Raw genomic sequence first — 72,089 nt, 5'->3', positions numbered from 1 at the left:
AGGGAAAATTCTGCCTTAGCTATATGCGTACAGCCATTGCGTATCTGAGGGCAGATCTTGGTGTGGAGTTACGAACTTTTAGTGCTGTTTCTGGATTTAGCCAATTTGAGGTGCACAAGTATGACTGACCTTGGGAGTGTCACCTTGATCAGGATAACTTTTTTTTCTGTTCTCATTAGAATACCAAATTAGAAGTTCTAATGAATAATTTAAGCAACTGTGCACCAAGTCAAACTATGGGTTGTAGCTGCAATTTTGGTAATAAAGTACTTAATATTACTACTCATAACTGAACACATCAATAAAAATCGCATCTTATCTCAATTAATATGCATTATTTTGTTGAGTCAGCGAGGCTTTCAGAAGTGCATCTTAGGGAGCTGGTCTCAGTGTTTCATAGCACCTATGGAACAGTAAAGTGTTAGCAGATTTACTGTCCATGTATGAAAACTAATGAACCTCTTAAAGGCATGCCATAAAAATGGTACTTTTTTGTACATCATAGGGATAGCTTGGAAAAGGAGGAAATTTGATCAGAAAAAGTATATAAAAGTAGTTTTATAAAAGCAAATTGGAAACAGATGAGCAACCTGCAGCAACAGTATAATGCAGGGTTCTGAAATTTTGCCATAGTGAGTCTCCCTAAGCTAAGGGGACAAAAACCCAACAATCCAATTATGCCTCCCCATAGTTTATTAAGACAACACAAAACGGAAAATCCTATCCTTTGCAAGAATGAGTAATAAAGCAGAGGGGCTTGGATCAGTGCAGTTATAATAAGAATATGAGAGTCAAAAGTGTTATTTTGCAGTTTTATTAAAAAAAAAAGAGTACAGATCTCAGCAACCAAAATAAAACTGTTGAGATTGGCTGTAGAAGTGACATAAGGGGTGGTCCTGGCATGTGTGTCTGGCCCGTGGCGATGACAGAGGCTCCCATTACATGGCACAACAGAGCAATGGTGTCTCCCAGTGTGCCCAGCACATGACTCAGCCTTCCTGTTCTAGGTGCACTACTTCAATTGCTGGGGGGAGAAGAGAAGCAGGAGTCACTCTGATGCGCTTGTACATTGTCCCGCCAATAAAGTTACTGCCATTTTAACTTATGTCACAGCAGATGCCAAAAGAATTGTTATGCCCTTAACAAAGATGGCACCGGTGGCTCCTGAATAAAATCGGTGTCCTGAGGAAAAACGGTAGGATCATCATGACACTTAAGACATTATTACAATACATGCAGATAGACTTAATTCTAGCACTTTTGCGTGCTTGACTTTGCAGTCTTAATGTTCTTTTAATGTAGTTTCTTGGATGATTTTATATTACCATCATAATATATGTATATAATTTATTTATTGAAATTAATATGCAGATTCCTGACCTTATTACCAAGACTTTGATTTTAGAAACACAGGACCTTGATTCTACAAACACACATGAATAACTTTACTTATGGGAATAGATCCATTGAAGTTTATTTACTGTATGTATGATTACTCACTTGAGGAAAGTTGTGTGTAAATGTTTGAAGGATAGGACCGACTGGGAATTGAATGGGGAGGATTTTTTAAAAAATTTTCCTCACAATCTAGCTCAGGATTGAAGGTTTTCTTACAATCACTGTATGACTTTATTTTGAGAAAGTAGCAATGTTGTTTCACATGTTGAACTTCTGTTTTCACTCAGATTTTCTTAAACTAACAATTGCTGCTCCTTTCCATTTTCCTTCTCCTTGTTGTTCCTTCCTCTTAGTTCGCATTTTGTACTATGTAAGCCAAGTAACCCCATTTGCTGAGCCACTGTCTTGGTTTCCACTTTAAAGAACTTAATAGGTCAGATGCTGGCATCCATTGTCTGTTTTGTGCTAATCTGGTGGCACAAATTAGACTTGAAGCTAGCATAACTGGCCAGCTGAGGATTGCCCTTGCATACAGATTCCTCCACTGGCATAAAGCCAGCATTAAGAGCCCTAAACTATCCCCTCACACCCTGATGTAGAAGCCATGTCAATAATATTAGAGGAAGGGAGAGAAGCAGGATCACTGCAACATTCTGGAGACTCCTAGCTTCTGGAATGGACCCTTTTGTAAAGTGTTGTTGCTGTTTGGGTCAGACAGACATTTCCTATATATTAAGTGTCAGATTGTGCCCAGGAAACTTCTCTTACTACTCGAGCAAGGCTCAGGTACAATCTCAGTAGGGGGTGGAGTGGAGTGAGTCAGAAAATGGAAAAAGTCAAGTAAAAATTTTTGAAGCAGTTTCCATTTTGAAGGGTGCAAAGTCGAATAATGTTTTTTCCAGATTTTTTTTTGCAAAATTTTTTTAAAAATTGATTTTTTTTCTCAGTTTCTTCCCCTTTTTTCCTTTTTGCCACTGAGTGCAATAAATTGAGTATCCCTAGGGGATTTACATTTTTTTCTCCTCCCTTTTTTCATTCTAACTTCCCAAAACTACTTTGGAAATGTTAGAGTGATGAAAGGCAGCAGGGGAGTTTGAGTGGGAGTTTGTAAGGGGAGTTTAGGGGCAAGAATAAGAGCTAGGCAAAGGAACAGACAGGCTACTGAAGGCAGTGTTTTGGTGCTCATTGGGGGTTTGTTTTGTGGTGGGTGGTGGTGTTTTGGTTTGGTTTGTTTTTCCCGGACTAACAGGACTTAGGTGAGAAGGCTATGACAGACAGAGAGGCAGCAGTGGTAGTGACCCAAGCAGTGGAAGACCCAATGAAGATGACTGGATGTGGAAGCTGCAGCATGTACATGATCCTGGAGGGGGTACCTGAAAAGAATTTCATCTGCATGAAGTGCTGCTGATGGAAGAGAAGATCTGAAGATTGGAGATGCAGGTGGAGATTCTGGTTGAGTTTAGAAGGGGGTTCGAATGGATGATGGAGCAAAGACATGAGGAGGCTGAAGGGAAAAGCTAAGACTTGCAGATGGAAGCAGGACCAAAGAACTCTGAGGGGATACTGCTGGGTGAGGAAAGTGGACAGTGGAAGCATGTGACTAAGAGAACCAGGCAGAGGAAAAGATGGGCCAGTGAAAGAGAAATAGAGCTTGGGAACAGGTTTGCGGAGTTGGAAAATGAAGAAGGGGCACAGCAGGCGGTCACTGAAGGCGAGAGGGCAAGGAAGAAGAGAAGAGCCGCTAGTCCTATAGGAAGAGGGCAAGAGTCAATGGAGATAACACCAAATATGAGCCCCAGGAGTATACGGGAGGGGTTGCAGAGGATTGCAAGGGACAATAGGAATCGAGAGGACTTGCAGCCAGATGGAACAGGGGAAAGACTGGAGAATCGCACCATTGCCAGGAAAAGGCAGGTCTACATGATCGGGGACTCCTTACTGAGAAGAATAGACAGGCCTGTAACAAGAGCTGATCCAGAGAACAGAAGGGTGTGCTGTCTGCCGGGTGCTAAAATACGGGATGTGGACCTAAGGCTGAAGAAGATCCTAACGGGAGTGGAAAAGAATCCATTGATTATCCTCCATGTAGGAACAAATGATATGGCTAGATTCTCACTGGAACATATCAAAGGAGACTATGCCAGGCTGGGGAAGACGCTGAAGGAAATAGAGGCTTGGGTGATCTTCAGTGGGATTCTTCCTGTTCCTAGAGAAGGGCAACAAAGGGGTGACAACATTATGATGCTCAACAGATGGCTTAAGCAGTGGTGCTAAAAGGAGGGCTTTGGGATGTATTCATGGACAGAGGGCTGTTCTCTTGGGATGGACTTCACCTGAGTAAGGAGGGAAACAGACTTCTAGGATGGAGGCTGGCACAACTGATCAAGAGAGCTTTAAACTAGGAATTTGGGGGAGATGGTTGGGAGATGTCCAGGTAATCTCCATGCCAGATTTTCTCTTTGAAAGATCCCACCCTATCTAACATTCCAACACAGGCCATTGGGTCTATTTATCATGAATAGTTGAAGATCAATTAATTGTCAAAATCATGTTATCCCATCATACCATCTCCTCCATAAACTTACTGAGTTTAATCTGGAAGCCAGATCAGTCTTTTGCCCCCACTGCTTCCTTTGGAAGCAGACGTATCTGGCTTCAAGACTAAGCTTGATGAGTTTATGGAGGAGAAGATATGATGGGATAGCCTAATTTTGGCGATTAATTGATCTTCAACTATTAGCGGTAGATATGCCTAATGGCCTGTGATGGGATGTTAGATGGGGTGGGATCTGAGTTACTGCAGAGAATTCTTTCCTGGGTGTCTGGCTGGTGAGACTTGCCCACATGCTCAGGGTTTAGCTGATTGCCATATTTGGGGTTGGGAAGGAATTTTCCGCCAAAGCAGATTGGCAGAGGCCCTGGGGGTTTTTTGCCTTCCTCTGCAGTGTGGGGCATGGGTCACTTGCTGGAGAATTCTCTGCACCTTGAAGTCTTTAAACCACTATTTGAGGACTTCAATAGCTCAGACATAAATTAGGTGTTTGTTTCAGGAGTTGGTAGGTGAGATTCTGTGGCCTGTGATGTGCAGGAGGTCGGACTAGATGATCATAACGGTCCCTTCTGACCTTAAAATCTATGATTCTATAATTCTATGAAAAGTGAAACACTAACTCTGCCACTCTCATTTTTCCAAGGCAGTTTTGAAAAGTCAGAGTGGAAAAATTTAAAATGAAAAGGGTATGGGATAAGGGGACACAGCATAATTCATTCTACAGTATTCAGTGGCAGGAATTGGAAAGGAAGAGAAAACAAAAATTTGAAACTATGAAAGTTTTCAGTTTTTTGAAAATTTAAATTAAAAATAAAATTGTATTCCTAAAATACAGAAAAAAACATCAAAAATATTTTCTTATGGCTTTTCCTGCCCTTCAAATGCCTATTTTTGGTGGGAAACATTTTTGACCAAAAAATGTCAATCAGCTGTGGAGCATGAGGACTGTGCAGCCCTTTCACTGCTTCTAGACCCAAGAAGGGATCCTAGGGACCTCGCCCTGATCACCTAACTTGTTCAAAGCATTGACTGTCTTGTCTATACACAAGGACTCCTCACTGTTTCGTCCATACTAGCTTCTAAGTGACGTTGCTTGAAATGTGTTCGTAAAAGCATTTCAAAACATTCATCTTCCCAGTGTAGACAAATCTTAAAGGTGACGAGGCTGTGGCCTTTCCTCCTTCCACTTTGGCCTCTGGAGTTGAACAAGTATGTGGGACTCTGGAGGAGTTTCATGCTGCACATTCTCAAAGCACGGCAGAGTTCCCGCTCCAGCATACATGCTCCTTGTGAAGAATTTGTCTAAATCAGCCTGTGTATCTCTAGGGATTCCCCCACTGTGAAATCCTTCTGCACCACTCCTTGAATGTGTGCTGTGACCTACAAGACCCAATATTACACTAGACACGCTCTGATGAAACCTCTAATCTCTTTCAAAGTAATTTTTCTCTACGCCTAGATCTTTGTCTCTTTATATTTCTTCTTCTTTCACATGAAACTTTTATATTGTAATTGTGAGGAAACGCCTACTCTCATAACTCCTATATTAATTCCTCCAACCTACCATATATTATTTCTTACAAGCTCTCTAACACAAGGCAGTTTTTCACAATTGGAGTCTAAATGTTTAATATGACAGAAGTTGGGATAAATGGAAAAAGATCTAGGTGCCGAGTGTAAATTAGCTTGAAAGAGAGTATAGGGATTCTTGGCAAGGTCTCCCAACTGTGTAAATAATCTTGATCACTCAGGTGAGATATTGATGGAGATTGATGCAGTGAGATGAGTTTGCCCTTTGCCCTTCAGTTTCCCCTTAGTCTGTCGAGCACAATTTTTCAGGTGTGGGTTTTTTGTTTTTTTTTGTAAAGGCTGCTTTTACACCCTGAATGAAATCTGCACAGTAGAACTCAGGAAATCAGAGAACTTGCTAAATGTCCCAGCTATGCCTGAGGGAGCTTTTTATTTAAGTTAGATAGTATAGCCTTTGTATGCTGATACCAACAAACTTTTTTTTTTAAACCTAATTTTTGTGGTTTGGTAGTTGATAATTCTCAATTAATGTGTATTTAATTTCTATCTGGCATAGATCTTAGCAAGTTCCCCTTTGCAGCCATCCACTAGGACTACTATGAAACGAATTCAAGCCTTTGTGCTTTTGCATCTCCTGGGTTGTGTTCAGCTTTTAGAGCCCCAGCAGCTTGCAGCACTGATTCTTCCCTTGGCCTATGGCATGTTTCCTGGGCAATGAATCTATCTGTTACCCCCTTCTTGGAAATGGGGCTCTTCAGCCTATCTGCTCTAGGCCTTAGGACCAGCACTGACCTCCCCATGAGATATCTAAGTTACTTCTGGTTACAGTTTAACTCTCTCAGGATCATGCAGTCATTGTGAAGCAGACACCACACAGTTTGTACAGTCTGACACCTTTGTGATCTTTTATACTTAATCATGTAAAGCACAGGAGAATACATCTTCTACAAAACTATAAACACTAAACACATGTCCCTACCTTAGTTTCCTCACCAATCAAGGGTATTCCTTGGGCTGGGGTCTGAGTCCCTTGGGTTGGCCAGAGTCCTTGGGGCAATCTTGGGTTAGGAAAGAAGGCAGGGCCCCTCTGCTCCATGAGGCTGCTACATGCTGGGTGACCTATCCTTTCTGGAGCCCCTCACCCAGCTCCTGTGACCTTGCTCTCTCTTGCCCCAGACTTCCTGTTCCTGTGTGTTTCTGTATTTAAGTCCTCCTGGTCACCTGGCCTCTTTTCTTCTTGTCCTGGTATGTTTCCACTGTTTCTACCTTTCTTCTCCCTTCAGCTAAACTGGATTTCCAAGGCTTGAGCTGCTTTTTAGGATTACTTTGTGAGGTGAAAGTTGTGATGCTGTCTAAAGGGGAAGGTGACTGGCTTCACTAATATGGTCACCACTTTTACAAAATTGTGATAAATCTTGTACAAAGTATGCCTTGTGAAGTATCACTGGAAAAGTAACCTGCTGAGTATTATGATCTTGTTATAATGTGCATATAGACATTGTGTGTGTGTGTAGTTATTAAATTTTGCAATATAATTGTAACTGATGTATATTGTGAGTCTGAGAAATGCCCACAGGCTAGTTCAGGAATAACAAAGGAACTTTAAACAAGAGCTCCTGCATGTCCTCCCCGAAGACACTTCAAATGGTTTGTATGCAGAATGTGCAAACAAAAATTTGCAATTCATATGAAGAACTGATGGCAAAGCATGAATGCCATGGAACTGCTTGACCCAATCACACAGCAAGGATGTTTCCAGCAAAAAGGGTCAAGATATAAAAGGGGAGAACTAAGGCCTCTGGCCACCATTTTCTGACCCCATCTCTGGACTGGTGAAATTTCTGACGGGAAATTTTGAACAAAAGGATTAAGGTACCCCAAAACGATTTGGGCAACCCAGAAGGATTTATAGAAAACTTGCAAATTTGACATCCCTGCTGTTGTTTTTGATTACATTCTTTGAGCCAACTGTAATGTATTTTATTTGCTTTAATATGTTAGTAACTCTCATTCTTTTTCTTAGTTAATAAATCTTCAGTTAGTTTACTAAAGGATTGGCTACAGAGTTGTCTTTTGGTGTAAGGTCCTGAGCATCCATTGACCTGTGGAAATGACTGGCCTCCTGGGGCTGGAAGAACCTAATGTGTGGTGATTTTTGGTTTTAATAACCTGTCATCACAGAAGCCCAGTTTGTCTGCGTGGTAATATAGGCTGGAGTGCCTAAGGGGACTGTGTGTGCTCCATGTTAAGCTAGTATAGTGATCCAGGTGCACACATTTGTTGCTGATTTTGTTAAATCTAATTATAGATATAGCACCAGTGTTGGGGTGTATGCTCAATTTTTGTTTTTCAGTCTGACCTGAGATTGGCGCCCTCAGCTGTGATCCATACCAGGCACGGGGGCATAAGTACCATTGTTAATCTTAAGTATTTCTTGTTGTATCCATCTGGTATATACATGCTACAGGACTTGTCAGTAATGGTGGAGCTTCATACATATAGGCATTTGATACTGCAGTTTTTATAATACAACTTCAAATTATAAACCAGAATTCATAAATTGTAAAAACATATTCCCAAATAGTCATTCCATATAACTATCTTCTTTCTAAATTAAATCAATTTCTGCAGTAGTAACTTCAAAGTGTGATTGTAAATAACTCATTTCTGGTCACTTTTTTCATGCCACTCAAATATAAAAAGTCAGAGATTTCATTTTTGTCATAAGTGCATTTATGATGGTGATGGTATAATATGCACTGCATTTTCTATCTATGTCTCTTTCTGCTGTAAGAATCAGATGAAATGCCAGGTTTTAAAGGGTATTCTCATTTTTCAGTTATAGAATTATAGTTTTTCTTTAGGACTTCCTCTCCCCGTTCTTTAAGAGAACCTGAACACAGCTATTCATTGAAGTTCAGTTATGGGTTTTATCTTTCATGTTAAGTGGCAACCACATTGCTTATATCTGTAAAACAGTATGCTGATAAAGTTGATATACTGGTGATTGAGATACAGTGCTATAATGTAATATTTGTCTGAAATCATACATCTACAGTTCGAAAGACATCAGAATTAAGAGGTATATCACTCAATGCCCCATGCAAGGAAGCCCAGTTTGAAAGGCTTTTCTGTTTACAAAACCTATTACTGTGTTCCATTTATCAATTTTTTTTATTTCTCTTTTTGCCTTCCTGCTTTGATAGTCATCATTCTGCACTACTTAATGGCTAAATAATACAGTTGATCTCGGTGAAAACCTCCTGTTGTCATCACTGTGGATCATGAGTAGTATACGTCCCTAACTTTGTAGCCCTCACTCACAGACCACAATTAAAAATATGTTTCCACTTCCCTTTAGAATGAGTTTGAAATCCCTGATGTAGAATGATCCCTTCAACTGAAGAGCTGATTAGAGAATGAATCCTGTTTATGTTCCTATGCTATGCTCTTTTGAGAGGGATAAGAAATTAAAAAATTAAGTAATAATTTTAGCTCCCCATTTCACTAAATGAGTGCTTATACAAAAGAATCATATCTGCTATTTTCCTGACCTGTAGAAGTTCTGCTTCTATCCAATGTAAAAGTAAAATGTCTTGCTATTAAATGCTTTTTTTTGAAAGAGAGATTTCAGATATTATCAAACTGTGGGGTGTATAACTATGAAATTATTCCAAATGGTCTCCCATGGGCTAAGTTATCAAAGCAGTGCAACTAGATATTAGAGATAATAGCCTATATTGAAACAAAATTCATTGTTCAACTTACATAAATGTATTTGAAAGCAATTGACCTCCAAAATTTGTTGAAAAATGGAAAATATAAAGTTTTTCCAATTAATCCTGAAACACCATAAAATTCACCCTAAAACTTAGGGAACCTACTGTAATTATACTTGTATAACTGAGATTGGGATGTGGCCCATTGAACCTTGCTGGATATGGGACATTCCATAGCCAAACTCAAGATATGAGCATGCATGGATTCACCCCTCTAGTGGCCCCACTCCAATATACATGTAAGTATCTAAAACAATGTAGGAAACTACTTGAAGTACCTTTGGTTTTGTTACCAGGCATCATAGCCAAGGTACTGATACTTCATAAGATGTGTTGTAGCCTGTAGGGAAATGAAATTTAATTCTTATGGTTCCTAGGTAGGGCACTGATGTAGATTTCTCATTTTCCTCTTAATTGCTTCAGCTCAATTCAGTTGAGCACCAACAAATCCCTGTGAATCGAATGGTAGTTGAGTATGTTCAAAAGTCTGCAGGATTGGGCCACAAGTGCTAACTTTTGGATGTGTGACTTTGCTATTATCAACCCAGATCAATGAAAATGGAAACTCTCTTGCCAAACTTCAAAACAACAAATTTGTTTCATCTTCGTTGTGATAAGGTTGCGTTCTGACTTTGTGTGAGCTCTGCAGTGATTTGTGAATGATATAAAAAATGAAAAATCCCCTTTCCACAGAAAGGACCGTCAGTACTGCACTTGGCTATTTGCAATGTACTCAGCCTCCCTATGTTTAGTTTGTTTAGAGATAGACAAGAGTGTACCAAGCTGAGAAATCAAGACTAGTTTAAAAGAGTTTGCAAAATAATTAGGGATTTTGTATTAAGGATTTAATTCTGGTTGAAAGAGGTGGTAAATCCTCCATACTTCATATTTCCCTGATCATTGGATCTCCTAAGTTTACTACGTGTTGATTTTCTTTTCCTGTCCATCAAACTTTGAGAAAATAAGTCTTTCTCCAGTGTCATCTGAATAGGAACTATTGTTTTTGCTCCTGCACTCTGTGTTGCCAACTCTTGCTATGTGGAGTTTTAGTAAAGCTCCATTTCCTAGAGAACCATGTGATTCCACATTCTTCTTAGACTTTTCATATTTATGAAAGTTTCTAGTCTTCATGGTTGTATAGAACAGGATGAAATCATGAATAGTAAAGGGTCAAAAACCTGATGACTGAGAGAGAGAGCCAAAATGTATTATTGATCTGAAAATGCCATCATTTTAAAGCCAATCTTCTGATTTTTGGGTCAGACTCACAATTTTTGAACACTTGGGGTTGGTAATACTTCATCCTTGTAGGGGCTAATAATAATAATAATAAAGGAGTTGGCTTTAGCGTTTTTGATTGAGCCAATGAAATCTTTTTTTCAGCCTTCCCCGTTTCTACCCTGTAATTGTAACTGGCTCCTATCCTCCATGATCACACCACTATGTGGCCTTGGGATTTTGGGGAGATGCTTTGGAGCACCACATACTTAACTAATTTTATATAAATGGGATGGGGAGATAAAGGTTTTTGGGGATCCCAGGGATCTAGTTGCAGGGGGAGTGAAACCTAGATGCCTGTGCTGGAGTCTGACATGTGCCAACCTGTTTTTAAAAAAGAGTTTCAAAGGACAGTTATTCCAATCAACTGGGGTGTTGGAGTCACTAACACCCAGCTACTGAAGTGTTTTTTGTGCATTCTTGTACTGTATACAGAACTTTACAAATGTTAACTAATCAGTCACCTGGACGCTCAGGTGAAGACAGTATTGTCTCCATTTTAGAGAGGGAAGACTTACACAGAAAGGGAAGGTGGTTTGTTACGGGAGTCAGTCAGAACTAGCGTCTAGAATGGGGAAGTCCACTGGTCTCAGTTACATGTTTAGTCCACTATGCCAGGCTTCCTTGGGATAGCTCGGGTAGCAGTAGCAGAGTAGTATGTGAGCTAAAAGGACTGAGTAGCAGCGGGGCTTCTGTATTTGGGTTTTCTTTATTGTTTAATAAAATGCATGTTTTAAAGCTGTCCCTGATCTGGGAGTGTAACATTTGGCAAGCACAGGTAGGGGAGGATAAACTGCACAGATCTGACCTCTCTGAGAGATTAACCTACCTAGAAGCTGCTGGAGATGGTTCCAGGAAAAGCTGCCAGGGAAGATTTTATTATTTTTCAAGCACTATGGCTGGGAAAGGGTTAGCGGACCTTTGCATGAAGGTAGGACTTTAATACGAGCTAAAAGATGAACATTTAAAAGAAATCTGTGGTTCACTGGGCAATTCTGGGAAAAGTCACAGTGAAACTGCAGCAAAAGGCTATTTTCCTTTCATTAAATATATAAGAAGCTACTTAAATAGGCAGGGAGAGTTGGAAGATTCAGCTCTTGCTAAAATTCTTTATTGTAAGGCCTTGGGGGCACAAGTTGAATAGTCAAGAGTACACAGAAGGATGTGATAAAATCTCCATCCTGGTGTATGAATGATGCCAGTTGCATTTGGATACAGATAGAATATTTTATTGGGAAAGCAAGTTATGAAACCAACTGGTATTACCAGAAAAATACAAAGGATATACCAAGAGCTACATGAAGTGATGGGACACCTAGGAGCAGAGTAAGTAATCACTTTCTCAAGCGATCGGTTTTGTTAGCCACAGATGGAGAGGATCATAGAATATGAAGTCACTAACTCTGTACATGTCAAGCAAAAGAAACTTCACTGGCTGCCAAAGCTCCACTAACATAGTCTCAACAGAATAATTTGAACTTGTATCAATAGATTTATTGTATCTAGACAGGAGTAAAGCAGGATATGAATACATCTTAGAGTGGATCATTTCACTAGGTTTGTTCAAGCCTAATCTGTTGCCAACAAGGCAGGCAAGACTATGTGAGACAAGATCTTCAATGACCGTTATAACATTTGGTTTCCGAAAAGGATACATCATGACTGGGGCAGAGGTGAAAATTAATTATTCACAAGGTTGCAGCAGTAGTGTAAAATTGAAACATCTCACACAACCTCATTCCACCCACATTGGAAAGGGCAAGTAGAAAGGCTAAACTGAACTCTGCTGGCAATGTTGAAAACTCTACCATAAAAAACAAAAGTCAAACTGAAAGGACCGTCTTTACAGGGTTCTCACCCTTCTATTTATTATATGGAAACTTACCACATTTGTCCATTGACATCACATTTGGTTTACTGTAAACTCTGAGTCTGCACCTGTGGACCATAAAGATTACATTGAGAAATTGAAACAGCAGATGAAAGAAGCTTATGAACAGGCTTCAAAATGTTAACAAGTCTGTTGTTCGTGGAAAGAATCATAATGAGAAAATGCATGGTGCTGCTCTCAGGCTAGGTAACAGAGAACTGGTCTGGAATCTTTCAGAGGGGCGGGGCAGGCAAACAAAAGTCCTATTGGGCAGATAAGGATCATGTAGTCCTTTAAAAAGAAAAAGGATAGTCCAATCTATGAAGTAAAACCAGAATGTTTTATGTATTAGTTGTTTATTGCAATCTTTTACTCTCCTGTGGATATAACACTATCCCCAGAATCACCACTGTGGAAGAGACAGAACAAGGCAAACTAGGCAATAAGAGATCAAAATAAGGACAGAAATTTAGATTCTGATACTGACAGTAAAGAAAACTACATGATGTAATGGTACCAGATACTGCCCATGGCACAGAGACTCTGAAACCAAAGGCAGAAACATTTAATCCACATCTGGGAACCAAGGATTATGTTGCTCCTGTAAACTTGGAAACTGTTGATCAGACTGCTGTTCATTCACAATGGGTATGGAAAGACATGAATGCCAAAATGTGAGCATGGAACCTGAAACCAGTAGTGCATAAAAGGACAGATCAGTAGAACAATCCACTGATAAGCAAGGTCGTCCAACCAGAGAGAGTAGAGTCTCACAGACACTGACATATGAACTGTCAGGGACACCTACTTATCAGTGTCTAATTCCAATTATTGGACTGGTGAATGCACGGTGTGGTTATCCTCATATTGGTATGGTGTGAGACAAAGTGCCTAATCCTGTATCTTACCCTGCATTCTATCTAAGACTGGTGCAACTTTAGTAAATAAAGTAATATTGACTTATGGTATGGCTACTGCTCTAAATTAAGTGTTCTTAACTTTGTAACTGTTAATTTAGTACACTTCTCAATAGCTTGCCATATGCCTAGTGACTTGGAGTTATATCATTATACCGTTGATCACACAGGAGGTATGAATATCTTTGGGGATTTAAGGTGTTCAGAACTGACAATTCAGTTGGATAGTGGAACTAAAATTACTTCAGGAACTTTCTGATTAATGTGAAATAAACTGAAGAGAGACTTAGAAGCTTCAGTCATCAATACCAGAACTTGTGACAGATGAGAGACCCACAGTCTTCATTGAGAATGACAGCTATGAACTTGTGATATTCATGGACTCCTGCTAATAAGCAAAATGAATGGATTGTGTGTTCTATTTAGTTAATAGAAATGTCAAGATAGCATTACGTTTTATTGGGGGGAGAATAGCTTTCTTAAGGGAATATCAGGATTAGTGTTACCTGTGCCCTGTCCCTTTTAAGGATTAAAGTTCTGATGAGGGGATCAAAAGGAATAGCTCTGGTTGCAGCAGCAGAGTTGTGTGTGCTCTAAAAGGACTGAGAAGCTTGTGTATTTGTTTTTTTCATACTAAGTTTCATAAGTCTACCTTTAAAACTCTGTCTGGTCTGGGAGTGAAACAATCACCCTGCTCTCTTGCATGATGCTGCTGCAGGTGAGATGGGAGGATGTGCACAAGTTAGAATTACCCTCTTGTATTTCTAGGGATCTCTGGCAAGGTGTTTTCCATGGGAAATCTTGGACTTTGGAGCTTGTTGCTTCGTTTACTCCAATAAAGTGTAAGTTTACTAACCTTCTGAGCACAATGTAAAGTCCAGTGTGTCACTGGAACTTTTGGAAAGGGGGTGTAGCTTATGGTGCATTTTTGGCCAGGGTGGAGTAACCAGGGATTAGCAATCGTTTCATTTTTTGCTGGGGGGTTAGCTGGCTTCTGCTGGTAGTGGTGAAACTCTGGAGGTTTTTGTTAGTGTTTTTTTTTAAATTCTTGTCAAAGGTGTCTAGAGCCTGGGATAGGGGCCTTTTCCAATATTCTTCCTTATAAATAAAGCCAAATGCTCATGTGATAGCTGTTATTTTGGTCAGGGATTAAACTGGGGACCTCCAGCGCTAAAAGCACTAACTAGAGCTTGAGTGAAAGAGCCAAGCTGTCTAGCTGAGAGTGGTAACAGACTCATCCTGTGTGGACACGGAGAGGAACATAAAATGCATTCTCTCCAGTGGGTTATAGTCAAGGCTTGTCCACATGGAGTCGTAGGGTTATGTCTACACTTGGAGCCGGTGGTGTAATTCACAACTCAAGGAGACATACCTGAACTAGCTCTGATTGAGCTTGTGTGCTAAAAACACACTGGTGGCACAAACAGCGGGAGAGGGTAGCTGCCCAGAAGAGGTAGCCATCTGAGAGAGTAGGCATGTACTTGGGGTTGGCTAGGGTACATTCTAATCTATGATGCCACTACCTGCTGCACACTAAATTGCCACGTGGACTTCGCTACCCAGCATTAAAAGTTCCATAGCACTTGGACGTACTGTACCAGCACTAGGTCAAAGTGCGCTGTAGAACTTTTAGTGCCAAGTAACAGGGTCACAGCCGTTTAGAGCTCGGCAAGCTAGTGCATTGTTGACTTATTGTAGACTGCAGCTTGCTGCAGACTGACAGTGTAGACAAGCCCTCACACTTTCTAACTACCCAAGACTCTGAGAGGTTTCCAGTGGCTGGAATTTGTGTGAATGATTTATACCCTAACACAAATTAGTGGTGCAAAATATTTGCATTATATTTTAATTGTCTTTAGAGGAATTACCCCTTTGGAACTTAATGATACTGTTTAACATTCTAAGCTCAAGTCTACTGTGCTCTCAAAGTACAACTCTGCCAGTACTCTGAGTTGCTGTTTAAGGGAACTATAAATTCTTTAATATCAAGTATTTACACTTTCCTCTCAAAATAAATCTTTCAAGAGATTTAAGCTGTGAGAACATTATTATAAATTTTTGAATTTTTTTCAGCATATTTTTATTGATTTCCCTTTGAGGCAGCTTTTAAACTTCATTAGCGTTTTAAAAAAAAAGCTATTCAATCTTTATAGTTTATTTGAGCTACTGCTGTAATTTCTAATTCCCTGGTATGTTTGGCCTAAAAGCTGTGTGTAGATTAAAGCATAAAGTTATTAGTTATTCTGATATTTTAATTTTCAACCAATTATGTTAAGATAGAACTATGCCTCTGTCATAAATATAAAGGGAAGGCTAACCACCTTTCTGTATACAGAACTATAAAATCCCTCCTGGCCAGAGGCAAAACCCTTTCACCTGTAAAGGGTTAAGAAGCTAGGATAACCTCGCTGGCACCTGACCAAAATGACCAATGAGGAGACAAGTTACTTTCAAAGCTGGAGGGGTGGGTGGAGGGACAAAGGGTTTGTCTGTCTTTGTGATGCTTTTGCCAGGAACAGAAAAGGAATGGAGTCTTACAATTTAGTAAGTAATCTAGCTAGATATGTGTTAAATTTCTGTTTCGTTTAAATGGCTGGTAAATAAGTTATACTGAATGGGATGTATATTCCTGTTTTTTTGTCTTTTTGTAACTTAAGGTTTTGCCTAGAGGGAATCTCTATGTTTTGAATCTACTTACCCTGTAAGGTATTCACCATCCTGATTACAGAGGTGATTCTTTTACTTTAATTAAAATTCTTCTTTTAAGAACCTGATTGCTTTTTCATTTTTCTTAAGATCCAAGGGTTTGGGACTGTGTTCACCTATGCAAATTGGTGAGGATTTTTATCAAGCCTTCCCCAGGAAAGGGGGTGTAGGACTTGGGGGAATATTTTAGGGGGAAGACGTCTCCAAGTGGGCTCTTTCCCTGTTCTTTGTTTAACACGCTTGGTGGTGGCAGCATAAGGTCCAAGGACAAAAGGTAAAAGTTTTTACTTTGGGGAAGTTTTAACCTAAACTGGTAAGAATAAGCTTAGGGGGTGTTTCATGCAGGTCCCCACATCTGTACCCTAGAGTTCAGAGTGGGGAAGGAACCTTGACAGCCTCTCTGGGAGGAACCCATGGGAGAGGGCCAGAGATTCTGCAAAACTTAGTTTCCTAGGCAATTGTTGAGAGGCTTAGTGTTAGACCGCAGTTTCGACCTCCTTATTATGTGGATCCAGGGAACTGATGGAGAAGGATGTACCATTGAGGCAGAAAGCACCTCCAGGATACTCTGCTGGCTCCTGTTTCCCACTGGTAGCACAAATCCATGATAACCTTGGTCGAATCTGCTGATAGTGTGCAGTAGCAGCTGCAAAGGAGACCCAGAAGGCGTTGATGGTCTTTACAGTAGTATTAATTCTCAATTAGATTTCTGCAGGGAAATTCATAGGGAATGGAAGGGAAGGTGCCACAGAGTGGTGAGAGCTTCAACACTGCTGAGAGGCTTTTGAATGGGTTCCAGAGCTTGGAAGGGATGGGGCAGCAATATCTCAAAAGTGTCCTTCCTTTTATCTCTATTACAGTAGCACCTAAATGTCACAACTGAGATCAAGGCCTGGTTATGGGGGGCATTGAACAAACAGATAATAAGGCTAGCCCTTACCCTGAAGAGTGTAGTGTCTACATAGACCAGACAAAGGGTGTAAGAAAGAAAGTGATATCCTCATTTTACAGACAGGAAATGCAGACACAGAGGCTGGAATTTCCAAAGGCGCCTAAGGAAGCTAGGCTCTGACTCCCATTGAATTTCATTGCTCATTCAGTGACAAATTCTGACTTTTCTCAAAATCCTAGCAAAAGAGACGAAGTGGTTCAGCCAAAGGAAGCCCCATAGAATCAAGAATTGAACTCAGATCTCCTTTTCCCCCTTTCTATTTACTCAAGGCTTGCCTACGCATGAAATCTAATCTGAAATAAGGTAGGGTGTGAATTTAGAGTGGCCTAACTATTCCTATAAAATCCATGTGGGGATGCTCTTATTTCAGAATAAGTGCTTGTCTACATGGGGAGTTGTCCCAGAATAACTCTTCTTGATTCACTCCATATGTGGCTGTAAATGTGGAAATAATCAGAACTAGTTAATCCACTTGAAATTGATAACTTACTTTATTCCAGATTAACTTCCATGTGTAGACAAGCCTTGAGAGTACATTATTCTGATTTAGCTTAATACATAGTAGATTAAGTTAATTTGGAATAAAACACTGGTATTCTGGAATAAGAGCGTTCACAGATGGACTCAATCAGGAATATCTCTTCTGGAATAACTCTGAGAGAACTGGAACTGAATCCCCTCAGTTCACAAAAGTGAGGCTCCATCCTATATCATCCAGTTAACAAAACTAGTTTGATAGAGTTGTTTTAATTTAAGTGGGAAAAGTGGAAATTGTAAAGTAAATTGAAGTTTTAAAATGGAGCAACTTCCAAAAGTAACAATTAGAACTCTTCTTCCAGTCAGACTAAAATTGTTGTGTGTCCAGTACTTCCTGTTGCAATTGCTGTACATTTAATAGCACTGTGCAATTTTTGCAGTTAGATCATTAAATAAGACATCTTCCATGACACTTGTTGATGCCCATCTCCTTTTGAAGCACTGTTGTCATAGAGTACATTTTCAGTTTGGTAGCAACTGACTAGAAAACAGTTTATATTTCATTTCAGTAATATTTGTTTTATGAAACTGTAATCTAGGCCTAGTTCAGGTTACTTTCCTCCAACTCAACACTTTTGCAACCATGGTTTTGTACCTCTTCAGTGTTGCCACACCAAGCTTACTCTATTAGAGCTTATTTTGGATTGGCATATGTTACAAATATAAAAAAAACTAAAGTAATATATCCATGGATGACTAGGAACTGTAATGTTGTCACAATGCCGAACACCAGGGCAGGCCACTTGGAATTTTCTGGTGAGAGTGGAGATAGAATTTGAATCCCCCTGTTACAAAAGGCCTCTTGAGCTAAAGGAGAATCTCCTCTACTTTTTACTAGAATAGAGGATATGAGAAACAGCTGAGCAGTTCTGATTCTGTGTTGAGTAAAGATATCTGATAAACAAATGTATTAGCCAGTTGGTTACAAAAATCGCAGTATGCAGAGTCGTTCATCTGAAGGTGCTTTACAAAAGGTGGGTAAATATTTTATTTCCATCTTATAGATGCAAAAATGGCGTTATGTGACTTGAAGAAAGTAACATAGTGAGTCATTTTCCCCAGATAGGCACAGGTCTCCTCTGTCCTAATAACCAAACCATACTGCCTCCAGTGGCTAAATAAATCTTATAATAAAAATATCCTTTTTGATCCACCTGAGCGCACCATTCAGGCAGATCCTTTTGTAGGAGCTAGCTTTCATTTTGTATAGATTATTGAGGCATCCATCAGTTCAGTATTTTGCCTGTTTTCAAACTATAATATTTGACAAAAAAATCCGGAGTAGATTTAATCCAAACATAAAACAGCTACTCTGTGTTCACCAGTTTCATTAATTGAGTGTATAATTTTAAAGGTCCATTGTCCTCTTGAAGCTGAAATCTTATCAGTAGGTTTTATAAGCAGAGTTGACTGCTTGCGGAAAAAAATGACTGCATACAATAATATTTTAAATGGAAAATCTCAAAATATATCTTAAGGGACTACACGGTATACCAAAAAGCTCAGTGATTATTTGACTACATCAGGACATATTTGCTGACTGTAAGCGGGTATTTCCTCAGATACTCTGAAATATACCATGGTCTTGAGTAAGCCCCATTTTAAAAAAAAAGGATCTTCAAGGGAAAAGGGAATGGGTTTGTTCCTTCCCATCCTCAACCCCCTTGTGATTTATAAACTTGAATATGTGGCCTGTTTTGCTTATTTTTGATACGTGAAGGTCTGAAAGGCTTTGGGTTTTATAAACAAAAATCAAGTTTCTTGCCTACAGCCCTTTTCCTGGAAAACTCTGACAACTAAAGAGCTGATATGATTGAAGTATCAGCTAAACCACACACTTAAATCTGATTGAGGACAAAAACAATTTTTAGTCACCATTTCAAATTATTTTTTGTTTTTAGTGGGTATTTAACTCAAACACTTTAAAACAATAGGGAGAAAAAATATTAAAGATTCAACTCCTTCCCCCTTTCTAATTATGACTGAGAGATGTCAAAGTCTACATCTTAGAATGCCAACAAATCTTCTAGTAAAATTAGGCGAGACTAGATTTGGCCCTGTTGATATATCTTAAGTTTTAAAAAAAAGTAGGAGGGATGGGGGAGTGGGGAGAGGACCACCATAATATAACAAACGTAGACCTTTTTTATATATCAAACATAGGGAAAAAGGGGGTACATTTATTTCTTCCCTTGTTATGTCACCTATTAGATTAGCAACTCTAAAAGCAAAATCACATAAAAAAATTCATACATTATATATCCTGATTGGTTGAGTGTTGAGCCACGATGGGGATGTGGATGTTAGAGCCCCATGAAGAGCGCTTTGTGTAAATGGAGGGAGATGGTGGAAATTCTCTTCAAAAAGAGTATGCCAAGTAAACTTAAGTACAAAGTGTACAAGATCATGATTGGCTAGCTTTCTGACCCATACATCATGGGTGGCCTAATAAGGAAGGACTGCTTTGTGTTGTCAAAATGAGGCTGATCAGGTGGATGCTGGTTAAGATGAAAGCTGATAGGCAGTGAAACAGTCTGAGCCATGATGCAGGTAATCCCCATCATGGAAAAACTGTGAGGGAGTATAGACTGAGATGGCTTGGTCATGTGAGAAGAAGAAATGTGGATATGTTGGTTGGAGAGAACATAGATATATTACTTCCGTAGTCATGAGACAAAGACAGTGAGTAAGATCTTAGAAAAAGGTGGGTTGAGATGCTGGAGGAGGATGCAAAGGTTGGTGTTAGCTTGGAAGACACATTTGACAAGAATGTGTAGAGACAAAGAACAAGTGCCGCCAATCCAATTGACGGGATAAGGCAAAGAAAAAGATGAATATATATCTTGATCATTTAGGAAAGGTATTTAGGTCTGTGACTATTTCTCAATAACAAAACTAGTACAATTTATTTGTGTGCTAAAATGTCAAAATGACTTCAGTCAATTTTACAAATGTTTGGGACATGTTTCACGCTGAAGTTAAAGGGCCAGATTCTCTGTTACCCTGAATTATGCAATGCAAAATGAGTTAAAACGCTGGAATAGTAGGTAGCATTTTTCACTCTTTTTGCACTGGTGTAAATTACTACAACAAGGGGGTGCAAGGCAATTGACTGTTAGACCAAATATTTTTTCCTTTAAATATTCGCTTGTAAAAAAATGAACAGAAACCTTGAACAGGACCCTATTAAAATTACAGCACACTTTTCAACCTGGTAAGCCAAGTCTGTTTGTTGGAGTTCTAGATGTGTGTTCACTTTCCATATCTGATTTATAGAGGCAGCAAATCTCATCCTTTTATCAGACTGGATGTGAATTATGAAAGAAAAGGAGATTTGGATTTACAATTTTTTCTCCAGTCCCGTACAAACAAAACATGCCTCTAACCATTCGCAGCCATAGTAATTATCTTTTTAAGCTCTCTTGTGGTCCCAGGCAATACTTTTCTTCTAGATAGTCTTGCAGTGACAGCAGCCCTTTAACTGTAGCACATCTTTTTCTGAGGCCTTCCTCATAAAAGGCTGAGAGAGATAACACAGAAAGAAGATGGGCTGTCAGGAAAATTAATGGTGGGAAAGAAGCTCTGCTTTTTTTTATTTCACCAAGCTCACAGAAAACGAAGTGCCTGGTCAGTTACTTAAATATTTTCTACTCTACTGGTGTTAAGAGGTATTTTATGTAAAGCAAATCAAATTAATTACATACAGCACTTAGCTACAGACTTTTTCCACAGCGAGATGGTAAATTCAGTCAAAGAGAAATCAATATCTTGGGGCCATGGCTGCAGCGCTGTGCAAAAGCCCTTTAAAGTTTATTCAAAGATTTTTTTTTTTTGAACAGGTGCGAGAAAATGGTTTCCTTCTTCCACTTTGCAGATGCAATCTTGGTACTTAGAATTCAGCCTAAATGAAGCTGGCACATTGGTAGCTGGTGCTAAGGCATCTTTCGATAGACATAACTCAAGGAAGATAGTGTTTTCAAGACAGCAATCGGTCGTCACACTAATGGCCAGAAAACTTTCAAATTTCTTCTCTTGTTTGGAGAGGGGAATAAAGGAGGGGTATTCTTTTTATTTTTCAGAGAGTTTTTGTTCCATAAAGACTTAACTGTGTGCTATGGAGTTTGCATACATAATATTTTTCATTAAATATTCAAATTTAGCACCGCTTTGTGTGACTGGCACTGCCTTCTTGTCACTCTTTCCTGAATAGGACTTGAACTCCTATTGCCCCTAATGCCTTTGTTAATATTAATGATCACGTCCCTAGTGTGTGAACAAAATTAGAATAGCCGGGGTTAATAGGCAGAAAGCATACTAACCATTCTGAAAGGGCCTGGTCCTTTACCAGAGAAAAGGCTACAGATAAAAACTTTCTACTTGGGAGGTCGGTATGTGTGTCTGAACACAGTCCATTAATTTACAGCTGCTACTGTTGGCAAGAAGAACGAAAGCTGCCCTAAGAGAATTGATATTGAGATAAAACCTTGTTTATTTAAGCATTCATTTTTTTTGGAGCTACTTCCTTTGACAGTAACTGTCATATAGCAAAGTAGCTCCAGACTATTCTAGAAAAGTCATAGCACTGTGAAAGCCTTGAGTTCAGTGACCAGTTTCAAATCAAAATGAATGAGGTAGAGAGAGAATGTGGAGCCAGTGAGTTCTTGAAAGATTCTCTCGGTTTGTTCATGTCTCTTTGCAAAGATCATCATTCTTCCATATGATGAGCAAGCCCCATTGCCCTTCTTATGATTTGTGCCATACCTCATAGCCCCTTGCTTACTTTTCCTCCTTTAGGTTTTGGGACTGACTTGCTTAAATCTCTCTCTCAACAAGGTGAATGTGAAATGGTTGCTGATTGTTTCCATTGGGACAAACACTCTCCCCACATACTCGGGATGAGAGTAACTCCCGCAGACTTCAGTTGAAATTATTTTTATCCCGTGGGGGAGAATATGACCCCTGGAGTTTGACTGCCAGAGGGAACCCAAAATGTTGTGTTAATGATACAGGAGTGACTGAAATCCCTGTTGGTTACAGTGTGCCACACTCAACTGAGTACATTGAGCCAAGTTGACAGAAATCACAACAGGGATGGAATGGCAGTATTGAATCCTCCTTTTACCCTCACCATGCTTAGACTATAGGAGAATAGTATTTCTAACTTAGCCTGCAAAAAAGTGAAACTTATCTTCAGTGATCTCTGATAAAGGTGGAGATGGGAATTATATGCAGTACATGTGGAGATACTTCAAGGCAGGTCTCTTGTACAGATTTCAGTGTAGTTAGGTAGGAGTCTGAGGCTGTGTGTGCTGAGGGTCAAATTTACCTGAGCATTGGAGGCAGATGGCTAGAAACAAGCCATATTTAAAACTAACATAAAATCATTCTGAAAGCCATTGGTAAAGGGTAATACATGACTATACGTGTGCAGCTAAAGAGCCCAGTAAGTGTTGAGACTGTCAATAGATTCTATGTTGGCTTTGAATATTGGCTAGTACTATATCACGTAATCCATCACTAAAGGGCATATTGTATGTGGCATTAAATGCTGACGGAGAACAGTCTTTTTCCGGTTTATAGTTTCATTTTGCTGTAATATTGTTTTGTTTGTCTTTCAAATTGCACTTCAATCTTTGTTCAAGACTTTCTGATTTCTATTCTACAAGTGATGAATTTTTCTAGAAGATCCTAAATCAGAAACTGAATTTCTTTGGGATCTTATTATCCTAGCTTGGAAAGGATAATGCATTCATCCCAAGCTGCCCGTACCCAGCTATTATTTAAAGGTTTTTTACTTATAGTCCTAGAAACATCTTGAGCATCTGCGTCTCTCTCCCACTAGGGGGAAATTCAACAAGAGGCTCTGCGGAACATAGCGTGGCAAGGGTGGTGACATTTTTCTCGGCTGATTTCAAATAATGAGCCTTGAGGGAGGTGTTATGAAGAAGCAATAAGAATCTTTAAAGGTCATGAAATAAGTCTTTATCTCTTTACCCTTTTCCTACCCCTCTCCCAAAGTATCTCGTGTGAATACACACCACAGACTTCTTCAATATCAAATGGAGAGGATTCAGTGATGCAGATATTGGTGGATGGTGGATTATCCTTCTGTATTGTTGCCCCATCTGTTTTCTTAGCTTCCTGCACTCTTGCCATCTGATCTTGTTTGACCTTCAGACATAGATCAGTTCTCCCTGTCAATGAAATGGCTGTTCACTTGACTTTGTCTTCATTAAACACTACCTCTACTCTATCCTTCTCCTCCTGACCTTTTTGTGCTTTTAACACTGTTATTCACACCCTTTTTTGGCATCGTGTTCTTCCTGTGCTATCATGATACTGATCTATCTCTATGATCATTGCTTCAGTGTCTCCTTCTGTAGGTGGTCCTACTCTTTTCACCCAGTGTGTGTTTACTTCAGGGATCTGTCTTTTGGTCATTCCCCTCTTTTCTCAGCTTACACCATATCTTTCAGTGACCTCATCATTCATGGGGCTTTAGGTAACACTGCTAATCCCTGAGGGGTTTACAAATCTATTTGTTCACACCTGAATTGTTTTTCTTTATCCATTCAAGTCTGTCCGTCTGATGTTTCCTCTGGATACTATCTTGCTCTGAATTAAATTTTTTCACCTCTTGTGGGAGAATGTCAGAGCATAATGGTTTGTTATTACTAGATTATATTCAATTATAACTCTGATTTTTTTTAAAAAAAGAATGGTTCTATTTTCTGTATACAATCATTATTAGTATTTGAAAAGTATTCAGTTACCAAAAAAGTCTACATAGAAATGAAGCCAAATGAGGAAAGATGGAAAACTTTTCTGCCAATGTAAATTACTCTATTAAACAAAACAGACTCCCTTTCTTTCCCCAAAAACATACATGCCTTTTTTTATGAACGTCCTGTCACAGGCACTTGCAGAGATGTTGACTGAGATGTCCTTTTATTACTGGATGTCCTTCTATGGTTTTTTCATTACAAATGCAGGAGAGGCAGTGGTTCTTGTATGTTCTTAGAAAGTAGGTTCTTGTATGTTCTCTGATTCTCAAATTTATCAGTGGACCAACTGGTCTGGTCTTTTAATGCATATCATGGACCTTTAATTCCAAAATATAAAAATAAGTTGGGATTTGACTTAGCTGACACAGCAGAAGGCCCCAAATGCCAGGGTTCTGTCTTCCTCGTTCTTAGGAGACCAGCTGCCTTCTAACGCAAGAGTAACATCTTATGTGGACCCCATGAGGAAGCATATCAAGTCAGATCCCCGGTAGTTATAAAGCAGCTGGAATCTCATGTAGCTACACCAGTTTACCCAAGCAAAGGATCTGTGTCACTATCTCTAGGCCTGATACTGCACCTGCAAACAAAGTAAATAAGTTGTTACAGAGGTTTTTGGGGGGATAAAATGTTACCTCATCTGGACTTCTCAGGCAGCAATCATCTTTCTCAGCCAGTCCTGTTCCTTTAAGAAGCCTTTCTAGTTAATGTTGTTTTTCTTTTATGGTTTTGGTTTTATTTTTATTTTGGGTATGCTGTTTAATACCCTGCATCAAGTGTCATCCCAGGCCAGTTTCCTTTATCCTCCAAAGTCCCAAAGAACAAATATTTTGTGGCTTAATGCAGCTCACTCCAAAATCAAGCTTAAGGTGTGATTTACATCCGCCAACCCCCAATGGGAAACCTCAGCCATTGATCAGAGGCAGCGTTAGCCTGCCAGTTGTATTCACCTCTTCTGACCCAGACATTCACAGCCTCCTTCATCTTGCTATGAGATTCCTTCTATCCAGCAGTCACATGTCCTTTAAAAGCCCCACACTTCTTAACAGCAGCGGCCATATATCCTGACTGGTTCCTTCTTGCCTTTGCTTTTGTAGCACATTTGATAAGAAAGGCCATGTCCCAGGATGGACCTGCCGAAGATGGAGTGATGGAGGGTGAAAAGTTTCCACATCAGACTCCTTAGTTCCTGCCAGGGGATGGGGGATGATAACCTCTTTCCTACCATTGTTTTTGGGGAAGGTTATTCTCTGAAGGAGAGAGCTAAGTTGTCGGGAGTGTCATGTTCCTGGTAGGGTCTCCCCAGGGAAACAGGTCTGAGGGGAGATCCCAGACAAAGCACGGTCCAATCCCGCAAGTCCTCAGGGGTGGATCAGGCGGAAGAGGGTCCTCAGCTCTCAATGGCTGTGAAAGCAGATGAAGGCTGCAGCAAGTGGAGATCTCCAGTTGTCTTGGACTTTCCCTGCCACTGCGGCCAAGACCTCCAACTTGTCATGATTACGTTGTCGCTGTAGGCGCACCAGCTTCCCCACGTTAAAAGAAATCATGTGCAGGCTTCTTCCATGGGAAATAACATCTTGCATTGGACTCCTGAGTCATCTCATGACCCATATGTAAATCCATGGTAGAGATCATCCTCTAATCGAGGGATCACCAATCAATCAATCTCTGAAGGAGAGGCCTGTGTCCCAGTTATTGCAGTTCATGATTGCCTGAAAATCCCCATCCACCTGAGCATCACTGAGTCATCCAGGGAAAAAACCCACCACTGATGGCAGGATGAAGGGCCAACATGCATGTTTGTGCAGAATTTACTCTCATGAGGCAGTTCCACTGAATTAAATGGAAATTCAGTGGGACTACTTACATGAGCAAAGCTAGGTGCATGTGTATTCACTGTTTCAGGTTCTCAATCAGCAGGTTCAGAGTCTCTCAACATAGTTCCTGATTCCAAGTCAGAGATGGGCGGAGCACAGACTTAAAAAGGCAAGTCTGCTGAATGCCTAGCAGAGAAATCCCAGTCTGCTATAGAGGGAGGTGCTTCCTTCTGTGATTCAGAGTAGTCCACGAGACTGTGGACCTCTAGAGTCCCGTGGGTGTTCCAGGGGCCAGCCACCATCCATGGAGCCTACTTCCTTCTGGAACAGAGAGGAAACAGCAGTAGATCAGTTCTGTTTCTGCTCTAGCACTACCCCCTCTCTTCTGAAATCTACAGTAACATTGTGGGAAAAGATAAAATGAATTGCAGAGAGAATCCTGCCTTCTCTGACTCATCAACTAAAATAAGAGGTTGTCAAGAAGGGTCTCTTACAAGATGAGGACACAAGTTCATGCAGCTAGTCAGACCTCTGGGGAGAATGTGCTGCAGGAATCCAAGAGAGTAATGGACAGGAAGTCAACGAAGGAGTAGGCTCCCTCTGCTACATAGGTAGGCAACTGGGGTCACCAATTATTTAAAGAAACTGGGCCTTATTCCAGCAGGGTTTTTGTAATTGAAACATATCTTGCAGAATGTTTTATGCTGAAAGGTTTATGGTGACTAAAATATGACTTTGTATTATTTTGAGGTTGATTCCTGTTGAGGATATATTTTCATTCTGTGGTATTGGCTATTTGCATTTGGTTGTGGAATTGAGGACAGGAGAGAAGCATGGTGCAGTGTGTGGGTACGGTCCTGTGATTTCAAGGGAGTTGTGCCCACTTACACCAGCGGTGAATTTGTTCTGTGGTTTATTTGAATTACCAAGGAGGAAGGGCACTTTTCCTTAGCGTGCTGTTGCATATGAGAGAATGTGGAATATTTGTTTTGTTGTAGAGTAGAGTACATTGTGTAGAGTATCTTAATTCAATAATCCCCAAAGCTATAAAATGTGATACCTTATCAAACACAGTCCTGCATATCAGTTACACGGGCAGAATAGTGTGGCAATAGTAAGTGTTATCATTCAGAATATCCAGCAGAAGCAGGTAGGCAAGATGGTCTTAGGCACAGTGGAGAATTTTTTGCCACCTCTGTCCCCACCAGAAAAAAAGTGTTGGGAACGCTTAAATTAATCACATTCTAACAAATGGGCCCTAGTACAGAGGATTGAATTAATATGAATCAAACATATGTATACTTTTGTCTGAAGCTGTGTAGGGTCCCCCTTTTGCTGGTCTTTCCCATAACTTTGTTTCCTCCTCCCATTCTCTCTCCTTTTCTATTTTACTTTTCATCTTTCTGCCTGGTTTTCCCTTTTATTATTTTGCTTCCTCTTCCCCAAGTCCATTCTGTCCCTATCTCTCCCTGTTTCCTAGGCCCTTCCCCACTACTCTCTCTCCCTCCCACCTTGTTACCTTTTTGTCCCCCGTTCTCTTTTCCCTTTCACTTCCCACTCCTTTCCCTCGATCTCCTTACTCTTACATTCCCCATTTGGGACACCCCAGAACAAACACACTGTTTCCACTTACCCGTTGTCATCCTTCCATATTCCTCTTCGCTACCCTTTCTGCATCTTTCCATTCTTTTTACTGCTTTTCCCTCCCCTTCTCCTCCCTTTAAGTCTCCTTCTCATAGGTTTTTCTCTGTGTCCCTTTCTGGGCTCTGTCTGGCCAAAATATCCTCCTATCCAGGCCATGGAGTTCCAAGTGGTACAGGATACATATTTTAGCCATTGCTTGTATAGCATCTATTTTACAGCACTGATTGTCAGTGGTGGGGCTTGGAAGGCATTTCGTCTGCCCACTATGTGTGCTGAGATGCAAGCAGGTAACCTATGTGTGCTGAGATGCAAGCAGAAGATGAGGAGAGAAACAACTGCTATTGGCTGGCCTGAGGTGGCATTTCAGAAGCACAGAGGTGGCAGGAGCAGCAGACAGGAAGAGAAAGGGCAAGCAAGCACATGGAGGTGATATTTTTGGCACGTCCTGTGATATGGCACCACAGATGGCCTAAAATTTGGCTTATGTCATGATCACCTCTGCCAGCACGGAGGTCTCAGGACGCTTTCTCAGTTGATAGCATGGGTGTTCTGAGGGATACAGTCATTTGGCCTGTCACCTAACCCTCATGCATAAATGTTGGGACAGGAGATATTGAGATGCTCCAATCCACAGTAAGCTTCATTCAGCAGTAGTAGCCGGTAGCATCCTTGTTCTATCTAGAAGATGTAAAGTAGCAGTGCTTGCTGGTCTTCAAAGGTGCCAGAGCTCAGTTTAGCACTGACATATCCATCCAAAAACCAACCTGAAGACACAGAGGGTGTGTGTGTGTGTGTGCACACCTAGTGTTGTGTTTGCAGTAAGAGTAGTAGAGTCTAGAAGACACAAGGTAACAACTGAGTGCTGGTAAGTTCAACTGCATAAGCAAAGTCAAAGATGTACGATGTTCTGATTTTATTCTAGAATTGTCCAGCAGGATAGTGAACGACCTACTTGAACAATGAAGCACAAGACAGAAGCCTTTCAAAATCAGATGACCCTTACTGGCCAGAAATATCCTGAGCAAGTTAAGCTTCCTTAAAACCAATGTTGTTAGGTGCCCACACATATCCCACACTAGACAATGGAGGACTTTTCATTTTCATTACATGGTATTTTGTCTGAAGAACTTACAGGGCAACCTGTCTCGGTGTTTCTCTTTTAAAATGATTCACACTCACACATATGATAGCAGAATTTTAAAATAAATATAACAGATACAAGGTAACTAGTTATCTTTGAAATTTAGAGCTGAGGAAGGTTGTTTTTTGGCAGCTTCCTCATCATTATATCATTTAAATGACAAATAAGCTGGTACTCATTCTGAATATCTACAATAATTAATCCTACTTGGTTTCCCAAATCTTCATTAAAAGACTGAAGCAACAATGAGTGTCATCTGCAGAGGACTCAAGGCAATTTTTTACAGTGCCGTTCAAACAGTGTTCTTTTTTTCTGGTTTCATTATTTAGGCAGTAGATGTTCCTACTTCTCTCTCCGTTAGTAAGAAAAACATTTTATTTTTAGTTAAATTTATAACAGGCTGCAGAAGGATGTGTGAGCTGTAGCTCTCCAGTAGAGTAGTGTGTGTAATCCCTTGTGCCAAGGAGCATTGTGTCCTGAATAATAATAACTTTCTCTAACCTCTTGTTTTAACATCATGTTTTGAGCTTTTTAAAATGTGTTGGGAGACGTCGCTAAAACACAACCACTTACGCTTTTAACTGCAGCTAACAAAAACTTGATGACTTTTAAACCCAGGTTTCCATCTCTAGCTGTAGAGCATTGCAAACCTCATGTTTGTAATACCTACATCCTCTTTCCGCTACCCTGTGAAACCAGGGACCCAATTCTCCACCACATGTTACAAGTAATTCCCATTGCTTTTAAGTCAAGTGAACTCCCTTTGAGACCTCAGTCTTGCAATCTAGCCCATGACAGGGCTCGCTCAGCTTTCCATCACGAAGTGGTTACACTGAGTTCCATGCAGTGTCTTGTGTGAAGGGTCTTTCCGATGAGATGTTGAAAACTGAGGTATCTGCATGGATATTAAAGATGCCGTGAGGCTTTTTGAATTGACAAGTGTCTGACCCCATCCTCGGCCAAGATTTTCTCACCACTGTCACTTTCTGTTCCTGAGATGGCATACGTGCGTGCTCGCTCTCTCTCTCTCTCTCTCTCTCTCTCTCTCTCTCTCTCGTATATCTAGAGCTAGAGAGAGAGAGACACACACACGTATGTATAATATATTTTTGTAAAGTGCTTTGGTATACAAGTCACTATATAAATATAAAATAATATTCTGAAAGAATAGGGTTTATTCCACCAGCTGGAGAAAAACATAATCACCATGGAAACCATAACTCTGTTAATCCCTTCAGTGGTAGAGGCTGAAATGTCCATTTTGCTTTGGTGCCTGCCAGCACCTCATATATCATACTGAACCATCAGGGCGCTTCAGGACTTGGAGAGAAAGCAGTAAAGTTAACAGGGCCATTCAGGCCTGTGTGAGGATTTAAATAAAGGGAGTGGAGAAGTAGCCAAAGTCTGAGAGATTCAAGCTTGAGAAGGCGGGCAATGGAGGTGGCAGGCAGAACTGTCTGGGAATGGCAGGCCTTAGGTGGAAAGTGTTTCAGGGGTGGGAACTGCAGAGTGTTGGTAGTGGGGAGTAGTGGCTGGAGCTATTAGCAAACTTGAGGCTTTTGGGAAAAGGCAGTAGAGGGAGTGGGAAATAAAAGGGACTGGAGGGGGGGCAGTAAGGGGAGGTGGGAGCTGTCAGAGTGGTTCAGGTGTGTGAAGGAATGACAGTACTGGGTGCAAACAGGAGTCGGATCCATGGATCTGTCAGTCATTAGCAAATGCATATTGGAACACAGTATGTGAGCCTTTATGAACATATTCATGGACTTCTGACTCCATAATTCAGTTGCCTGATATTTCTTACAGTGAAGAAAACTAATTGTATAGTCATTAAAAAATAAAATCGTGAGGCTAGTGAAAGCCTTCAGATACTTAATAAGTACTGTTTAGTGACTTTGTGATGCAAGTTTTCCTTATCTAACTGTTTTGTCATGGCCTGACCAAATCCGTTATTAAACTCACTGATTACAAGTTTAACTTTTTAATAGAATATTTATAATCTTAACAAGCAAGAAATATTTTGTGTGTAAATATATAAGGTAGAAAACCAAGGAGATTGTTTTATTTTGGTTTCCAAGATGAGTTGATGTCATTTTTGACCTTGGTTTATAAAATTTGCTGGTGAATCTTTAACCATAAACATTTTATTTTGAAATAATTATTTTAAACATCATTTTTATCCAAAGCATTGTCCTACCTTGTCAGTCATGAAATAGGCATAGCAACTATAGAATAAATTTACAAATCTTAAAATGGATTTACAAATTCTGCAGTGGATTTGTAAATCAGATGCATAAATCCTGAAGCAAATACTTTGATTTACAGTTGCTTACCTCCCATTTGGGATATATGATCTGAATGATTTCTAAATCAGGACTTGGAAGCACTGCCATTTTCACTGTGCATGGGGAGAACTCAGAAAACCAAAATAAAACACTTTAAAGCCATATAAGCTGTATTCTGCCCACATTTATACCTTTGATTTGGCCCAGTATTGATTTAGAACTTAACTGTATCACCCCTTTTAACATTTAAGAAATAACACTATTGTTAAAGGCATCTTGTCCTAACCACCTTTTATTCTTTTCTATTCTCATTTCATGATTAGGCGCTGAGTCCTGTAAGTGCTGAACATCTAATGTCAGTGGGAGTTGAGGGGACTCAAGCATTTTGTAGGATCAAATGCCACATAAGGGAAGTGTGGGGTGTTGGTTCAAACATAGGACTCTGAGGGTATGTCTACACTACGGAATAAGGTCGAATTTATAGAAGTCGGTTTTTTAGAAATCGGTTTTATATATTCGAGTGTGTGTGTCCCCACAGAAAATGCTCTAAGTGTATTAAGTGCATTAACTCGGCGGAGCGCTTCCACAGTACCGAGACTAGAGTCGACTTCCGGAGCGTTGCACTGTGGGTAGCTATACCACAGTTCCTGCAGTCTCCGCTGCCCATTGGAATTCTGGGTTGAGATCCCAATGCCTGATGGGGCTAAAACATTGTCGCGGGTGGTTCTGGGTACATATCGTCAGGCCCCCGTTCCCTCCCTCCCTCCATGAAAGCAAGGGCAGACAATCGTTTCGCGCCTTTTTTCCTGAGTTACCTGTGCAGACGCCATACCATGGCAAGCATGGAGCCCGCTCAGGTAACCGTCACCCTATGTCTCCTGGGTGCTGGCAGACGCGGTACGGCTTTGCTACACAGTAGCAGCAACCCATTGCCTTCTGGTAGCAGACGGTGCAATACGACTGGTAGTCGTCCTCGTCGTGTCCAAGGTGCTCCTGGCCACGTCGACTGGGAGCGCCTGGGCAGACATGGGCGCAGGGACTAAATTTGGAGTGACTTGACCAGGTCATTCTCTTTAGTTCTGCAGTCAGTCCTATTGAACCGTCTTATGGTGAGCAGGCAGGCGATACGGATTGCTAGCAGTCGTACTGTACCATCTTCTGCCAGGCAGGCAAGAGATGAGGATAGCTAGCAGTTGTACTGTACCATCTTCTGCCGAGCAGCCATGAGATGTGGATGGCATGCAGTCCTTCTGCACCGTCTGCTGCCAGCCAAAGATGTAAAAGATAGATGGAGTGGATCAAAACAAGAAATAGACCAGATTTGTTTTGTACTCATTTGCCTCCTCCCCTGTCTAGGGGACTCATTCCTCTAGGTCACACTGCAGTCACTCACAGAGAAGGTGCAGCGAGGTAAATCTAGCCATGTATCAATCAGAGGCCAGGCTAACCTCCTTGTTCCAATAAGAACGATAACTTAGGTGCACCATTTCTTATTGGAACCCTCCGTGAAGTCCTGCCTGAAATACTCCTTGATGTAAAGACACCCCCTTTGTTGATTTTAGCTCCCTAAAGCCAACCCTGTAAGCCGTGTCGTCAGTCGCCCCTCCCTCCGTCAAAGCAACGGCAGACAATCGTTCCGCGCCTTTTTTCTGTGCGGACGCCATACCAAGGCAAGCATGGAGGCCGCTCAGCTCACTTTGGCAATTAGGAGCACATTAAACACCACACGCATTATCCAGCAGTATATGCAGCACCGGAACCTGGCAAAGCGATACCGGGCGAGGAGGCGACGTCAGCGCGGTCATGTGAGTGATCAGGACATGGACACAGATTTCTCTGAAACCATGGGCCCTGCCAATGCTTGCATCATGGTGCTAATGGGGCAGGTTCATGCTGTGGAACGCCGATTCTGGGCTCGGGAAACAAGCACAGACTGGTGGGACCGCATAGTGTTGCAGGTCTGGGACGATTCCCAGTGGCTGCGAAACTTTCGCATGCGTAAGGGCACTTTCATGGAACTTTGTGACTTGCTTTCCCCTGCCCTGAGGCGCATGAATACCAAGATGAGAGCAGCCCTCACAGTTGAGAAGCGAGTGGCGATAGCCCTGTGGAAGCTTGCAACGCCAGACAGCTACCGGTCAGTTGGGAATCAATTTGGAGTGGGCAAATCTACTGTGGGGGCTGCTGTGATGCAAGTAGCCCACGCAATCAAAGATCTGCTGATATCAAGGGTAGTGACTCTGGGAAATGTGCAGGTCATAGTGGATGGCTTTGCTGCAATGGGATTCCCTAACTGTGGTGGGGCCATAGACGGAACCCATATCCCTATCTTGGCACCGGAGCACCAAGCCGCCGAGTACATAAACCGCAAGGGGTACTTTTCGATAGTGCTGCAAGCTCTGGTGGATCACAAGGGACGTTTCACCAACATCAACGTGGGATGGCCGGGAAAGGTGCATGATGCTCGCATCTTCAGGAACTCTGGTCTGTTTCAAAAGCTGCAGGAAGGGACTTTATTCCCAGACCAGAAAATAACTGTTGGGGATGTTGAAATGCCTATATGTATCCTTGGGGACCCAGCCTACCCCTTAATGCCATGGCTCATGAAGCCGTACACAGGCAGCCTGGACAGTAGTCAGGAGCTGTTCAACTACAGGCTGAGCAAGTGCAGAATGGTGGTAGAATGTGCATTTGGACGTTTAAAGGCGCGCTGGCGCAGTTTACTGACTCGCTTAGACCTCAGCGAAACCAATATTCCCACTGTTATTACTGCTTGCTGTGTGCTCCACAATATCTGTGAGAGTAAGGGGGAGACGTTTGTGGTGGGGTGGGAGGTTGAGGCAAATCGCCTGGCTGCTGGTTATGCGCAGCCAGACACCAGGGCGGTTAGAAGAGCACAGGAGGGCGCGGTACGCATCAGAGAAGCTTTGAAAACCAGTTTCATGACTGGCCAGGCTACGGTGTGAAAGTTCTGTTTGTTTCTCCTTGATGAAACCCCTGCCCCTTGGTTCACTCTACTTCCCTGTAAGCTAACCACCCACCCCACCTCCCTTCAATCACCGCTTGCAGAGGCAATAAAGTCATTGTTGCTTCACATTCATGCATTCTTTATTCATTCATCACACAAATAGGGGGATGACTACCAAGGTAGCCCAGGACGGGTGGTGGAGGAGGGAAGGAAAATGCCACACAGCACTTTAAGCACAGCACTTTAAAAGTTTACAACTTTAAAATTTATTGAATGACAGCCTTCTTTTTTTTGAGCAATCCTCTGTGGTGGAGTGGCTGGTTGGCCGGAGGCCCCCCCACCGCGTTCTTGGGCGTCTGGGTGTGGAGGCTATGGAACTTGGGGAGGAGGGCAGTTGGTTACAGAGGGGCTGCAGTGGCAGTCTGTGCTCCAGCTGCTTTTGCTGCAGCTCAACCATACACTGGAGCATACTGGTTTGGTCCTGCAGCAGCCTCAGCATTGAATCCTGCCTCCTCTCATCACGCTGCCGCCACATTTGAGCTTCAGCCCTGTCTTCAGCCCGCCACTTACTCTCTTCAGCCCGCTACCTCTCCTCCCGGTCATTTTGTGCTTTCCTGCACTCTGACATTATTTGCCTCCACGCATTCGTCTGTGCTCTGTCAGTGTGGGAGGACAGCATGAGCTCGGAGAACATTTCATCGCGAGTGCGTTTTTTTTCTTTCTAAGCTTCACTAGCCTCTGGGAAGGAGAAGATCCTGTGATCATTGAAACACATGCAGCTGGTGGAGAAAAAAAAGGGACAGCGGTATTTAAAAAGACACATTTTATAAAACAGTGGCTACACTCTTTCAGGGTAAACCTTGCTGTTAACATTACATACATAGCACATGTGCTTTCGTTACAAGGTCGCATTTTGCCTCCCCCCACCGCGTGATTACCCCCTCAACCTTCCCCCCTCCCTGTGGCTAACAGCGGGGAACATTTCTGTTTAGCCACAGGCAAACAGCCCAGCAGGAATGGGCTCCTCTGAGTGTCCCCTGAAGAAAAGCACTCTATTTCAACCAGGTGACCATGAATTATATCTCACTCTCCTGAGGATAACACAGAGAGATAAAGAACGGATGTTGTTTGAATGCCAGCAAACATACACTGCAATGCTTTGTTCTACAATGATTCCCGAGTACGTGTTATTGGCCTGGAGTGGTAAAGTGTCCTACCATGAAGGACGCAGTAAGGCTGCCCTCCCCAGAAACCTTTTGCAAAGGCTTTAGGACTACATCTAGGAGAACCGCAAATGCCAGGGCAAAGTAATCCTTTCACATGCTTGCTTTTAAACCATGTATAGTATTTTAAAAGGTACACTCACCAGAGGTCCCTTCTCCGCCTGCTGGGTCCAGGAGGCAGCCTTGGGTGGGTTCGGGGGGTACTGGCTCCAGGTCCAGGGTGAGAAACAGTTTCTGGCTGTCGGGAAAACCGGTTTCTCCGTTTGCTTGCTGTGAGTTATCTACAACCTCCTCATCATCATCATCTTCTTCGTCCCCAAAACCTGCTTCCGTATTGCCTCCATCTCCATTGAAGGAGTCAAACAACACGGCTGGGGTAGTGGTGGCTGAACCCCCTAAAATGGCATGCAGCTCATCATAGAAGCGGCATGTTTGGGGCTCTGACCCGGAGTGGCCATTCGCCTCTCTGGTTTTCTGGTAGGCTTGCCTCAGCTCCTTCAGTTTCACACGGCACTGCTTCGGGTCCCTGTTATGGCCTCTGTCCTTCATGCCCTGGGAGATTTTCACAAAGGTTTTGGCATTTCGAAAACTGGAACGGAGTTCTGATAGCATGGATTCCTCTCCCCAAACAGCGATCAGATCCCGTACCTCCCGTTCGGTCCATGCTGGAGCTCTTTTGCGATTCTGGGACTCCATCATGGTCACCTGTGCTGATGAGCTCTGCATGGTCACCTGCAGCTTGCCACGCTGGCCAAACAGGAAATGAGATTCAAAAGTTTGCGGTTCTTTTCCTGTCTACCTGGCCAGTGCATCTGAGTTGAGAGTGCTGTCCAGAGGGGTCACAATGGAGCACTCTGGGATAGCTCCCGGAGGCCAATACCATCGAATTGTGTCCACAGTACCCCAAATTCGAGCCAGCAACGTCGATTTAAGCACTAATCCACTTGTCAGGGGTGGAGTAAGGAAATCGATTTTAAGAGCCCTTTAAGTCGAAATAAAGGGCTTCATTTTGTGGACGGGTGCAGGTTTACATCGATTTAACGCTGCTAAATTTGACCTAAAGTCCTAGTGTAGACCAGGGCTGAGACTTGAGATATGGGTTATTTTAAATAATGTCCGTGAAGTGGTTTGAAATCCTTGGATGGAAGGAGTTAGATGAGTGCAGAGTATTTTTTATAAATCTTGATTGATTTGGGAGGACTTGACTATTCATACAGCATAAAATGGAATTAAGAGCAGGCCTCATGAAAAGAATTAATTAGACATTCACTTACTGCTTGCGAATCTGCTGCTGCAATGTGGAAATTAATGAGACTTAGAAGTTGTGCTGTTTAAAATGACTTTAGGTGTTCAGCACTTTGCAGGACTGAGATCCTAATCAAGTAATGAGAAGAACAGAAAAGAATAAAAGATATCTATATGAAATGAAACCAAGGTAAATATAAATAAAGCTAGAAAAATAAAGCAAGCTATAAAAGAAACAAATACAAGCTGCGGGAAGAGAAGGAGGAACCCAGCCTCTCATAAAATTGGAAACTATGAGAAAATCAAACTTCATAATCCTGTCAGGAAGAGCATTAAAATATCCTTGAAACCTGCCTCCTGCCATTGCTTATCATCTATGTCAATTAAATATAGACACGTGCATTGCTCAAGCACTGTTGACCTGAATACACATCACGCCCTAATAGAAAACTCTGTTTTTGCCCTTAGTTTTTAAGGTGTTTGGAAATATTGTTTTATGTTTTGTTGAAGTGATGGATGAAGTCCAAGTCAGACATTCAGTTAAGTGTAAAAGCCCCAGTTCATCCCCCAAGGAGGAGCTGGACAAATAACAAAACGACTATACATAATTCAGGCCAATTTTCCGTAAAAAATCTCCTTTTACTAAGGAGCGTAGGGACACAGAATCACTCTACTTCTCTCTCCATTTCCCCCCACCTCACCAGTGAGGAGTGATCTTCAGGTCACTTCACATGTAGGAAGAGAGACCCATTGTGAAGGACAACTAACAACATAGCTCCCTTCACAATATCTGCCTAACATGTAATGTTAATCGTTTTGTATTATTGCCAGTTCTTCAGCCTTCAAGAGCATGACTTTATCTATGTTTCCTTCTATCTTTATATGGGCCCCAGTTCAGCAAAGCACAAAAGTACATCCCTCCTGAAGTCCCACTGATTCAAGTGCTTTTGTTCCATAAGAATGGATTTAGGCAACTGTTGGACTCCTTTACTGAACTGAGATAAGCATGACTCAAATCCTAGATCTCCAAATTTTGGGTAGATGGTAGAGGGGAGTGAAAAGGTTGGACTGCAAATCTCAGTGAATAAATATCTTGGATATGAATACTCAGATTTTGGCTTGAAAGCTAGGTCATTTCACCTTTTTTTCTTTTTGTTTTCGCCTATCTCTAATTGCAAGAAACGGTTTGTAGATTACTCTACAGTTCACAGATTTGATCACTTAAATTTCTAAGAACAGACAATAAAAAATAAAGCAACTGTCTAGGGAATTCAAACCTCTCCTCTTAGTAAACCTGGCTAAGTTTTGGATTGCATAGCATGTCCATAGCATATCTAAACCATGCTGTAGTCTCTTATGAATTTGAGGATTTTAATATAAAATAATTTTTTGCAGTATTCATAAGTAATCACTTATAAATATACTGATTTTCCTCTGTAGGTAACTAAGTTCTCTCTAAAAGTGAGTGTGAATTATTTATCCCTGTTTTTACAGATGTCACTGAGCATTAGAGTAGTGTCTTGCTCAAGGCACTTTCTGTCAGTGACCAAGTTGGAGGTAGAACTGAGAACTCCTGACTCCCCCACCCCTTGCTCAGTCCAGTCCAGCTGCTCCTCTGTAAGTACAGATCTGTTCTTCTTTCTGTGGTTTATCTGTGCTGCAGTGCAGTGTGTTTTTTGTTGGCTAAAATATTTTCTGACTATTTTATTGACGAGTTTATTTGCTATCACACTTACTAATCTGTATGCAGTGTTTGGAGCTCCATTGGACTGTGGCAGAGTTAAGGCAGTCATCCTTAAGCTGCAGAAGCTCCAGCATGTTTATCAGTCTTTAGTACTTTTATGACTGTTTTTAAGACACTGCTTCTCAACTTCTTAATCCTTCCTCACCACCCTTGTCATGCATTTCTTCTATTTCCTCTGCTACTTGCTTACTAGATGGAGGAAGAATCAATCCAATATTTCAACCATTAACACTAAAAGTAACTGGAAAACTGCAATAGTATCAAAGGTAGATGAGATTGTTGAAGTGTTTGGGAAGCTCGTTTGTCTCAATCAAAATCAGACATCTTTAAAATGAAATGATAGAAAAGTGCCTGATAATTATGTCTCTTATTATTAAACAACAGGAACAATGTTGATTTTAAACAAGAACAAACATTTCAAAGCTAACTTTATAGCGTGGGAGTACACTTGATATAGAGTTAACTCAGACTAATTGAAAATAACAAAGAATTTGCATAATTGTATGCTGGCGATGGTTTCTGCTCAGCCTGCTGAAATCTGCATGCTCCTGCTGAAATCTCCTGGAACACAAAAAGCAAAGCTCAGTGAACCCGCTATTCCCAATCTAACCTACTTCATCTACAATAAATCACAATAATAGTTATAAGCACTAGAAATATTGTTTGATGTGCTTTTGTATTAATTATGCTTGTAGCAGTCTTTCCTTTATCAGACTAGATAATTCATCCAAATATTAGCACTTGCAGCTGTATCCGATGGGGCCTTCTGAATTCACTTCAGATGTCATCACAGTGGAATTCAATTTTGTAAATAATATAAATGTAAGTTCCAGTAGCCTCAAATTGGAATTTTAAATGTGTGTGTTTGTGTGGGGGAAGGGGAGGTACAGTCTAACACCAACTACAGTAATACAGAGAAAATGGATATGGGTTAAATTCTGATCTGTGGTAACCTAACTGGCCAACACTAGAATTTGGATAACTGACATATTAATTAATATATGAGTAGGCACACATTCTTGTGGTAGGTTTTATTTTATTTCTGCAGCTGTCTAAAAATGGATGAATTTTAAAATGTCTTTTTGTGCAAATGGTTTTAGGTAATGTGTAGTAACTTTATTTGGTCTTATATTCATATAGGTGTGGCCTCTTGAAAATACCACTGGGAGCATAGTGAGCAGTTATAGGGCAAAACCATCCTCCCTTTATGTGGTGTGTTTTGCGCGGGGCGGGAGGGGGAGAAAAGGCCCAGATTGTCACGCATCGGGGGAGACATAATCTTTCTCTCAGCATTGGGAAGCACAGGCAAAGACAGGACTGATGGTTCTCCCAACAGCTCTAGGTGCACCAGCGAGGGTTTGTCTGCAATACTGCATGTTCCTGATGCACCACTGTGGAGGGAGGGTCAGAATCATGTCTCTTCCATTGTGCAGTGAAACCACTGCCTCGGGGACCTCTGCAGATGTGGGCCTCACAGCTTGATTTGCTTCAGAGCAGACAAGCATACACTGCGAAGTGTGCAGCATGTGTGGACCTCTGTGCTATAGTTTATATGGGATAGTTTATATGATTCCTTCAGTGCTGTGTTCCATAGCTTGGTGACGCTATTGTTTACATTTCCTTTTACAGACTGCTTCTGTTCAGTAGGCAAAGTAAAGGTGTTTCTTTTTCAAAAAGGGTATTCATACTCTGCAGCTGGGAGCATGCTTCCTGGCTCAGGTAGACAGAATAAAATAGAAGTGTACCCGGGAGTGGCATGGGCGGTGACTCAGGCTAGCTGCCTGACTATGTACCCAGGGGTCCAAGCAAGTTTGTACTTTGGTGGCAGCCGAAGCCACCACCCATGCTAGCCCTGGCCACACTGCTATTTTAGTGTGTCAGCTTGAGCAGAGCCAGTGTATGTCTGTCTACCTGAGCTGGGAAGAAGACTTGCAACTGTAGTGTAGACAATACCCAAAATGACCATGAGCATGTGAAATTTCAATTGCTCTTTATTTAATCTACTGTATAGACTGTAAAATATTCTGGATATTCAAAGAGTTAACTTTGTTGGAGAAACCTTGGACAAACCCTCAGCTGGACCAAGCTCTGAGCCATGTTTCTTCTGCCCCATTGCTGGGACTGCTAGACACCAAAATGGCTCTGATATAACTCAAGTAGCCTAAGTTACACAGGCTGAAAGGCTGCTTCCGCTACCTTGAAGTGCTCTGATCTCCAGACGTGCCCCTTCCTGGTACTGAACCATCCACTATATTGTAAGAGTCGTGTCCAGAGTGAAAGACATAGAACCTGCTACGTTAACTTAATGCCGTCAGTGTAGGGGAATCTCTGGTTACCCCTTTAAGGGAGGATTTTAGTCACTTTATTCTGCCTCAGCACAAGGTAAGGATTTGGCCCATTGAATTTTTAAATTTTGGGACTTTGAGTGTTTGATTTCTTTGCTTAATATTAAATTTCCAATAGCTTTTGCATTATATTAGGATTTGGATTTGCATTTGAAGATTTCATCAGTATTGTATAATAGTAACCTAACATCAGATGGTAGAGTAAATAATTTGTTGGAAGTATGATTTATTTCTGTCTTGTATCTGAATTTTACTATCAACAAGACAGAACTCTGTGTTGAGACTGTGGGACTTGAAAGCATTAACGTTCTGCAAATAGGGCCTGTGTGAGAACTGTGCAAATTGGCAATACATTTAATGAAAGTCATCTTAAGCTCAGGCAGGAGCGGATGGCTGAATTGTATAGAAACAGTCAAGTTTTCAGTTTATGGATCATAATATCTTAGGGACTATGCTTATTGCTGTTGGACATGGATGATGATTTTTATGAATCCAGGAAGATGCTAGTGGAGTTGTTGCTCTTCTTTTTTTCTCTCCTCCTTGAATGATGCTTCTGTATTCTTTCAAATCTGCACAAACATTAACATAGTTAAATGCTCACATGGCATCAGTACATTAACTGTGGTGACTGTATGATAAATTTGAATGTTTAAAGCATTAATTTCTTGAGACACAATTGGATGAATGAAGGAATTGATTCAAGGAATTGGAGAGCCAGTCAGCTCTGGTTTACGGATTGAAAGTCAGTCCAGATTAGCAGTATATATGGTTAAGTGAATCACTTTGGCTTTAGTGTGATGCTCTTCTACCACCTTTAAGCAATCTCATCGTATGCTCATAAAACTAGCAATAAATAAAACAAAATACCCCCTCCCCCTCAAGCAAAAGCAGTTGGGGATGTGAATAACACAAGTGGATCCGACTCTTATCATTATTGTTCATATTTCCAGCACAAACAATGTGTGTATTCGCTCTTCTGTATCTACCAATTTTACCGTCAGACACAAATATGAATAAGTCACGTAAGAGATCTTTAAAACTTCTTCATATTTACTCTCATATATTCAGGAAAAATAGGGAACAAACAGATCTAAGGAATCCTTACACAAACAAACAAGAGGCCCAGAAAAGACTTTCATATTAATGGCAATATCAGATGCCATACTTACAAGATGAACATTCATTACAATGTGATCTTAAGTTTTCTCTTGCTTGGATACAGTAATCTAGAAAGAGCGTGTGTAACACTATTTCAGTGTGTACGTAAGTATTGGCTTTTTTTCTGGTCAAGTCCCATTATTGAGGAACTTGTTTCTTAATATTAATAAACACCGTTTGACAATGTATTTGTTTCCAGAGACTCAATATGACTGTAATTAGGCAAGCAAATCATTTCACAATTTACTTCCATAAAACTCAAGTTTTCATACAAAGATACATATTGGCCTATTTAAGTGCATTATTGAGCATAAAATTTATTCAAGAGAATCCCAGCAGCTAAAGATTGCATTTTTTTTATTAATCCCTTTTTATGAAGCTCAGTTGAATGACATTCCTTGATGTTAAAAGTCTTTGAAAGTCTTATTAAATGCATAGCAGTTGACATGAGAGGCCTGATGTTTTGGGTGATGAGTTTGGTTTTTAGTCATTTGCCATCTGATAACCGTGCCTGCTAGTTTGCAGAGCCATCGTGAAAGGTCAGAAACTTTTCCTTTCAAACCCATTCTTCATGGATTTATTCAGGCATTGTCAACCCAGATACAAAAGTTGGCTTAAAAGAGTTAAGTTTTGTTTTACATGTAGAGGATTTAAAAAAGTGTTAAATGTAAATGATTTATATAAACATAGTAATCACTAAAAAAGTATATTATACCAGATGCATAAGAGCAGCTTGCCATGCATATATTATGATCACAGAACTGTTGAACACTTTACTTCTATATTTTCATCTGATCATGTGGCTGCCATTGTTGCTGATGGCAATAGAAAATTTCCAGTGTCAAAGGCAACCTTTTTATTTTTATCTTTGATTGCAATAAATACATAAATCTAATCCTTATAGAGCCCGAGGGTGGGGGATAGATTGCTCAAAATAAGAGTGGTCTTAAATTTCATCTCTTGATTCAAGCTGAACTGAACTACATTTGAAATTATGAGATCGCTTCAATCAAGTCAAGGCTTGAGAGAGAGAGAGATGTCACTCATTTTAGTCTCAAAGTTCCCTATGTTCTACATAAAATTTGGCATCTCCTCACTTTTATTGTTGAACATATTTCCGTCAGAAATAAAGAATGAGGACACTGAAGTCACAGAAGTAGTTATACTAAAGAAAATAATCCCACAGAATTTTGAGGTTTCTACTATGAATAATTTGTTTGTGTCCCTCATTCTGGTGTCTGGCACACATTGTGTCCCATGTTGAGGCACTGGTAAAGTGAGAGGTATAATCTGGTGGAGACTTATGTACCTAAAGCAGTTTTCACAATAAAGTGTGTATGGATAACTATTCTTTTCTCCAGTTTCTTGAATCTAATGAAAAGAAGGAACTTTTGCCAGTATTGATCTCAGTTAAAGGATCACCAAGAGTTTAAATGTACTTTTAAAAATAATGTACATTTAGAATCCCTGTTTATTGAATAGGTTCTCTGTTCTGTTTTTCTATTTTGCTCTGAAATGTTTGGGTTTTGATCATTTGAAGACCCGGCTAAAGAGCCTGAAAACATGTCTCTGGTGCATAACCTGTAACTCCGGGCTGCTGCCATCTTGAAGGGCTTCTCCAGAAAGGCAAGAGGGACATTGTGGACAATAAGGAAACATTCAAGCCTGATGCACCTCTTCTGTGTGTTGGGGGGAGGTCAGAAGTTTCCTCCTCTTCTTCCAGTGGTGCGTAGCCCCTCTCCAGTACTTCCAATGGGGTGGGGGAAGAATAGGAGCAAATTCCCTCCCAAAAAATCCTGTTCAGTGGCGTAGCTGGGGGGGAGCGGGGCAGCGACCGCTCCCCCACTGAGCAGAAGTGGCGCCTTGTCAATGTCTTGGCGTCTTTTAAATTTTCCCCTGTTGAGGGAATGGGGGAGCGATCCCAAAAAAAGGCGCCACCCGCTGCGGCGCTTTTACTCACCTGCCGGTGCTCCGGGTCTTCGGCGGCGGGACCTTCACTCGCTCCAGATCTTCGGCGGCGGGACCTTCAGAGCCAAAGACACCCGGAGTGAGTGAGGGCCTGCCGCTGGCGCGCCGCTGGGCGAACATTTTTCAAGTTCATGATGTCCCTTGTATAGTTTCCAGGAAAGTCCTGTAGCATCAGCTTTAATCCCTGGGGAAAGCCAACAAAACCCTGGAGAAGTATGGGAAGATCCATTGGTGGTATCTACTACTGGTATCTGACCAAAAAAAGTTTCCTTAATAAAATGCTGTCAAACATTTCAAGAGTCCTTCTTGCTAGCATTTATTCAGAAAACATTTTAGGGCAATGTCGCTGGGAATGTTGTTGGCATCCATTGAGCAAGTGTCAATACGGAGTGTCAAATTACTGATGTTTTATAGGAAAATGTGAAGACTTTCCATCTAGAAGATACTTCAGCTATGATAGATGTCATGAGTTTCAATCTGAGTGATGGGCGGTATGTAATGTCAGTTTAAAGATGCAAAGCTACAGCACAATAAAAAGGAATCCTCTGAACATGAATCCTGTGGCACCATAACAGTTAGCTTTTGAAAACCCTGACTCTTCTGACTGAAAATAACTGAAGGAAAGGCCAGCCATAGAGTTAAATTATTATCAGAGGTTTTTTGAAAGCAAACGCTTACAAGAGTGTTTCAACGCATAAGTTTTAAAATGCATTTTCCTTCTTACCGAGGAATTTTATTTATGATTGGATCAGGGCCAGCTCAGTAAAACTGAATACCAAACAATGCAGCATGCTTTGAATTCAGTGTCTGTAGTTCACTGGAGCTTTCTCAACATATTCCCTATATCATGCTTTGCATCAGTGAAGACTGGCAACTGTATCTTTTGGTTTCATATGACCTCATTTTGGGCCCAATTCTGCTCCCATTCTAGTTTAATACTCTAGTGGGAGCAGGGCCAAACCCTTTAACTAAACTAGTATTCCACTTTCATGTTAATTTCTTAATTCTGCAGTTTTCCCGCTTTACATTTAACTCTTCATCAGCTCTGCGGGTATGTCTACACTGTGAAGTTGTTGACAAAACTTTTGTCTTTCATGGGTACTTTAAAAAGCGCCCCCCCTCCCCCCCGAAAGACAAAGACTGATGCAAGTGGCAGTGTGAACGCGGCTTTGTCAGCAGGAGCACTCTCCTGCCGAGAAAGCTCACGCTGCTCGCGGGGCTGGAAGTATTTTGTTGGCAAAAGTGCCGACAAAGTACCAACAAAGAGCGTTTACACACACTGACTTTTAGTGGTAGGGCTGTGTCGACAGTCTTGTCGCTAAAAGCTGCGTGGTGTAGACAAGCCCTGATTAAGCTCATTGTAGGTTCCGAAAGCAGGTGAACTAGGAAAACTATGTATTTCAATGAGCTTGCTTATTGGGATAGGTTTTACTCTGTTCTCCAAGGAATCTTAATTTAGGTGGAGGTTTTGGGAATTTTTTTTAGAAGCAGAGGGGACTTTGAAAGCTGAAGGACTTTGAAATTTCTCTTGACATTGTCATATGCCAAATGTCTTTTATTGGTTTACAAGTAGGCATGGCAGAATTAGATTTTTATTGTTTTATAATTTTGATGGCTAATATCAATGTTTATTTTTAAAATTATTGATTTTTAAATTTTTATGCAAAATTATGGGTTTTGAAGCTTTTATAATCTTTAAATGTTCACAGTTGTTGGACACTGTGGGACCAGACAATGAGAGGGGAAAAACTATCATTAATGATAACAGACATTGAGATTCAAAAAGTTAAAGCTTTATAATCATTACAATAAAATTGTCAACATCACATGTCAAAACCTACAAAGTAAATATCCCTAAATTAAGGTAAATGGTCAAGCAACATTTTTATTATTTTGCCTACCTATACATTTTGATTGATGGAAATATGTTTTGTCAGTTTGTGTGTGTATGGTGAAATTGATGTTTACAGACATTTACTGATAAAAATCTGATCATTCCAAGCCTAGTTTGATAAAAGAACAAAATAGAGGTTTTTCAAGGTTTAATTAAATGATTTAAAAAACTAAATTATAAGAATTATACAGTAAAATGTTTTAAACAACTAATAGTTCTTAATTTAATAAGTGATAAAAACATGAAAGTGTAATGTTATAGTGACAAAGGGCCTTACTGGCTTAATAGCCCATGTCTCCTGGATTTCACATCTAATTTGAATGAAAAAGTAGCTGTGATAGACTAGAAAATATTGCTTATTTTTTATGAATATTGTGCATACATCTGTGTTTATGATGAATTACTTGCTAGAGGGTGAGATCAAAAGGGTAAGGAACCGAGCAGAAAAGGAAAAACAATGGCCTAGGTAAACAGCATCCCAGCAAGCATGCAGACACAAAAGCCAGGCTATTAGCTGTAAAGAAGCTACCTGCATGGTGTTGCTGTTTTGCCAAGACAGACGAGATGAGAGAGATCAAAAGACACAGGCCAGTTAAAGGATTTCCCCTGCAGAAAGGCTGGGGGCTGGTATTGTCAGAAGACTGAGGCTGACCTACAGGGAGGGTCTTCAGGGATGAAAAGCAACCCTCAGACTCAGAAGGGGGATCTGGAGTAAGTTGCACCTAACTGAACTATGAATAGAGTGGTTAAGCTTAGGTAAGATGAGGCGTATAGGATTTTTTTTTGTTTTGTTTAACCCATTTTCCTAATTGCTGGGTTCCCTTTGGCAAATAAATACTAAATTTGTTTTGAAGAAGCGGTTTCTATGTCACTGCAAACTTATTCTGTCACAGGCTCCTGGAGGAAAATGGCTTACAGGTGCCAAACCCACTTGGGCTTGTCAGGTTATGTGACTGTGAACCAGAGGGCTGCAGTCCACACATCCAGTCTTGAGTGTTTGGACTGCCTGGTTCCACCAATAGTGAAGTGTAGGAAACTAGGCCTGTCACATGAGGTGTGTATTCAAGAGGAACTGAAAGGAGTCTAAAGCACAGCTCACCCTGCAACTGTGACAGTAGCACCAAGAAGTAATTCCCATACTATCAGAAGGTGGCAGAGAACTTTCTTGTACTAGAAGAAGTTATCCTAAATCGTTGTGAGCATTGGTCTCTAACATCTTCAAAATATAGAAGCACAATTTAATAGAGGTTATTGAGCATCACCTTACCTCCCATTCATGATCTTCCAGATCATTGCCCCTCTTAGTCACAGTAGTGTAGGCCACATCCTCTCCGCATCCCAATTGTAAAACATTCCTGGGGCAACTACAACATTGCCTATGTGAAAAACTACTGTTAGGAAAATATTTAGGGGAAGACTTACAAAAGCACCTAACAATCTTAAGAACAGAAACGCATGCTGTGAATATGAAGGTGGTCCAGAACTTGGGAGGAAGTGATCACGATCTGATAGAATTCAAGATCCTAGGGAAAGGAGGACATGAGAACAGCAAGACACGGACACTGGATTCAAAAAGTCATATTTCAACCAACTCAGAGAAATAGTAGGCAAGGTCCCATGGAGGGACCAATTAGGAAGAAAAGGAGTTGAAAGGGGTTGGCTGTTCTAAAATGTAGTACTAGAGGCTCAAAATCAAGCTATTCTGATGCAGAGGAACGATAAGAAAAGCCACAGGAGACCAACATGGCCGAACAAGGATCTTTTTAGCTATCTAAAAACCAAAAGGAATACAGACAGGAAATGGTAGGAAGAGCATATTACTCGGGAAGTATACACAGGAATAGCACAGCATGTAGGGACAAAATCAGGAAAGTCAAGATAAGGAATGAGTTACAACTGGCAAGAAATGTTAGGGACAACAGGACGGGGATCTACAAATATATTTGGGAAAGAAAAAAAGATCAGGGATGGTGTGAGTCTTACTCAATGGAGAAGGTGAGCTGGTAATGGAAGGTAAGGAGGAGGTGCTCAGTGCCTACTTTGCTTTAGTCGTCACACAAAAAATAACGTGACTGGATGGCTAGCAAGGTTATCATAAAGGGGAGAGGGGATGCAGATCAGGATAAGTAAAGAACATATCAATCCAGGGTGCCAAAGGAATTAGCTGAAGAAATCTCTGAGACACTGGTGATAATATTTGCAAATTCATGAATGATAGGAAACATCCTGGAAGACTGGAGAAGGGCTTCATCTTTACAAAGAGGAAGAAGAATGACCATTCAGCCTGACCTAGATACCAGGCAAGCTACTAGAGCAATGTATAAAACATTCAATTTGCAAATACTTGAGGATGAAGGGATGATCACTAGCAGCTAACATAGATTTTTCTAAGAACAAATCATGCCAATCCAGCTTGATTTCCTTGTTTGACAACGTAACTGGTTTGGTGGATAGGGGGAATGCAGTGGACATAATATACCTGGACTTTAGCAAGGCTTTTGCCACAGTCTGACATGTCATTTTCATAAGTAAGCTGGAGAAATGTGGGCTTGGCAGAACTACCATTAAGTGGTTACATAATCGGTTAAACAATCGCAAACAAAGAGTAACTATTAATGGAATGATGTCAGAGTGGAAGGAGATCTCAGAAGAGATTCCTGTGGAATGCCACTTGGGTCTGGTGGTGTTTAACGTGTTTGTTAATGACCTGGATGTAGGAATAGAGAGCATACTGATCATATTCCCAGATGACACAAAGCTGGGAGTGGGGGAGGTTGGAAACACTTTAGAGGATAAAACTAAAATTCAAACGGGTCTTGATAAATTGGAGAATTCGGCTGTAGACAACAAAATGAAAATTCAACAAAGACAAATGTAAGGTGCTACACATAGGGAAGAAAATCATATGCACGAATAAAGAATGTGAGATAACTGCCTTGGCCGCAGAACTGCTGAGAAAGATCTGGGAGTTGTGGTGGATCACAAGCTCAACATGAGTCAACAACGTGATGCTATTGCAAAACAATGTGATTGTGTTTGTGCAAAACAGGCAAATGCAATTTTGGGTTGCATCAACAGAGGCATAGCATGCCAGTCATGGGAGGTGATAGTACCACTCAGCACTGGCTAGGCCTCAGCTGGAGTACTGTGTCCAGTTTTGGTCATCGCTGTATAGAAAGTATGTGGAGAAACTGGAAAGGATCCAGAGGAGCGACCAAGACAATCAAAGGGATGGAATGCAAGCCATATGAACAAAGGCTGAAGGAACTAGGAATTTTTAGTTTGGAAAATAGGAGATGGGGGTGGGCTGCACATGATAGTTGTCTTCGAATGCTTGAAAGGCTGCCATAAAAATATGGAGAAAAATTGTTCTCTCTTGCTACAGGGGGTTGGATGAGAGGTTGTGGGATCAAACCACAGCATAGCAGATTTAGATTAAATCTCAGGAAAAATTTACTAACTGTAAGAACAGTAGGACAATGGAAGTCATGGAACCTCCTTCACTGGAGGTTTTCAAAAAGAAGCCGGATAGCCATGTGTCTTGGATAGTTTAGACACAGCAAATTCCTGCATCTTGGCAGGGCGGTAGACTAGATGAACCTTCCAGTCCCTTCCAACCCTATAATTCTAACACCAGTTCTATTGAAAGTACCAATGAATGAATTGCCTGTAGTCCTATTTTTGAGAATATTATGTGGAGAGGACATTTTCCTTGCAGACAATGTAGTCACAATTAATTATACAGAAAACAAAATAGAATTCTGATCCCACTAAAACCAACTTCTTTGAGTAGGTACTGACAGTTAAGTGAAAAGATAAAAATAACATTAAAATGTTGTTAATCCTGTTTTCACTCAATTTTTTCCTGTTCTAAGATGTTAGATTGGACTGGTTGAAGGGCAACATTCAAAAGAGCTACTTAATCTACCTATACCTCAGCACTCCATCTGTAAAATTGGGATAATACTTTGTGTGCCTTATCTACTTAGAAAATAAATTATTTAGGGTGGGGGCTGCTTCTTACTATCTTGTCTGTACAATCTTGGTTGGAACTCTTGAAATGATACCATGAAACAAATAATAATAAAAAAGCTTCTGGGATTCTGAACTGTTTAGGGAAGGTCCAAGATTCTTTTGCAAAGGTTCTCTGAAGTTATTGGATTCTCTTACTTAATAGGTTACCCATCTCCTTTCCAGTAAATGCATATTGAAGAAGCATTGACCAAGTCTCTACTTTCCCAACCACAAACTTTTTTCTCCAACACAGCCACCTTCTGAACAGCAACTGTCTCCAGTATTTCTATCATTCCTTCTCTCCTCTGACCTAGAGGTCTTTACTCATACTTTTGGCTGCACTAACTTTCTCTAGCAGTTACTTCTCAGTAGGGTTACTAATCCTCCAGGATTGTCCTGGAGTTTCCAGGAATTAAAGATTCATCTTTAATTAAAGATAGTTATGTGATGAAACCCCCAGGAATATGTCCAACCAAAATTGGCAGCCCTACCTCTGGGTGTTAGATTTGGATCAATCACCTTCCTTCCGGTCCATCTGTCCTTTCTAGTTTGTGCTATCTCTTATCCTTTAAATGTGTCCAGATCCTGGGTACCACCTTACATCAAGAAAGGAGAACAGAATTCAAAGTAATCAAGTAGTTAGCACCTCAAAGCAGATTACTAATATTTACCAGTGTATATATCTTCCCCTGCCTCCAAAACAGAGTTTTATCAGTAAATACTGGTTTACACCACAAATCAGAATCCTTATGCCACCAAATTTATTTAAAAAACCACAAATAATACCTGTCTGTTCCAGTGTTATCTTTATGCATTGCTTTGCTTTGACAGATGCAGGCTCAGCTTAACAAAATAACAGGGGAAGGGGGGAAGCATGTAAAGATATTTCTTAGAAATATCTAGGAATAAACACAATACCTACCAAAGACAATAAGCACATTTTTCACACTTGCCTTTTCAGTTGAAATACGGCTTTGTGAAAAAAGACACAAATTTCTCTAGAGCCTGCAAGACAGTGGGAGAAAGAGAGAGGCTCACAAAGATGAAGGAAGTGGTATGGGGAAACCTGATTTCAGATAAATGCTAAGATCCAGTCTAAACTTGCAACCAACACTTAACACCTGTCCTTGTGAAACTTGAGCCCAAATGGTTAAAGCAACTCAGATAGTTAGACTAAACAGCTGAACTTTTGGGTGCTTATATGAACTGTGCTCAGTTTCTGGAACCTTTGGAGCTTTACCCATTACTGGAAAAAAGCACTGTGCCTCCAGGCATTGCTTCTCAGAAAATGAGTTGCTACTGCCCAAGATGACACTGGGAATAGACATAGGAAAAAGTTTTTGGGATTGAAATAGATTTGTCTTCATAGGCATGAAAATCTGACCAAACTCGGTGCCTCACTCGTGTGAAGAACCATTCTTGTGACGTAAATAGGCTCTGCTAGCCATATTGTAATAGGTATTATGCAAGTACTGTGTCTGTTCTCGTTTGATGACTTGACTGCCTTCAGCTACTCTTGAGATTTATCTGAATCTCAAAACAGAGAGCAAATTTCTCCTCCTCTGCTGGCAGAAATGATGGACTTGCTTTGAAAACCACATCAATCCTAAACAGAGACTACCCAGCTGCAGAACATTTAAGATGATTTTTAAAAAAAAAGATGTACTTGTGGTTACCAGAAGGGCTGCAGCCTGAGACTTGCAGAATTGCTGCTGTGTGGAACCTCAGTCAACTTGAGATCAGAACAGATGATGTGAAGTAGAATAGAATTTGAATTTAATGCTCCAAAAGGAAGGCCCCTACCCGTGATGGGTTCAAGATTTTAGAATTGAAACATGGCTGACAGTAAAACATTAAACAGAAGGAAGTCTAGCAGTTATTTGCACCCATTACTGGTTCCCTCTCTCATACATTAAGAAGAGTTCCCCCCTCCATATTTCAAAGCTAGAAGGCCACTTATGTTGCACTGGAGTCTTTAAAACTTTCCCAAAGGCCATAGAGGTTTTGTACAAAATAAACATAATGGGCCAGAGCCAGTGAAGCTGTCACAGAGCCGTGAAAAGTATATCCTTCCACTCCATCCCCTCCCCGGCCCTCCCCTCAGTGGGATTCACACAGAAGAAGGGCAAGTGATGGTGCCTTAGGCATTGCTCTGCCTTGTGGTTTTTTGCTGGAGAGGAGTAGCTTTTTATTATGAACTGACATATCCCTCAGCTGCCGGGTTATGCCCAGTCACTGGCAGAGGGGATGTTGTCGTTTCTTTTGTTACTGCTGTGGTCTCAGCTGCTGGTGAATTTTCCATCTTGCAGGCCCTCTGCTAAGGGTCTGTGCCAGTGGAAGCCTCAAAGGCTAACTGATTGCTCTAAAATAGGATTTGACAGAACACTGACAATTATGGTAGGGGAGAGCATCTTGAGATTAGTAAGGCATTTAAAAAACTTTTGGTCAATTTCAGAATCTGTGTAAATGATTACTATTTTTTTTATAATGGGTTTACACCAGGTTTGAATAGACTTACATAGTGCCTCTAACTAGATGTATTTTCTAAAGGTGGATTAACCACCGGTCTTTCTAAGGCTTTTTGGCCTTAGCTTTCTCCTCGAGCCCTCATGCCTTTCTTCTTTGTTCGTAGAAGCCTTCGTCCTCTTTCGATTTTTTTCTTTCTTTCTATTTCTAGGAGTCCTTTTTCTTTCAGGACACTCTTTCATGATCTCCTCCTCCTTTAAGGCCACTTCTTCCTTCTATTTTTATTTATTTATTTATTTATTTATTTATTATTATTTTTGCTTTTGAGAGCACCCCCCTGTGATAGGTGAAAAGGTTGATGTAGGCCTGAGACCAACTGATTCACCTGTTTGCAACTGGAGGGTGAGTCAGAAATAATTAAATATGAAGCCTAACAGGGTTTTGTTTCATAGACAAGAAGGGGCCTGGAGCGGGGAGGGAGGTAAGACCCCTATCGTCATTCTCTTCATGGTAAAGATTGGAGTGACCTGTGGGGAAGAGGAAGGCTCTTGCAGGGTGAGGTGGAAGCCCGATGGGGGAAGATACCTGGAAGACACAGGATTGGAACAATGTCCTGTGACTGACCCTGACAAAGGTAGGAACTGGACCTTTAGGGAAAGGAGCCCTGGGAAGTGTTGCTTGTTACAAAGAACCCAAGAAGGGGCTGGAGAAAAGGCCTAAAGAAAGGCTAATGGTAGGAAGGAGCCCAGGGAGGGAGTGGCAAGGTGTCTAATGGAACAGACCTTGGCTGCTTGTCCTAGGGTCCCTGGACCGACATCCAGTATAGAGGGTGGGCTTGGGTTCCCCAATCAGCCACTAGGAAGGAGGTGTGAAGCCCCTCTGAAATAAATGAATAAGTAAGGATGATTTCTGAGAGAAGGATGTAAAGACTACTAGGCCCAGAGTCAGGGGCCGGAGATGACGACAAAGGCTTATTTGTTGAACTTTTATACTCTGGAAAGGGTGGAACTGAAATGTGCATGCTGGCTGGAGGGCTGAGTCACAAGAAGAGGCAAACCACCACAGAACTGGAGTGAGACTGCCAGCAGGGAGTGCTAGGCAGGAAAGAGCTGCTACACCGCAGCCAGCCAAGAGGGGATGCACCAGTAGTGAATCCACACTTTGGCGCACCCTTTTCTTTTTCTTCCTAACATTCTCTGTGTTCCCATGTGTCCTCTCCTTTGCCTCATTTACAGAGGAAGAAGTCTCCTGTGAGGCCTCTATTTAGCTGCTCTCCCTAGCTCACTAGTTTATCAGGGTGGCAATAACATACATGGGCCCTCTTCATTTTTATGCTGTTGTTCACTGCCACGGTTATTCATATTTCACCCCACCAGTGCTATGACTCTGATGCACCTGTTGTTGTTCCCAGCTCTCTCAGTGGCTGTCTGAGATTCTCTGTGCCCTAGAAACAAACTTTTAAATAGGGTCTCCAATGGTCACTTCCATTTGGAATTTGCTCTTTAATTTTGTCACCTTCTTGATCCTGTAATCAGTTGTTTTGAACTGTCACATGACTGGAAGGGTGGGATTAAAATGTAGCTTAATCATTCTTGACGGGATAAATCATCAGCAATGTAACCCTTTAACATTCACCTATGGCAGATAAAAGGGAAATTGGATTTGGGGGTGGGAAAAAATCTGGCCAAGGTTTTCAAAAGTGATTAGAGATTTTTGAGTGCCCAACTTTTGAGATGGGATGTTCAGAACTTGAGTGGGTGTTCGGAACTTTCTGAAAATTGGGCCTCTTTAAGGTGTCTCTAATACTTACCTGAAATCACTAGTTATTTGAAAATCTTGGCCTTGGTGAACATATTTAAATTCAAAGTGAATTCCTCCTTTGGGTGTCCCAGAACATCTCATTATTTGTCTGTTTCCTATACTGTAAAGTCCTTAGGCCTTGTCTACAAGGGAAAGATTTGAAGGTCTAATGGCAGGTGTGAATTTAAACAGATGCCTTTTATACCAAGTGGACACTCTATTTTATCAGTAGAGGTTATGTTGTGTGGGAAGGGGGTTTAAATGAAACTGAAAAAAGCCGTTCTTTTATCAGAACAAGTGTGTCCTCACCAAGGGTGTGTGTGGGTGTTATATCAGTATAAATATACCAGAATAACTGGCAAAATAACTCCATGTAGGCAAGCCCTGAGGGCAAGGACTGGCTTTATATGTGACTTTTATAGCTCCTCAGACATCACTGGAGTTTAACAAATAATAATGAAATTTCTATTGTCTAATTATGCAACCAAGGGAAATGTTCCTCTTCAGCTGAGTGTTGTGATAGCATCTTGTTTCACTGAAATAGCTAAGAAAAAAGCAAATGACACATTTCATTTGAATACTGGCTGGCTAAGCACATATACTGACTCTTCTGTAATAGAAATGCACCTGAATTTGGGGCTAGCTGCAGTGATTGCAATTTCAGGTTCCAGTTTTCACTGACAAACTTATTTTTTGTTCCATTAATTTTAAAATATTTTATGCTTTTGAATTAGTTACCATGAGCGATACTGAGGGAAACTCCAGCGGGTAGGTTATAAGCCAGCTTTCTGCCTGCTTTGTGCTGTTGAAGCCGGGCCAAGCAGGTGGGACAGGGACCAGGAGTGTGGAGGCCCCTGGTTCTAGCTGAGCTGGAAGCAGAGTTTGCAAGAAGCTATGGGAGCTTGTTCCCTTGAAGTTTCTGGTCCAATTCTGCAGCCCACTGGAGGTTCAGAAAAGCATGCTGACTTTGTGTGCTCATTCAGATTTTCTACAGTCTGCCTATCATAGGTGTGAAATATTTTTTAATCCCTTGAAAATACGGGATCAGCTCCCGCTCCATGTTAAGTCTGCTTTGTGCTGCTCTAATGGCAGAATTCTAATTAATGTTTATAAAGGAAACTGGGAAATTCCCCTGGCATGAGGAATCCCAGGTCATGTAAAACTGGCATAGCATGCTCTGTCACCATGACCTGGTTACCCCCAGTGGGAAGGGATATGGCTAGAGCATATTGTATTCTACTGATCCTCACCAGTCTATTGATTTCTGATGGTCTGTTTAAAATCGGGCATAAGTTAGAGCAGTTTCCGGGAGTTGCTAATTTATACCTGGGGCCAGTATGATCTATAGTGGCTGCAGGAATTAGGGGATATAAATATGGCTATCTTCTACCTTTCCCTCCCCAGACCTTTGGGTTCTACACTGAGTGGATCTTGGCCAATTATGAGGATTCAACCCATTGTGTGCAAATATAGTGAGGAAAGCTGCTTCCCTGAAAAGAAAGTTACTGCACTGCATCTGACATCAGCCCTCAAGTTTTGTAACGGTGTGCATAGGATTAGAAGTATAATATTACTGTCAATGTAAGACTTAGTAGGGGGCTACTGTGTATTATTTAAGGGAAAAGCGGCATTCTAAGGAATTGGTTCAAAATGTATAGCTGGAGATTTTTGATGACTCTGATCCTGAACTGATAAAATCCAGGGACGGCTATTAACTGATAACCTGTGCCTCAAGCTTAAGAAATGCAGTGCTACCAAACCCACTTACTCATCCTTCATTAAACTGCTGTAGCGAACCAGGAAAAGAGAATAATAAGCATGACATTTCCCATGCTTGGTGTGTGTGTGTTTTTTGTTTTTGTTCTTTTGTGAGGAAATTTAGGACTAAGAAGGAAATGAAAAGCTAGAAATACTTGAGTTTTGAATGTTCAGAGGAATATTGGGTTGAGCTATTTAACTCTGCCATTGCTTTCAGCGTTATTTTAAAAAGTTCAAAACATCCAATTTGTTGGAGACACAGGAACTTCATTATGATGCTCTCCAGTTGCATTGTCAAAGGCAGATTATTATGTTTTCCTGTTGGAATGAGCATTCTGCAATGGGGAATATTGTATTGGCCAGACACTTCTTGCAGTAGCCTTGTGGGTCATTTGCATTGGGATGGGGGACTGTTAGGTATTGCCATTAGTCTATTTATGGCTGCTATTCATTACTACCTTGACTTGACAGGCAGCAGAGCCACCTATATTGCATAGATTAGACTGTGTACTCTGTAAAATAGTATGTTTATGAGCTGTCTAATTTAGCTTTATAAAGGACACCTTGGTAATGAATAAAGATAGAAGGAAAGCTACCTGTACAGCCAAATAATGAAGAGAGAACAAGAAAAGAAATTTCACTAATTTGACAATGAGCTGATAACATTGTCATAGAACTAGTAAAATTGAAATATAGACCAACCCACTCTACTGAACTTGTGTGTAAAAAAGCCAGTTGCTAAGATTTGTGATAGCTGAAAATTATGCTGCAGTCTCCTATTGAATACTGATGCCATTGCTATGGGTGTCCTCACTTACTCATTTTTCTAACAGATGAACAGTTCTCGTGGTGTGAAAATGTCTTAACACTTACGTTTTCAATTTAAATTTAGTTTTTAAATGTACAGTTTGTAACAATTAGCAGAAATACTGGAGTGAGTTAATGGAGCCCCTGAGTGGAGTTGGACTGATTTAAGTAACACAAAAGGTTAGATATGCAGCTGTCGCTGGAAAAGTTTAAATTAATCTGAAATCTCTCTTCTTGGTGGATTGATCTTGCCCTTCATTAGAAACACCATTCATTCTTCCGCAAGGGCTCAATCCTGCAAACACTATCCCGTGTATTAGTACCATGAGCAATCCCATTGAAATCGATAGTAATGCGTTTGGTAGGAACTGGACCCCAAATGGTATAGAGTATCATCTTGGGCATAGCATAGATGATCTAATGCTGTAAGGAGGCTGAACAATTCTACCTCCCATGTCATGGATACAGATCTGGCCATAGGTTTATTGGTCCCCTAAAAATTATATTTTTAGTTCTCTCTCCTGCCTCTCTCTCTCTCTATTTTAAATATTGCTGGCTTTTCCCTTTTTAGAGAGAGAATTTATCACATCTGTGAGACTTGCCCCTGTCATAAATATAAAGGGAAGGGTAAACCCCTTTGAAATCCCTCCTGGCCAGGGGAAAGCTCCTCTCACCTGTAAAGGGTTAAGAAGCTAAAGGTAACCTCGCTGGCACCTGACCAAAATGACCAATGAGGAGACAAGATACTTTCAAAAGCTGGGAGGAGGGAGAGAAACAAAGGGTCTGTGTCTGTCTGTATGCTGCTCTTGCCAGGGACAGAACAGGAATGGAGTCTTAGAACTTTTAGTAAGTAATCTAGCTAGGTATGTGTTAGATTATGATTTCTTTAAATGGCTGAGAAAAGAATTGTGCTGAATAGAATAACTATTTCTGTCTGTGTATCTTTTTTGTAACTTAAGGTTTTGCCTAGAGGGGTTCTCTATGTTTTTGAATCTAATTACCCTGTAAGATATCTACCATCCTGATTTTACAGGGGGGATTTCTTTATTTCTATTTACTTCTATTTTTTATTAAAAGTCTTCTTGTAAAAAACTGAATGCTTTTTCATTGTTCTCAGATCCAAGGGTTTGGGTCTGTGGTCACCTATGCAAATTGGTGAGGCTTTTTATCCAACATTTCCCAGGAAAGGGGGGGTGCAAGTGTTGGGAGGATTGTTCATTGTTCTTAAGATCCAAGGGTCTGGGTCTGTAGTCACCTAGGCAAATTGGTGAGGCTTTTTACCAAACCTTGTCCAGGAAGTGGGGTGCAAGGTTTTGGGAAGTATTTTGGGGGGAAGGACGCGTCCAAACAGCTCTTCCCCAGTAACCAGTATTAGTTTGGTGGTGGTAGCGGCCAGTCCAAGGACAACAGGGGGAATATTTTGTACCTTGGGGAAGTTTTGACGTAAGCTGGTAAAGATAAGCTTAGGAGGTTTTTCATGCAGGTTCCCACATCTGTACCCTAGAGTTCAGAGTGGGGGAGGAACCTTGACAGCCCCTCAAGCACAAGCTGGAATAAAAACAAATACAATATGAATATATTATGCTAAATTCAAGTGTGTGCATGTGCTTTTTCCTTTCATAATGTCTTTGCTGCTAGGATGCAAAGCTTTTACTGTTGGTTTAAGTGAAGAAACATACAAAATGGTCAGAGTCTAGTTTGTACTTTGCTGGTGTGTAGGGTAAGTTTGCTGGTGTTATAGTGATGTTATAGTGATGGCTGAGAGTGTGATTGCTGCCTAGAGAAGAAGATGGAACTTGTTTAGTACACTGTTTAATAGTAATATGAAACCTTGTCTGGGTGGAAAATGTTGATGGCTTTATCGATAGGGCTCAGTGAACTGTAAAGGATATGTTACCATCCATTTCCTATGCTATACATTAATCCATTGCCTTAATTAGTTTAAAAAGTTGGTGGACTTCACTTGCATTTGACTTTCTTAGGCATGTTTCCAATGGTCTTAGCTCTTCAATTACTTGTCTTAGATGCTTGTGGTAGTTGGAAGACTGATTTGTTAATTTCATTTTTTTCAATGGGAAGTTAAATATTGATTTTAGTATAAAACAAACCTAGCACCAGTCTTTCTCAAGGGACATTATAAAGAGCCCCTCTTTCAAAAGCAGTTGATCTTAAATACACTTTGAAACAAGATACCAGAAATTGTGCTGGGTGAGGACAATCAATGATATCAAGGGTCTTTTTCATACGAATATCTGCTTTGGTAAGATCCTGGGCAGCGAATTCACTTAAGACCAAATCTCCGTCAGCAATGTACAACCTGATTAACGGGCTGTGCATTGTACTAGTCCATGTGAGCATGCCTAATCCCCCTGCCCTGGTATGGAGTGGTTAATGAGCCACACTGCAGCTGCTACTGTAGCATCAACAGCCTTAACATATACCCTAGCTGAAAATATTTTAGCCCATGGCCCATCCCCTGAATAGGGCACCACAGGGTCCTGTGCAGAGCTAGTCTTTATGCAGGGCATACAAACTCCTTGGACCGGGATTCCGTACCCCTTTCTTGAGCAGTGGAATCTTACTGGTTCCAGTTCTAGGGCGCCTTCATGAAGTGGAACAAGATTTGTCCCTACAACATCTAATAAACTAAAGTAAGGAGAGAACAAATAAACTTGTTTATAATTGTGTTGGCCATTTTTCTAGTAGATTATTTTCAGAAAGAATAAATACTGCACAGTCAGCAAAGTACAATAAACTAGTTCTAAACTTTCAGTAATTAAAATACCCCAAACAAAAAGAAACAAATGGCAATTCATTGTCCTTGCACATGGAACTCATTTCATGCACTAAATATCACCATTCTGAAGCAAACAAAAATTACTATTTAGTTATCATTCAGCCTGTGTCTTGCTCAACTGCTTCAGACAATCTGATCACACATGGCCTGAATTTTGCTTATTACTTCTTGCTGATCTCTGTGGATCTCAGATGGCTGGATATAGAGTTTTTCATCCGCTTACTGCTTGTGTCTTGCTTTCTTGGATGTTCAGGGCTGAAATCAGCTCTCCAATTTCAGAATAATATATTTTTGGATCCTTAGACTGTGACCTACATCATCTAGAAGCTTTCATTGAAGAAATGAGCAAATGGTTTGTCTAATAGGCTGTCATTAATATTATTGTGTCATAAAGTTTCTTGCTTAGTCACCATTCACTATCTCACAGCTCGTATTTCTATTTATTCAATTGAGTTTGCAGATGATACAAAGCTGGGAGGTATTGCCAATTTAGAGAAGGACAGGGATATCCTACAGGAGGATCTGGATGACCTTGTAAACTGGAGTAATAGTAATAGGATGAAATTTAATAGTGAGAAGTGTAAGGTCATGCATTTAGGGATTAATAACAAGAATTTTAGTTATAAGCTAGGGACACATCAATTAGAAGTAACGGAGGAGGAAAAGGACCTTGGAGTATTGGTTGATCATAGGATGACTATGAGCTGCCAACGTGATACGGCCGTGAAAAAAGCTAATGCGGTCTTGGGATGCATCTGGAGAGGTATTTCCAGTATGGATAAGGAGGTTTTAGTACCGTTATACAAGGCACTGGCGAGACCTCACCTGGAATACTGTGTGCAATTCTGGTCTCCCATGTTTAATAAGGATGAATTCAAACCAGAACAGGTACAGAGAAGGGCTACTAGGATGATCCGAGGAATGAAAAACTTGTCTTATGAAAGGAGACTCAAGGAGCTTGGCTTGTTTAGCTTAACGAAAAGAAGGTTGAGGGGAGATATGATTGCTCTCTATAAATATATCAGAGGGATAAATGCTGGAGAGGGAGAGGAATTATTTAAGCTCAGTACCAATGTGGACACAAGAACAAATGGATATAAACTGGCCACCAGGAAATTTAGACTAGAAATTAGACAAAGGTTTCTAACCATCAGAGGAGTGAAGTTTTGGAATAGCCTTCCAAGGGAAGCAGTGGGGGCAAAAGATCTATCTGGCTTTAAGATTAAACTCGATAAGTTTATGGAGGAGATGGTATGATGGGATAACATGGTTTTGGTAATTAAATATTCATGGTAAATAGGCCCAATGGCCTGTGATGGGATATTAGATGCGGTGGGATCCGAGTTACTCAGGAAAGAATTTTCTGTGGTATCTGGCTGATGAATCTTGCCCATATGCTGAGGGTTTAGCTGATTGCCATATTTGGGGTCGGGAAGGAATTTTCCTCCAGGGCAGATTGGAAGAGGCCCTGGACTTTTTTCGCCTTCCTCTGTAGCATGGTGCATGGGTCACTTGCTGGAGGATTCTCTGCTCCTTGAAGTCCTTAAACTACGATTTGAGGACTTCAATAGCACAGATATAGGTCTGAGGTTTTTTGCAGGAGTGGTGGGTGAAATTCTGTGGCCTGCGTTGTGCAGGAGGTCAGACTAGATGATCATAATGGTCCCTTCTGACCTAAATATCTATGAATCGGTCTTTATATGCAGGTCTCACCATTTATGATTAGAGGCTCATCTGAGCTGCACGTCTCAGATCCTTCCCAAAATCGTGAGGAAATTGAGGTCTGTTGTCCCAGCTCAAGCTTAGGAAGTACAACATCTGTAGTTCTTTCAGGAAAGATAGGGATAAGGCAAATATGTTCTTCCAAATTTTGAATCAGTAGTATATGGTGGGTTCAAAAGTCCAACTCAGACATGAATGATATTGGGTTTAATATACTTCTGAGGAGACACTAGGGAAGAGAAAGGGAGCAGAAAATGATGCAGAAAAAATCGAAGTAAAAAATAAGGTAGAAAATGGGTGGACAGAAAGACAAATACTGAGACTGGGGAAAACATCAAAATGGGAAGAAAGCGAGAGAACAATTGAATGGAAAAATTACTTAGTGGCAGACTAATTTTTTTAGGGTTGGGAAATGAATTCTATCTCTAACAGAGAGAACAGGCAACGCTTTCACTAGAAAAAACACTTTAAAAACAAATGAAGCCATTCTGTTTGGTTTAAATCCTCAGGGGACAAGGTTTCTGAACTCTATGGTGCTTTGCAAACCACAAAGTAGGTTGAGACATTCACACAACCTGAAGTTCCAAGATTTTCCTGCTCCCATAGAAACTCTAAAACGCATGAGTGATCTTACATCCCACCTCTTCAGGAACACAACTGAACATGAAGAGCTGCAAGGGTTTTCCAAAGACCAACCCCTTATTTTTTACCGAAGAAATAAAAAGAGAGTCAGGTGGTGTGCTTTGGATATCACGTATAGAAGAGAAACATGAGGGCAATCTTGGAATTAGCTGCACAGATCCAACATAATGGTTTTATGATAAGTTTACATTAACTGAACAGAGAACTGGAAGTGTAGTTTGTAGAACTTTATGCATAATTATGAAGATTCTATCGTAGTAGTTTGTTATTTAACAGAAAAATTATAAAAATTCCTGGAGGCCAAGAGTATATTCATTGAAATGTGGTTCCCAAATTGTGTCTTGATGTCTGAGAAACATATTTAGATTCCACTTTGGTCTTTGAATGGATCATACAGTTATGCAGGAAGAGAAAACTAAACAAACCAAGTTGATCATTTCCATATTAAAAATGTGGATAAATTGGTTTATCCGGCCTGCGCAAACACAGATAGCTGAAGCCTCTGGCAAATGCAGATGTACTTTGTCAGAATGGTTTCTGTCCAATATGTCTGACCTTTTTTCATCAAAGAATATTCAGTTGACTATAAAAGCTTTTCAGGCTATCTCTAAAAGCTCAACATGAATTTATTTCATTTTAGAAAAATGTAGTACCTTATCCTGAATGACTAACAACTCGTAGGTGTTGAGGGTAAAAGTCTGCATCTATTGGCATTAAAAATATAGTGGAGGTTGGGTAAGCTGAAGAAAAAGCTACTACAATATATAAAGGTATTTCAGGAAGGAACAGGCTGATCTTACTGCTAGGTGAAATGAAGCTTTGATCACCTTTGTTGTATGATGACTTTATAATGTGATATATACAGACACAAAATATTGTTTCATAATCAGAGAGAAAAATTAGTGCCCACTGTTTGAAAATTGACAAATAGTGGGATATAATGCTTTAAATGCAACCTAAAAACTTCAGTCTATATCATGGTAATTGCTCACCAGCAAATACTTATAGTTAGGATGGTTAATTTTATAACACTATTTTCGCTTACTCATAACTTACTGAAAAATGCTTCTTTCAGGGCTAAACTTACCATGATAACTGCAGAGCAAAATCCTTTCAGCTGTTTTAGAGTTGGCTGGGTGTATGGGGGAAGAAATACTGATTTTTACATATACAATTCTAATAATTCTTTTTTATCTAGAGTTATGTAGCAGCATAGCTACTATTAGAAACTTGATGTGCAAATGGAGCTCAGTCCTGTCAGATGGTGAACACCCTCAACTGCTGTTGACTTTCCTGGGAGTTGGTGGTGCAGTGCATCATGCAGGATCCTAACTTTATGACAGATGCTCATCTTTTTTCCTTTGAGAAATCTTTAATTAGACACAATTAAGTACAGAGGTCATACTCAGAATGATAAATCTAGAATGAGTTTCCTTTTGAGTAGTCAGCTGATAGGCATTGGTACATTAGTAATGTCTGGTACAGCAGCAACTCAGTTCACATTCATCATTCTGGAGGGAGAAAAAATATGGAAAATAAGTATTTTAAGGAGAGAGTTAACATAGCAATTACCAGTTAGATATGGGGAACTTCCTCAAGGAATCAGATCCTGATACACTAAAATTAATGGGAATTGGTTCACACCCTTATGGACCAGTAGGAATTAGTGATGTCTGTAGGAAATTTTAGGCCCACATCTAAAGATTTTATTGGGAGGGGAAAGAGGAAGATTTTTCTTTTTTCCATTGTGAAAATGCAGTCATCCCCTTATAAACTGATCTGCTGCTGCCTTCTAAACAGACACTGTCCTCAACTAAGCAACAGCAGAAGTAAAGTGAGAATTTTCACCCTTTTGTGTCTCTGAGACATGAGCTTCAAAACTTAATTAGGGCTATTGAAATGCTCATATTTTTCTTGACACACAATAACCAAATAATTAAATGAATGTAACTTTAAGGATTAATCACAAAAAATATAAAATATAAAATAAAAATATTTTAGTTCTTTGGGTATGCAGCGGGTCAGTCACCCCGCTTCAGCCCTGAAAGGGTTAAAGGCCAGCCCTGGGAGAGGCCTGAGGCTGAGAGCCAATCAGCAAAGGCTGGGAGGCAGCCAATCGGGACAGGCTGGGCCCTATAAAAGAGCTGCAGGGCCAGAATGCAGTCAGACTCACTCCAGCCCTGGAGTGAGAAGGGCCTAGCTTCTTGGGAGCATAGGGGGCCTGGGCAGCTGGGAAGCTCCAGCCTGGCAACTCCACAGGCTGAGCACTTGTTAAAGGCCCAAGGTGGTACTGGGGCTGCAGAGTCAGCTTGTCCAACCCCCTTGACAGTGATGAGTGGCCAGAACCACAAGTTAAGGGGCCCTGGGATCCAGTAGGGACCCAGGGGTCTGAGGTAGGCAAGACACCGGCCAGCAGGAGGCACTCTGAGGCTGGAAAGAGCTAATTCCCAGGTGACCAGAAGGAGGCACTGTGGTGGTGAGTCTGCAACCTGCTACAGGGTAACATTAATGCCTGCTTTTGAAGGAACTAATATAAATATCTGTGTCCCCAGACTGTCTGCCTGGAAGGCAGGGATCCAGTGAATTGGCTGGAAATATTCAAAAAATTCCAGAAAAAGAATTGTTCAAACATTTCCATTCTGTGGGAAATTTTGGCATTTCTGACTTGAAGGGACCCTGTTTAAAGAGAGGGTCACTTATTTCAGTTAAGGTTTCTTTCCGTCCCTTCATGATTACTCCCTTCTTTCTTTCTATTGGTTGATAGCCCATGGAAGAAAGAACAGTAGATAAATGCTGTTATCTTATCAATTAAAAACATACCTTGGTGCCACTCTCTTCAGACCTGTAGGATATAGTGGGCCAAGTTCTTGTCAACTTGTACAGTGGTTGTCATTGACACCTGAGCAGAGTGGGTGTAAAACACCATGACCAGTGTGCGTGTGAGAATTCTGATTTGGCTGCATTCTGCACAGGTGTAAATGATACACAAGATGAAGGGCAATGGATAATCAGGTCCAATAATCATAGAATATCAGGGTTGGAAGGGACCACAGGAGGTCATCTAGTCCAACCCCCTGCTTAAAGCAGGACCAATTGCCAATTTTTGCCCCAGATCCCTAAATGGCCCCCTCGGGGATTGAACTCACAACCCTGGGTTTAGCAGGCCAATGCTCAAACTACTGAGCTATCCCTCCCAATGTGTAACTAGAAGATTGAAATACTTCACTCTGCACTCATTTATCCTTTCTGCTCTCCCACATTTTTAGAAGTGGATTGGCTGTTTCATCTCCTGGTCTGTAATTTTTCCCAGAGGCTCTGGCTCTAAACCATGTGTCTTTCCCAGTGGTACTTGCTCCCTTAGAGCAAAGGACTGGCAAATAGGATTTCTGGGTTCTACTATTCCTTGAACTTCCACTTATTCCTCATGTACCTCGGTTTACATATGTAAAATGGAAATAGGTATTATCTACTTTGAGGGTTTTGAGAAGATTAATTCATGTTTTGTGAAGCCTTTTTAGATTAATGTATGCAAGTGCTATGTTTGTGTATGGTATTAATATTACCAGACAGCATTGCTCTGTTTCTCAAATCACTCTTTGGTATATTCCAATTTCTGTAAATTCTAGCTGTTAGTCAGTGTGAAACTGAACTGATTGTGGTCATGTAGGTGGTCAGTTCCTCACTATCTCATCTAATCACTGGTGATGATGTTAGAAAGACAAACCTCTTTATCCTTCCCACTGCTAAATTCACTTAACTGGTCTCTCATCCTCATGTGCAGAATCCGTTTGCCATCTCACATAACTGTGAACTATATTCTGCTTCTTCTTCTGAAGTAATCCTCTTAACCCTGGTTAGCTGGCTGTAAGGAAGACCCTTTTCCAGTGGCCTAGGATGAAAGCTTGAATCTGGTAAAAGGTTACTCTAATCTGTCTCTTTCCAATAGACTTTTGTTTCCAAGTAACTTTAATAATACTTTGTAAGTTGTATATCTAAATAATGGGTAGTATATAAGGTGAAGTTAAGACATATTTTTAGTAGTGAGATGAACTGTGGATGAGGGTAGATTTGCCTGTTTTTTATATTCACAAAGCTCTGCATGCAATAGGGCCTAATTCTTCTCCACTGCTTTTTACCTGTGCAAAATGGATGTAAAATACTACTGGATCAGAATGGTGGAACTTCATTCATTATATATAAGGATAAATTAATACACAAGGTACAATCAGGCTCATAGTAAATAGAAGTAGCAGCAAAGAATTCCTCCCATCCTGTGAACAATAGGAGCAAACTCTCTGTTGGGCTAACTTCATTAAAGTCAATGGAACTCAGTCAATTTCCACCAGGAGCATATTTGGCTCTAATTACTGTGCATCCACTGTAGCAACTTGCATGGAACTTGGAGGGTATAGCACAGGTTGCAGGAGGGAAAAGTTGGGAAGAGTCTCAGGCTTTGTAGGTGTAGGGAAGCCAGAATGTGGCTAGAATACTAGCTGCAGTTTTAGCACCTCTGTAAGTAGCTCTCTTAATACATGGAGTTCTGTCATATTATTACCCAGCATGTGGTACGTGAAACAGCCATTGTTTATGGCATTTCTGCTATGACTCTATGGTGGGAAATCTATGGTGCTAAATGGGAGTTGTGCATGTGGGACAACTGCAATATTATCCCCGAAAGGTACAGTAGGAGAGACATTTATATTGCTCTTTGCGTTGTACACTTGTGGCTTTAAGCCCAGCACTAGTCCTTAGAGAAAAAGTTATCTGTTTAATAGGAACTTGAAACGCTGAATCTTAGAACTACCCACATATTGGTTATTTAAAAATTTTACTTTGTGAATCAGAGCTTTAAAAATCACAAGGTATGTGCTGTAAAGAGGGAAATAACTGCACATACTCTTTTTCACATAAGCCATTGTGCCATAAAGAAAGCATCTGGAAAGCTACTACAAAAATAATCTTGTAATTGCTTTTTTATATAGTATGTGTGTGTGTCATCAACATAATAAAATGCTGAGATGCAATGAAAATGTTCAAAACCGCATACCAATATGATCTAATTGCTTGCTGATGACATCTTAAAAACAATTGTTGCCATAAATAACTTTCTTTAAAATTTCCACTGAGATCCTGGTGTGTGTGTTCCCTGTAATTACTTACTCATTACTAATTGGGGAAGAGTAATATTTCAAAAATTCAAACTTAAAATAATTCATGAGGATTTCTAGATCTCAAACCATCGAATATCTGCAACCAGTTTCCTTGACGCATTCCTGTGCTTTAATGTTAGTTTCACTAATCGAATATAATCACACTGGTGCAAAAATAATATTCTTAATTACTTGCCATATGATGATATGGTTTGGGAACCTGCCTTGCTTTTTGAAAAGTTTGAGGGAAGGAAAAACTAAGGATTTGCCCAAGAATTCTTCTACCTAATGACTGGCCTAGCCATCAGAGTCCAAACACTGCCCCTCAGATTGAAGCCATGGGAGTTGTATGCATTGGTGCATAAATATGTCCCAGGTTTATTTTAGTCAATAACTCTTAATGTGTTGTAAGAGCCACTCCCATATATTGAGCAGCTGATGTACATTGTTCCTTCAGAGACAAGTGCGAGTAAGAAATGGCTGTTAGTTTTATTTTGAACTGTCTACACATAGCTACCACATGATAAATGCTTCTCCTAGACCCACCCCAAGAACATTACATTGGGCCAACATCATTAATCAGATATTACTACAGCAATGTACTTGCTGAAAGATTTTTACATGCACTGGGCCATAGCTCTCTTTATTATTATAGTTCTGCAGACTGATGAGTTTGTCAATAGTAAGAACCTGGGGCTTTTTGTTCAATCTCAAGTCCAATTGCCTACAGTTGTTCACCTTTTCTTAAAAAAGGGAATCAAGGTAACTACAAAGTCTCACTTACCTACATACATATCCAAACATGGGAGAAGGAAAGCTGATTGATAGGATAAAGACATCTACTCCCCTGCTTAATCGCTCTGGGGGGGGGGGGGACAGGGGGCAGGGTATGCCCTGTTTCACATCACTCTTTAAAGTGCTCTAGCTCTTACTATCTCCCTCTGCAGTATATGGAATATGTCAGTGTGGCAGGGTCAGATCATTTTGCGGGAATTAAAGCATTTTCTAATTTAGTGTCAGAAGAGCTTGCCACGATAGGTTGGAGGACTAGTTTTTCAGTGATGTGGTAGCTACTGACTCAGAGATAAGTCACTCGAACAAAGTACTACCACTCACTATTTATGGTCATCTTTTTGCAGTATTTAGGGAAGTCTCTCAACCTGAGGATTCCTATGTGGTCTTAGTCCTATAATTTTAGGCATCTTCATTCCTAGGAGTACAGTACTATCTCCTAATGTGAATGGATTTCTGTTAAACAGTCCCAGTCCTGCTTGCTTACAGTTGTGACACCTTCATTGTAAAGTCAAAATTACAGTAGATAGGATTGATGCTGTCGGTTCTGGGAATGACATCACTGTTAAGTCATGCCATGGCTTTCTCTTTCCGAAAAAGCACTGCTTTTCTAGAGGTGACATTTCCTTAATTATATGAGAATGTTGACCATTGGGTCGGAGTACCTATTAGTAACTACCTATTCCACACAGTCTAGATAATTTCCAGTTATGTATTTTCCTAGTTCAGAGAGTTACCCTTTTTTCTTTAAAAGTTGTCAGTTTTATGTTTAACCCAACATTAGCATAGCCAGGATCCAGTGATGGAAGAGCATTGTGGAAACAATGCCAGAGGAAAAGTGAGGAATTGAGATCCCACCAGAGATGGAGCAGACCCCATCTGATGGTCCTGAGGAACATGTGTCAAATGCTTTTGATTCCCCTGCTATCCTTCCCCTGAGCATGCTAATGAGGCTGAATCAGTTGTGCTGCACACAATGCTTGCTGTCGGAAGTAGACAGAAAACGTTGTGTACATCAGAACAGACTCCGTAGAGGGAGCAGCAGGAAACTATTCTTTTTAATTCTTTATTGGTCTCCTATGAGCCTCATTTTCAGGGTTTTAGTTTTGAAGGTGACAGAGATAAAGGGAGAAATGTCTTCCCCTCACTGCACTCGTGGATCGATTCTTTCAATAAAGGTGCAACGATTCAGTCTTGGGTATTCATTAGACACAGGGCCAATCTGGCTTTGTTAGATGGGGGCAATTCCTATCCATTTTAGTGGGTGTAACTTCTGTGTATCTGAGAGCAGAATTTGTCACCACTCTGTTCTCAAATGAGGTACATACAGTGGTGACCATTAAAAGATAGACATTTTCCATTTTAAGCTAATAGTGTTACCGTGGCCTTACAAAAAGAAAAGGAGGACTTGTGGCACCTTAGAGACTAACAAATTTATTTGAGCATAAGCTTTCGTGAGCTACAGCTCACTTCACTGGATGCATACAGGTATTCTCTGCACCTAGTAACCCTAATTACTTACAGATGTTAAAAGTCAACATTTGAATGGTGGCTACTGGAGGAACTTGGACAAAGCCTATGCTTCAAATAAATGACTTAAAGAGTAGGATCTGTAACATCCAAATAGCAGTTACTCTTCATATCTTCCAAAGAAACTTACTGCTTAGAACCACTCAGAGACTTGGAAAACCACAGAATGACTACATATCTTGTGAAATTAACCACTATTACAGCAAACGTATCATTTTTTGTAACAGATATTGTGTGGATTTATTCCAAAGCTAACCTCCCTAGGGGGATACAGACTAGAATAAATAGCATTCTACTTAACACTTACCATGATACATGCGCTTGCAATGTATATTTTAAAAAGGAGACTTGTCAAGGTTGCTCGGCCTCAGAGGTGACCTACCTTTTTCATATATCTGTGTGCAAAACACATATACGTTTTAACTATAATCAGTGCCAACATTTCCGAGCAACCATAAAATAGAAAGGTACTATGCATACAAAACAGAACTGGAGAGAGTTCTGCAAGGAAACCTATTTCAGTCCCAGGCTTCATATGTACTTGTTAAACAAAAATGTGAAAGACTATATTTTTCTTTTGCTCTTTACATAACAAATGTAATATAAAGAACAACAAACATGGGAATATGTTGTTCCAGATAACTCTGTTAACTAGCTATATACCACATACAAGGCCTAAATGTCACGGATAAACAGCTGTTTTGGCAGAGTTTTCTGAATCATAGAAGTCACTGCGTGCTGGTAGAGGAAATGCTACCAAATTCCTATACACTACATTTTTTTCACTTGGGAAAATACCTTTAATGTTTGTTGTTTAAAGGCTTTAAGCATATTGTTTGTTTTTAGTAAATCATTGCTATTGGAATGTGAGGAACGTTTACTTAAGTAATCTTTTCTCACACCACTTCCCCTTCTGTTACTTACTTCGGTGTGTGGGACAACTATGAAAATATCTGAACCCATTTCTGGTTTCATTTTGAGTTTTACAGCCTAAATGCCTGTGCTTGTAGTCTAATAAACCACAGACTGTACTCTGTGAAGTCTATGCCTTTTAGAACTACAGTTCAATTTCAAGGACAATAGATCTATGCAAGTGGCATGAGTTATGCATGTATACATGTATAATAACACATTGTCAGCCATGCTAGTGTCATAGCTGCCAACTTTTTACTGAGTACTCCAAAACTTTGCAAGGAGTGTCCATGGGATTGACCAAATCAGCTTGCAGGGGTTCTCAAACTGGGGTTACGAGGTTATTACATGGGGGTTTGTTAGCTGTCAGCCTCCACCCCAACCCCACTTTGCCTTTAGCATTTATAATGGTGTTAAAATATTAAAAAGTTTTTTAATTTATAAGGGGGGGTCTCATTCAGAGGCTTGCTATGTGAAAGGGGTCACCAGGAAAAAAAAGAGAAAAAAGAGAGAACGACTGAACTAATGCATTTGCCATGTGCCACCCCGTCATAAAGAGGGAATGGGCCACTTCCTTACAATTTCCAAGAGTCCTCAACTGGTACTTGGAACATCTCAGAACACACTCCAATTTGTGAAGCCTGATCTTGTTTTCAAGTGGTCTTTGTTGTCTTTCCAATAACCATTGGCCCATTGTGGCTTGAATGGGAAGGTACAGCAATTGATGCTGACAAGAATCCAAGCCATGCAGAGCACATGTTAAGGAGTTTTAGCACAAATATTCATTTTGACTTTGATTAAATACCTTTCATTATGAACTTCTTAATTTACTGTGGGGGTGGGTGGGTTGTGTTTTTTTTTTTTTTTTTGACATTTTGTTTGTGTGTGTATAAAATCTTTTAATTTTGTCAGTGCATATAGAGAAATTGTGATGGCCATCCAGTACAAATTGGAGGAAAAGAAATTGCACACGATAATGTTCAGACTTTCAGGAATGTTTGCTTTCTTGAGCAGTTATCATTAACTGTAGTTAAATTACAGTCCAGTTAAACCATGGCATATACATATAGAAACCACCATTTCTGATGCTAACAGTAACCTTGGCTTTCCCAAGTTTGTAATTACTACTATGAAATGCTTTCCATGTGCTAAGAGAGAGAAAGCTCAGAAGAAAAAATTGGTAATGATTTTCCATGTTATAAAAATGAAATGATAAAGTTTACAGATGTGTCCTGCTTCATAATTAACAGCCAGAACTTATTTTTAAACTATTTATTTTCAACAGTTGAAACCACACACAAAGTTTAAACACTAATGTAACAATATTTTATGTACTTGTGGAGGGTTGATATCTTGACTAAATTTTAAAAAGCTGTATATATTTAAAATGTCTGTCTTTCATTGTATTGATATGCAAGAAAACCAAGTTAAAAGCCTGTTTCATTTGAATACAGATAATTTGTTCACACTTCCACCTCACCTTTGATGGGTAGACATTTTAATCACTGAGGAACATAGAACAAACAAAAATTGGGAGGGTGGGAGAGGTGGGGAGACTGATTCTAAAGATAGAGCTGTTTGCCTTTACTGTCGGAGCCACTCTTCAGCTGGCATTACAACACATAATTATAAAATAACTCCAGTAACTGTAACCTAACCTATGAATTGGTCCTTATCCTTTAGTATATTTTTACTGCTCCATTGTGGCCTTATTTTGAATAATTTTTCAGAATTGCTTATCTTTACATCGTCCCTATTAGAAGTTAAGTACTATTCATTCTGTATGTTTGTTTGTTTTTTAAAAAGTCTAACAACTGGATGTTTGTTCTTGTGTTTCATTTTTGATGCTTCAGGCATTAAATTTATGCAAAATCCTGTGCGCCTCATGGTCACCAAACCTAACAAGCAGGCTGTCACTTATCAATCTTTAACTGTTTTCAACCAGACTGTGTCAGTCAAATGTTTACAGA

This window comes from Lepidochelys kempii, chromosome 6 (genome assembly GCF_965140285.1).
Source record: "Lepidochelys kempii isolate rLepKem1 chromosome 6, rLepKem1.hap1, whole genome shotgun sequence".
NCBI classification, from domain to species: Eukaryota; Metazoa; Chordata; order Testudines; family Cheloniidae; genus Lepidochelys; species Lepidochelys kempii.
The sequence above is the reverse complement of the archived record's forward strand: the minus strand, read 5'-3'. Positions refer to the sequence as shown.